A 72,089-nucleotide genomic window follows, 5' to 3' on the forward strand; every position below is an offset into this window, starting at 1 on the left:
CCAGACGTTACGGGGATGAACTGGACCGGGACTGAAAAGGTGCTCTATAGTATTCCAGGAAAGGGATCTACATAAAAGGTGCAGCAAGTCAGGAAGACTTCAGGATCCTTCAGGCTCTCAGGAGCTCGGGAATAGTGCCAAGAGGAACACCCTGCGTTCTGGCTCATGAACAAAGCCTGCCATTACTGTACCATTAAAATCCCATTAAATTAGACAAATTAATGAGTTCAAAACCCCGCAAACACATGGTTTCATCCCAGGAGACAAATTTCTCAAAATGCAAGCATCATTCTTTCTTTCAAGCATCATGTGCTCAAAAAAGTACAGTACCTAGGTACCAAAAAGAAACGTCAAATTCAGCATTATAATAGTTTGAAGAGTGTTCCAGCATTTTAAATCAACTTTATGTGCTGCAAAATAATTATTAATACTTAATGCTTAAAGAGGTTAAAATGATGGATAACCTTGTATGTGAGGGTAAAAAAGGCACAGAGGAAAAAGGCCTCTACAGCAACTACACAAATAAAAATTCTGTATTTTCCTGTAAGATTACATCCCAGATCAATATTATATCATTGATAATGAATGGTACATTGTGTAAACTCTTCTCACAATAAGACAGAGTGCATTTGAGGGCATCTAGTGTTTCATGTTTCTACTTTTCTGTTGTTAGAATCTCTGGTAACTGGCTCGTAGTTGGGTATAATGAACAGAGCAGGTGACCTTTGGTAACCTGGTTGACTGACAGGAGTCATAAGTACTTGTGAAAACTGTTGGGAAAATCACCTTTTGTTAGGCCTCCTGATACACGAAAGCAGTCCTCCCCTGCTGAAACAGACATTCTACACCTGATGTCCATACTGAAAAACAGTACAGAGGGACAAGATGGGCTTGAGGCAGAACATTCATTTTTAAAAACCTGTTCAGAATTGGACCTCTGATCCAAAAATATAACCAAATGCAGGGTTATGAAAACGATAAGTCTGAGGGTCGAGGCAAGTTTACGGCTGTGTTCAGCAGGTTAAAGAAAGGTTAGGACATTGGTTCTTTTTTGATTTTGGACGAGCCAAAAATTTTGTATATACTAGTATAGGTACCTATGACCATAACAAGATATGGAATATATACATATTTTTTCAGGGAAAACATTTTTTTTTAAGGCCTCAAATATATTTTTTAGCATTTGTACTATGGAATTCACATTCTTGATTGGATGATGCATCTGTACCTATGACTTATTTAGCTTCATCGGTGAGATTAGGGTACCGAATATAAAGTTATATACTATATGCATCAATGGTTCTACAGCTGGTTTAAAGAACTTTGATCTGGCTCCATTGTTCTGCAATTTTCCAAACATTGCACACAGGTATCACCACATCCCACAGCCTTGCAGAAGGCAAACAGAAACAATTTATGTGACAGTACTGTTCCCTGTCGTAAGGTAAGTTCTAAGATTACCCCCTGCTGGTCTGAATCTGTAATTACATAGAAGATGACAAATCCATTTTGTTAGGTATCTGGAAATTGCATATATATTCTGCATCGCTTCAAGGTTAACTGGTCCTAGTCTAATGTAACATACCCATCACAAAATTCACCTCAATTTATAGTTTCAGTGGTCTATTCAGTGTTTCTGGGTCCTTTGAGAGGCAAATATTGAAAAAGTCATGGCTGGTATTCTAATAAAAGCAGCTGCCTGTGTAAATAAATCAACTAGCCTGCGTCTTTGGTTCACTAAAAAATTAATTACTTACTGTTTGTAAAAGTTTGTAAAATGTAATTAATTGCCATTTACGGAACTGTACAGAAAAAATGCAAAAAGTTGCTGGTTTGGTGATGGTTGTTCCTTTTATTTTCTCTGATTTTCCTCTGTTGTGTCAGCAGAAGTAATCCATGCCGTCCTCCTTAGGCATCTGTTCAAAGGTGTGCCTTCACATTTCTGGATGTCCAAATAATGTCCTACAGTGAAATGTAATTCGGAAGACATTCCAAGCTGCATAGAGGTCCAAGCTGCTGTTGTTCTGTTTTTCTTCTCCCAATACAAAAATGTGCTAACAGTTAGTATGATTACAAGGCAATTCAAAGTAATTTATTGTTTCATCTTTGTTAAATTGCCATGGAATATTTGTAGTCCACAGTAGAAGGAATTAAATAACACTGTACAGTAGACAACTACATGATAACGTAAAGTCTGTCAAGCAGTGATCTATTTTAGCAGAGTTTGTTGACTATTCATACAATAAATGAGAATGTATAGTTCTGGTAAGCTCAAAAAGCTTTACAGTGAAGGGTGGAAACTCTAATCATTACAACTACACTCACAACAAACTTTCAAAAACCAGGACCCAGCACACAAGTTTACCTACAGTACATTGCAACATTAATCAAATGCAAACTTTATGATTTCAAAATGGAGCTCCTACTGTATTACAAACCCTCGTAAATTCTTAACTCAACCCAAGACATGAATTTGGATCAGAGTTCCTCTTTTGCAATTTCAGGAGGAATGTTAGCAATGCCTTGTAATTCTGGGGCAATAACAGATGCACCCGGCACTTGTTTGTGATGCCCATGTGACCCCGGCCTTGTTCCTCCAGACATATTTCAATAAACAAACAGACTTCCAGCACTGATCGCCTGCTGACTTTCTTCCAAACTTCAAAAGGTCATTGAGCAATACAGTGCTGTGTCTTGCATTTGGCGTTAGTCTGTACCAGAATGCCCCTAGCCCCAGTTTGTAAAATGAGCCTAAAAGATGTTTATTTCAATATGGAGGTATTATTGTCTCAAAGATAAATAGGCTAAACAAATAAATAGCTTGAACATTCCACAAATAAAATGAGATTCAGAAATATTCTTTGGAATTTACAAAATAAAAGTGCATTTAAGCATCGCCTGGCTTGTGTGCACTCGTTTGCATTTATTTGTGGATTTTTGAGACAACCCTTCTTTTTATAAGGTGTATTTTGTTTTTCATTATATGAGAATGCGAGCTGAACGACTCGGTACGGCTGGTGGAAATGACTACGATAACCTTTCCGCTATGATTAGTCTAATCATTACCACACCACCTGTGGCACAAAGGCACACTCACTCCATGGGAGAACGAAGTAGAGAGGGGCTGTGAGCAAACATGGTCCTTCCCCATTGTGACACATATGAAAGTGTGAAATTTCATTTTTCTCCCCTTGTAATCTCTATTTCTTTCATTGTGACCATGATATGATGGGGGAAGGGGGAGACATTATAATTACACATACACCTTCACTTTCCTAAATCAAGGACCTTGTGAATGTCTGATTGATATCCTCTAGCCCAGTCCCTTGAGACTCATTGCGGTTGTACCATTTCTTTTAACAGCTTTTTAATTATAGGCGGAAACAATGTTAATGAAATAATGTTAAGTGTGTCCCATTGACAGTTCTCTACAGCAAGTTCTTTGCAAATAAAAAAAAATATTTATTAAGATTCAAGTATGATTTCTTCACTGTGATACGGAAAATACTAAACCCTTTCTGAACCCATTGTGAGGGTTTTTTTAACCCCTTATCTATCTCCCCCCCTTTTCAAACACAAGCCTGAAAAGGATATACCAAAAATAATATGGTTACTATTCTTGAACCCTTTTGAATACATGCATAATACTGGTCTCTTCTGCAAGCTACTCCTTGTGACTTTATTCTCCAAGGGTCAGAATTACTCATCAAGAGTCTATACATATGCTTGAGGTTGGCCTGGTGGGCTTAGAAACACAATGCAAACACAACAACACTGGGCAAATTCCGGTTCAAATTTGATGACAATACCACTAAAAATTAGCATTCTGCATTGGTTTTTCTTTGCTATGTCTAGGCACTTTACCAAAAATAAAAAAATAAAATAAAAAAGAAGCCATTTGGAGACTCCAAAAGGATACTTTGTAGCCAAATAGTATGATGTGTTATTAGAGGTGTACAATTCCAAATCCTTTATATGCTCATGGAGCATATAAGCTTGGTTTCCCCCTGCCTTCAATACTGTGAAGTCCTTCATTGAACATGCCCTCCGCTGTGGAGTCAAAGCCATTCCAGAGTAAGTTTTTCCAAGCTTGCGAATTAGCTCGCAAATCCGCGGCTGCTCACTGCATTTTCTGTTTCTGCCACGGCGGAGGATAGTTTGACAGCTTGATACTTGAACCCCAGTAAAATACACAGTATCGCGCCTAGGATTTCCCGTCCTTCAGAGCAGGTCTGAGGTCAGTTTTTAAAACACCCAATCCGTTCCGCTCCGACGAAAAGAGTAAAAGAGATAACTGACCCAGAATCAGATGCTATGGAGGAAACCACTGACGACCCAGCAGGAAGTACATTTCGGTAGTGTCCGTCGATTCGAAAGTTCCCTACTACAACCAGAGTAGCGTAGCATTTCAGTGAAATTGATTAAAATCCCTGAGCACGTTTAAATTCAGAACTTATTCTTGTTATAACAAGCATATTAAGACGTCTAAATTAGATAAAACGTATGTTATGTTAGCGCAGTTATATATGTGTACAGTTTGCCAGCAGCTACAGGTGACTTGTTAAAGTGAACCGGCAAAAATAAAATGTAGGCTTTTGTACAAGCAAGTTTCCACCTATTGCTAGTTATCTGGCAGTGGAATTGAGAGAGTAAAATGTTGCAATAAAATACAAAATATATTACAATAATACTTTATGCAATAAACACGTCCAAGTAGTGCGACTTTGTTTCATATGTGTCGGTCTGGGTGCATGCAGAACTCCTTAGATGGGCGGGCCCGTTCCTATCTGACAGGATTGCTTGCTCAGCGTGTTTGTTAAGCACGTTCCTTTTGTGACACTCGATTTTAAAGGGATTTCATATTCTAGCAAAAGTTGATGCTTCTTTCTTTGCTAGCGTGTGTATTCTAAACTCGTACAGAGAAACGGATGGTTATGATGGATACGTTTATACAGTTCACAAACCAGAGCCAGGGAAGGGATCGTATTTTCAGGTGAGTTTGGTTTCCTTATATGGAGCTGGAGGTACGTCTCGTAGGCCATCAGCGGTCTCTTAAAAGCACCAAATTCTGAATTCGCTTTGAATTGACAAGTTCAGGCGAGTCTGTTTTTCTTGAAAAATTGAACTTGCTTGTTACTGCTACGTTTCTCTTTATTGAGCTCGTGTTGACTTGAGCGGGCTTTGAAGTAAGCTGGATTCGACCAGTGGCATATGCTACCTTAAAAACGTGAGGAATGGAAAGAGCTGCTTTAGTTTGGACGAAAAAAATGAATTAATGTATTGATCAATAAACGAGTTTATGGTGTTTGATTGTGTGCGTCGTATTGCTGATAAATCTAATCGGCTTTCTTTCAGAGCAACGCAGTATGCATGTGCTTTTGTGAAATATTTACTGCGGAATAAGTCCGCAAGAAAAGAACTACTGAAGAAGCTCCAAGCTCTAGAGTCCAACATGAGCTCTGGAAGGAAATGTAAGTCACTATATTTGTTTGAAAGCACATTAAGAGCTCGTTGTATTCCCTTTATAAATGCTAACAGCAGTAGGTTACTTATCAAAATACCGTTAAAAATTGTTGGCGTATGTTGCAGTGGTGCATTTTATGAAAGCGTGTGTTTGTATGTTGAGCAGCGTCTCTATCTGGTGCTTATAGTGAAAACTCCTTTTGTGCTGTTGTCCTTTCAGTGTTCCGCCTTGGAAACACTGTGAGCTCCGTCCACGCGGCCAGAAGAACCATGCAGCTCTCAGACCCAGTGCTACGCTTTTGCCTTACCATTTCCAACCTCAACCGCGCCCTCTATTTCATCTGCGACAATGTGTTGTGGGCAAGGAACGTAGGGCTCGTGCATAACCTAGACAAGGAACGCTGGAGCTTTAACGCCTCGCGGTTGTACTTCTTTTCTTTGGTCATGAGTCTCACGCGCGATGCCTATGTCATCGCGCAGATCATGGTGAAGAAAACACGAGACAGGCAGTACCAGCAGAAAGCCCAGCAACACCTTAACGAGCACCAGGATGTGGCTTGTGTGATCATTCCGGAGCTTGATGCTTTTTTCTTCCTGTTATACGAGAGCCTGAAAACCCACCCCCAAGTTGTTCTTGACACACTGAAGAATGTGTGCGACCTTTTCATACCAATGGACCGGCTGGGTATATACCAGACCAATGCTGGTGTGGTTGGGTTTTGTGGTCTTATGTCTTCCCTTTTGGGTATACTGTCAGTCCTGAAGCCTGGTTTGAGAATGAACCCTTGACCGCATGCCTGGTGGGCATAACACTGGGATTTGTAGTCATAACACTGGATTAACAAGCATAAACCTTTCGGGTTATAACTAATTTCTGTCTTTCTCTGTATCTCAGGTCTGCTGTAGTGCAGTCTTGCAGTAGCTCCAGTGGACTCAACCAATAGAGAGGAAATCGTGGAATTCTATGTATTTGCAGGGCTTTAGTGCTCAGAAGGTAGTGATTCCTAGCCTTGCCAGTTTTATGTAGCTTCCAGACTGGGAAATGGTCATCTGTAACTAGAAGATGAGAAGAGTACGGACATAATGGGAACATATACTGAAACCTGCAACTGTGAAACTTTATTTTCAGAGACTGTTCCGTAGAGCTGGGGTTCCCAAACCCTTTCATCTAACTCTCTGTGTGAGGACCCCTCTCCTTAATGAAATGGGTATATTTGTATGTATTTTTACACTCTCAACTTCCATGGAAACACGTCACTGTATGAAGATTTATATATGACGTTGCTCCTTAGTGCAATATAAATATTGAATAATTTTGATGATCACAGTATTACCAATGGGTAAGCTAACAAGGGTGATTTTGGCTTCTTGTTTTGGATTCAGTGACCCTGTGTGGTTCTGTGAGTACGTACCTGGACTTCAACAGTTTTTTGATGAGTAACTCATGCACTGAGGCAAAGCAAACACAGTACTCTTAAAGGGAAATGTTCCTCATCAAGAAGTGTAAAGGAACCCCATGTACTTCTTTATAGAACCCCACAGGGTTCCGGGACCCAAATTTGGGAACCTTGCTCTCGGTGCAGCACAATGTGTCATTTACATAAATGTACAGGGCTATTCAGCACAGATTCTACCTCCATATATGACAGCATATCTTTTATTCATCAGCAATATCAACTACGGTACCAGGGTTTGAGCACTACAACAAGAAAACACCTTGAGTTAATGCACTGTATGCCTAACACAGTTTACATGTAAGCTGATTACATGAGTAATGTGTTATAATCGGGATGTTCACTATTGAGTGACGCCTGTTCTTGATTTGTTAAAAACAGATTTTTCCATGTCAGATTAACATGTGATGCAGTAATGTACATGTGCACTGCTCAAAATAATAAACACCTATGCAAGTGAACAGCACAAAGATATGTGAGCCATAATGACTGGATTCTTAAGCATTTTTTGTGTGTGTTGTGTAGTGTTACGTCCAGCAGCATGCACCTGGTTGCTGTAACGCAGGTGGATTTCAGGTCATAACAGGTGCATAAGCACATACCAATTTTTTCGTCTCTGATATGCGTGGTTGCATTGAGGTGACCATCTCGTCCATTGCAGTAAACTCCAACAGAGTGGCCACCAGACTGTTGAGTATCCCCACTCCCGCCTGGTGCCTCTCACCCTGGACAACCACCCCTATCAAAGAGTTTGGTTCTAGAGCCAACACTGTGTGGAAGTGACCCCAGCTATATCTAGTTGGTACCTCTCATCCTCACGCACCAGCTCAGGCTCCTTCCCCACCAGTGAAGTAAAGTGCCACGTACCAAAAGTCAGTTTCCACCGCCTGAGCGAACACCCGAGTCCGCTCCACTCCCGGCCCTTGCCCGATAGCCGTCGCACCCGACCCCCTACCCCTGGACCTTGCGGGTGGTGGGCCCACATAGTGAGCCCACATAGAGCCCTTTAGGGGTGAGCCCAGTCGAGGTACGTGGGCTGCCCAGTCACCAGACGCTTGCGGACACCACCCCCAGGCCTGGCCCTAGGGATGGGTCCCAGTAATCCTATTCCACTTATCTTTCACCATTCAGCAGGGGTTGATTTGGATCATGTTCATCTGGCTTCTCATCCCAGACCTGTTCGCCTTGGGAGACAGGGCACATAAGCCCCTGATGATATAGCTCTGGGGATCACAACCCCAACCATCACATCCCCACCCTCTCAAACACAACCATTGCACCCCCACCCTCTCAAACACAACCATCACACCCCAACCTTGCAAAGACAACCGTCACACCCCCACCCTCCCAAACACAACCATCACATGGCCCTCCCTCCCAAACACATACACACTTGTCCTCCATTGTCTGTCCTCTCCTGCTAATGAAGTCAAATTGGAAGTTGGGCTAACCTGTGTGAAACTGATAATGGCCACTTACATACCTCCCACTTGTTCTCTCATTTCCACAGGTCTTCCAAAAAAAATTAAAAAGTGTGTACTTCTCACCCACATTCATGACACTTGCTCAACTAGGTTAGCTACATAAAAAGCATCAGACCGTGGAGTGGTGGGGTTACTTTAGTTTGGAAAACCTCTCTCTCTCAGCCAATTAGAATAGGAGTCATTAGGGCACCCTGGATTACATCCATACACAAATCCTTACACAATCATGACATCTGGAATCTGTCATTTGCCACAGACTGCATTTCATTTATTGGACTCCTGAGACTTTACCCGCAGTCTGCCCAAAATGTCAGTTCGTGTCTGGCCGCAAAAGCTAAAACAAGCCATCATTTCTAAATACGGGAAAATGATGGATTTCACAACTGACAGATTCTTCCCTTCACAAGCATCTTTCCTGGTGCTACACTGCCATCTGATGGCCATATTTCTGAGTCATGACCAGAAAGTCTAGGCGTGAAGAAAAGACCTTTATTGAGCAGAAATATTAAGTATGAATATGTTTTCTCAAAGGAAGAGCAGGTGAAGGTGGTGCAAAAATATTTTATACACACACACACACACACACACACATATGCGTACATACATACATACACACACACACATACACATATATTTAAAATTCTCCCCTCACCACCAACATATAACAATGCCTGTCAACCTTTAGAAAGACTTGATAAAATTGTGCAAAGACAAAAGTAAAATGCAACACAAGAAATAAATTATTTTCTTTTACACAGATCCTTCTTTTACAAGTTCACATAATGCATTGGTGTTTATACATGGCATATTTTTCGCTCTCTCCACTTTTCCATGAAGACCTTATTCTTTTTCCAACAGCAACAAATAAACAAATATAATACACCAAAGAGATGAAAAATGAGAGAACAATATCCTTAAAGAAATAAACTGCTTTGTATGCCTCCTCTTTAGACTCTGAATAAGTTAGTACGCATAACAAAGACCTTCTTTCTTAGCTCCACTCCATGTAGTATAGGAAATATGCATTTGTAAAATGCGATTAAGAGACACGATGCATTCGATTGCATATGTTTTGTTCTACACCTTCGGATTCGTGACACGCTGTACATGAAACGGCTCCACCACACAACTCCCAGAGAAGGCACCAACACTACCGCCTGTGTACAACACGCCTGTACTTTACTGAGAGCCAATCAGAGCTCAGGTAGCAACAGGAGAGAGAGAGGCATCACAAACCCTTCAATGGGACTGGGCTACTGTACCATCTGCTGTCAATCACTCGCACGGACCAATCAAGAGGCTTGATTTCGCACAGTGAAACACTGCCAGTCCCGTTCATGTCAGTGAGTCACTGCTGAAAGGCGACAGCTGTGAATGTTTTCAGGGTTCGTGAAGGCCCGGTTTTCCCAAAACAGGCAGCCCCCGGTCCGTAATGGTCCCGATTCAGGAGGCGTTCGGTTCCATGAATCCATAATCGAATCACTCGGGAGCAAAATGAATCCTCAGAGTACGTTTCTGTCGCAGTATGCAACGCTGTCACTAAAACATTATGGGGCAGCAAAGGCATCTTCCCTTTCACAAGAACTGCGCCTGGCAGACACTTCTACATCAAAAAAAGAGATGTTTATTTCACAGATTGCTGACTGCAGAACAACTGGATCAGGCACACTGGCCACTTGTGGAAACACAAGCAGGATAGGCTAGCTCATATTAATCCATGATTATTTGAAAAGAGGGAGTCCACTTCACTTCAAGAGCACAAAAGGATCATAGCCTCACTAAGATAAACAGGAAACGGTACATTTCACAGGAAGCCAGTGACCAGTGAGGAGGAGGCACGACGAGGCGTACTCACAAACCACAGACAGACTGTGAGAAACATCGGCTCTGCTCTCCACTAACACAGTTTTTCCACTCTTTTTCATCGACCACAATAACCTTGTATTATTGAGAACAATAATAAATGACTTGGACCGCTCCCCGCATCTAAAATGCCTCATAGCAGCATGTTGTTCACTGCCAGCAGCAGTCTGGGGCGTTTTAGCATAGCAACCTAACCTTAGAGAAGTAAGGACGTAGAGGGAGAGCGATAAAGAAATACTTAAATAGCATAGCACACCAAGAGTCCAATTTACTAAAGCTTTTAGCATACGCAAAACTAAAAACACAACCTACACGATTGGTGCATACTATGACCAATCATTGGTCATGTTACTGGTTTTGTATGTGCTAAATAAATCAGGCCCCAAATATATAGCAGTGCTTGCCATTCCAGTTTATACATGAAGCATGTCAGGGTACAGAGTGGAAGCTGTCTGTTGGTTGCTTCCACTCAGTTTTTTTTTTTTGAGACTTGAAATGGTTCAAACCGCTATGAGCTGGGAGCAGTTCAAATCCAAACTGACAATCAATCATGCTGGCTGTCAAGGAGTGAAAAGCGGAGAAATCCGTATTCATAAAAAAAGCTTTGCCATCAATAAACTACATTTAGGACCTCCTTCAAAACAAAAATAATAAATTACTTAAATAAATGACAATACGTACAGAGATGAACAACCTGTTAAGTAAGCGGGGTCAACTCTCTCCTCCCTGGGACCCCACATGGAATCAAGGGACTAATACAGGGGTGTCCAATCTTATCCGAACAGGGCCAGTGTGGGCGTAGGCATTTGTTATAGCCCAGCACTAACAGACCTGATGCTACAGATTAAGGTCTTGATTGAAGATCACATTTAGTTAATTAGTTGAATCAGGTGTGTTAGCACTTGGCTAAAACAAAAACCTGCACCCACAACGGCCGTTTTCAGATAAGATTGGGCACCCCTGGGCTAAATCATTTTAAGGGCAAAACAATAAGACCTTCTGCTTGGAACAAAGCAAAGAAATTAGAATAATTAAAATGGCACAAGAGGCCTGAGAGCCTGTCCACTGAAAAAGAACAAGAAGAAAACACTTTGACAGTTCCTGTGCTTGAAGCAAGGGAGCCTCTATTTTAACACTGGAGTTTAAGACTGAATTTGAGCTGGTGGGACTGGGTGGGGTTGGACAAGCAGGTGAGGCAGTTCCAGAGGCTTTGCTTATGAGGGCTGGCAGTTTTAAGGCATCAGAACCAATGTCTACATACAGGAGCACACGCAGAACTTACTGTACGATAAAAACAAATGCTCCATTACGTTTTGGCAACTTTATCGTCAACTCAATCAGCTTTCGTAATACAGTTTCAGTGCGGAGATAACTGGTTTTCAAAAGAGATCCAGTAGCAGGTGAGGCGCACCTCTTCACCATTCTTGCTCCGTCCAAACAACTGTCATTCAGTCATTCTCGGGTCCCACCAAGACCAGTGGTGTTTTTGCAGGTTTAAACTGATCTGTGGAAAAACACCACTGGGGCATAAGGGACTTTTGGAGAGGGCTTGTGTGTGCGTGTGTGTGTGTGTGTGTGTGTGTGTGTGTTGGGTGGGAATGGAGGAATCTATCCATAAACGCTGATTTAATGGTTTGAATCATGGCCTGCATGATCTAGAGCCACAGGCGGCTAAACCAATATAATATAAGCCAAGCACACTGGAAAATTTCCATAACATAGGATCAGAGTATTTGAATGGCTTTTTCCACACACACAAAAAAAAACATACCCTCAATTTTCATTAGCTTATTAAAGCACCATGGCGACAGACCTGATCTTGTACAATAATTACTGTCTCTCTGAGCACTACAATTTGCGTGTCTGGTTTTTTGAGTTTCACTGCACATTTCAGCTAGATAACTTCTCACTTTTGTACAGATTTTTATGACTACAGCAATCATCTGCCTTAAATTCTCTCGGTTGGAATTTCTGAGAGTGTGAACGTTCTCCACAGGACAGCGCCGTCCATGGCGCACATTCCTTTCACAGCACCTTTTTAAGTCTGACTGGATATGTGCCGTTTGAAAGCCAAACTACAGGCATGAAATGAGCTGCTGGAGGCCCTTTCTATTTCCTCATGTTAAGAGGGGTCGTGTGCCAGCCCAGTCTCTTTCAAACTTCAATAACATCATTTAAAAAAGATCACTGAGCATCTGAATAAAAGGCAACATATCTGTGGTATCTGTTATTGTCTATTAAAACACATTAATGATTTGATTTTCTTGTAAGCAAAGACACCAAATAAAATAGACCATAGTCTGACTTAAAACATACTATCTTCTCTATGTGACATGAATTTAAAGATTGAAGATGTGAAACTGTGTCATGGAGGAAGCCACAGTGGTCACTTAATTTGTCTGCTTTGGTAAACAGAAAGGCAGCCCTAACGGCTCGGATCTACTTCTATACTGCGGTACTGTGGGGAATGTAAATGTGTACAGCACCCTCACACACACACACACACACACACGCACAAACATACACACACAAACGCACAAACACACACAGGAATGGATCTCACTGGACTGGTGCACTGTAGTTAAGATTTGGAAAAGCATACATAATGCTTTGTGCTGAATTAATTGCAGAGCAAATAGAAGTACTACTGAGACTTGAATCTTTTTTTCTGCGTGAAAGCCATCATCCCAGTTCACAAAATGAATTTATATCAATGCTCCAAATTCAAAAAGGAAGAGAATGTTTAGCATTAAAACAACATACCATTGCAACTGTATCAGGCAGCGTGATAAGAGATAACAGAAAACAGGCAGTTTATACCTCTGAGCAACTGCTGCATGGCGAACTTCTGTTCTGCGTCAATACAGCCCCTTACCTCATGGTGAGAATGGCCCTCCCTCTTGACCCACACAGCATCATGGGTAAAATTATTTCAGCTCATCTCAACACACATTTAACCTCGCCATACAATTAAATCTGACGCAAAACCCTACCCGTCACCATGGAAACACACATTAAAAAGGGTTTATGCTGATCACAAGTGGGTGGTCTTCGCCCCATCTAGAAACAAATGACAGTTTTGCACCCGTGCCACCTGAACGCAAAGCTTCAGAAAGGGAGACAGTGCGTGTGGGGGGGGGGGGGGGGGGGTGTGCATTTAGTGTCTTTGAAGAACTCAGGGTCGGGCACCAGCTGCGTGGGTGGGGGGGGGATCTCCCTGGCGGCCATTTTGGTCCTCCTGGGCCACAGATGGCGCTAGCGCTACGAAGGCGTGTGGGTTTGGTCATAGTCCAGGATGAGGCGCTTGATGTGCGACAGCTTCTGATGCAGATACTCGCAGCGCCTCTTCTCTTCCCGGTAACCAGGAAACTTCTGTAGACGTCAAAGGAGAGGTGGTCACAAATCCACAGTTATCATGAACCCAGAGACTATGCATGTGTCCGTTCTGAGATAACAAGGACTATTTAACTATTCTAAACGCAGATTTCACCGCACTGAGGGTGGTTGACTCATTCGGGATAAAACAGACCAAACAGTGTCTGATCCAGACACCATGGCAACGTCAGGGCACAGTGTTATAATCATTGACGATAATATTCATTCTTAGGTTTGTCAAAAAAAAAAAAACTTTGACCACTAACTTTCAAACCAAAATCGATCACAGATTTCTTATTTGTCTGAATTTGAATATGAACAGCATCTGGGAAACAAAGACCAGGTATAGTGAGGTATATATGATGCAAGGGCTTCATTTCGAAAGGCCACTACAAAAACATGTGATAACCCCCATGTGATAACCCCATTTCTTACCTTCATGTACTTCTTGTATTTCTCCAATATTTGGTCTTCCATAACCTGCAAAAAACATAACAAATTCATTGAATATAAAAGCTAGCCATCTGCAGAGCCGATATCCGCTCATATCTGTTACATTTCTCTTCATAACTGACTTTCTTAGCACCAGTGACAGTGGGGCTCAAGCACCCCTCTCTCTGCACAGGGCAGTAAAACCCCAGGAGCGTCCCCGGACCCGGGCCTGGGCGGGGAGCGGGCGGGGCGGGCCGCACCTTGTGCTCCTTGGTGCCGGGGGAGAGGGTCTTCATCTTGGAGCCCAGGCGGACGAACATCTGCGTGACGCTGCCGATGCGGGCGTGCAGGTCGCGGTACTCGTCGTACTCAGCGCAGAAGTCCTCCTTGTACTTCTGCCTCTGCTCCGAGGCCAGGATCACAGTGTACTTCCTGTGGGCGGGGCACGGTCACGCGTTACACACACGCTTAATCCGACAGCTCAGGTGCTAACAGACGTCTGTTTATTTCTTAGTGGTAAAATATTAAAATGCATACACAGCAAACCTTATGAAATTAAATATAGTATTTACTTCATAATTAAGTAATTAGCTTATTCATTGTCGTATGAGTATTTGTTTTAACGCTTTAAAATGTCAAGTCAAAATAATTCTACAGAAGCTGCACTATTACCTCTCGCCTGCAGGTGGCACTGTCAATTAGCTGCATAAAAGCCTGTGTATTTTTTTTTTTTAAAACAAGTAATGTTGTGACAGCGAGATGTGTTCTCAAGATGTCAAATTTGAGACATTAGATCATTTATTTTCCTTCTCTCTGCCTTTCTGAAACCCGTTCCACAAAGCGGTTGGCTTCTTTTGTGGAATGACACTCATTTTTCCGACGCTATTAAATACATTCAATACAAATCCAAATATAATTTTGAGGTGGGTTCAATTTCACAAAATAGAGGGGCAAAAGTGACTGAGCCACAGTATGTGAAAAACAGTGTAAAAGGACAGACCCGGTGCCTAAAGACCAAAGTGTAGTGGTGTCAGAGAATCCAGTGGAACTTGTTGGACATACACCAAGTATTTAAAAAAACTTGCAAAATCCACTGACTTGGTGTACACATTGTATGGTAAATGTAATACTCTCCCTGGGGTCTATTTTCAGAATCTGCCTTCTTCAAGAAAACTCAAATTTATCTTGCGGCCTACTTGGACAAACTGCTCATTTCAGCGGATAATTGTGCAGTAAACTACTGATTGCTGTTTCACATCCCATAACAATTCAAAATGACCGTTTTCATTTAATATCACTCTCTTTAATTCCGTAATGCGAGGGTTCGTGAAGCTGCTCACGATGCATTTGTGGGGCTGGCTGAATCAAAGGAGGCAGCCGAGCGCGCTCCGTAAACCACACGTCTATATTTAAACCCCAGAACCAAAAGAATTCTCCCGTGCCCTCCCCTCGCCCCGGAGGATTGTGGGTAAGCTGGGAGAAAAGTGCATAATCTCTAAGTACTCACAGTAAATAATCAGGCAGCTCCGCGGGAGAGGGCGGAGAGACAGGTGTGTTTGCGTCCCCCTGCTCTGAAGACAGAAACACACACACACGCGGTTAATCCTGACACTAGCGCAGACACACAGATGGGCACGCACAAGCACACGCACACAAACACACACACACATAAACACACATACACACGCACACACACACGCACAAAACACACGCATGCGCGCACACACACGCACGCACGCACACACACATGCACATAAACACACACACACGCATGCACGCACGCAGGCACACACAAGATAAGAAGCAGGTACAGAGGCCATCTTTATCACCAACCAGCCTGTTGTTTACCCCGCTAGGCCATGGCTGCTGGGGACTCCAGTGTATTTACAAGCACACCTCTTCTCAGTGGCAGAACACACCACCCTGCTGTTACCAAGTCAATAATAAACCCAAAGCAGGTGCGAGCCCTTACTGAGACCACTGAAAGACATTCAGACCACACCCCTTACACACGAGACATGCTAGGAAAGGCAGACTTCTCTCTCTCACCATGCTGTTTCTCCAGGTCAGGTTTGTGTGTGTGTGTGTGTGTGTGTGTGTGTATAAAGGAAAGGCAGACTGCTCTCTCTCACCATGCTGTTTCTCCAGGTCAGGTTTGTATGTGTGTGTGTGTGTGTGTGTGTGTGTATAAAGGAAAGGCAGACTGCTCTCTCTCACCATGCTGTTTCTCCAGGTCAGGTTTGAGGTCTGGGCTGTTCTCCAGCCACTCTCTCCTCCCGTTGTCTTTCAAGCGCTCCCTCTCTTTCTCTCTCTCCTTCTCCCTCTCTTTCTCTTTCTCTTTCTCTCTTTCCTTCTCTTTGTGCTTCTTGGACTTCTTCTTCCTGTGCAGGTCGTTGGAGAGGAGCTGCTCGGAGCAGACGGGGGGGTCGGACTTGGGGGGCTTGGGGCTGGGCGGGGCGGGCTTGTGGGCGGGGTCGCTCAGGTTGTGCTGGGTGGGGAAGCCATCCCGGCTCTCCGGGGCGTGGCCGCCTATCCTCTGGGTCTCGGCTTTGGGGTGCAGCGCGGTCGGGCCCCGGGCCCCGCTGGGGATCGCTGGCCCGCTGGAGAGGGGCGGAGGGGGAGGGGCAGGCTCAGACACTCTCGGTCTCTTCTGAGAAAGGCCGTCCAGTGGGGAGGACGGTAACGTCCGCTTCTGATAGAGGGAGAGAGGAGAGGAAAAGCACAGAGACAGGGATGTGCAGAGGAGCAGAAAGGAGAGCAGGGAAGGGGAAGAAGTGAAAAACACAGAGGAGAGGAGAGGAGGGGAGGGAAGAGATGAGGAGGAGAGAGGAGGAGATGGGAGGAGGAGGAGGAGGAGAGGAGATGGGAAGAGGGGGAGGAGGGGAGAAGAGGAGAGCAGAGGAGGAGGAAAAGGAGGGGAGGAGAAGGTGAGGAGAGAACAGATTTCACGTTTACACTCGTACACTCACAGTTAACACAGCTGACTCTCATTGGCCCTAAAACAGAACCGACTGCAGCTCACACACCAATAAAAAACAGATGCTATCAGGGCAGGAACAAGCCCTCCTCTGTACCAGTTAGCTTTTCCCCACGTATTCAGCCTGACATTGCAGATTTACATTTTTCGATGGCCAGTACTAGCACAAAAAACCCACACGTCCCCTTGTTTGGAAATCCACAGCGCACATGCAAATTGACCTTTGACTCCCACTTTAAATCCCTCAAAGTCTTTCCTGGACTTTGCGTCACCAAACTTTCCTGAGAAAACAAACAGTGCATGTAAAAGAACAGCAGCGGGGGGGGGGGGGTGGGGGGGGCAGGAGCTTACCGCCGCCAGATTCTTTCCGGGGCTGAGGTGCAGCGGAGAATCCTCAGAGGTTTTCTGGAATGAAGGGTTCAGCTGGAAGCTCTTTGATTGGCTGCTGCCGGACTGGAGCGTCTTCCTAGTTTTGGAGGGAGGGAGGGGGGTGTGAAGAGAGAAATATCAGCATGCCATTCCAGAGGTGGCTGCCAGTTTTTGGGTTTTTCTTTTTTTTTTTTTAAAGCATTGAAACAAGTAGCGATGGCATCCCGGCTACTCAGTTTTAAATGAAAACTGAAAGTCAGGTTTGTAGCATACAATTCTCCGGAAGGTCTCTAAAGCCGGTGGGGAAACATTAAGACAAAAAGCGGATAAAGTTTCACATTTGGTAACTTTGTAACTTCAGGTCCAAAGCCTATAATACAGTATCCCGGCAGCGCTCTAACAGATGGTCATCAATCATTTCATAAAAAACCAGCTGGGTTTTCTGGAATGTTGAAAAAGGACCAAAAAATACACACAAACACGCACACACATGGGCACACACGCACCCACATGGGCACACACACGCACACACGCACACACATGGGCACACACACGCACACACATGGGCACACACATGCACCCACCTGGGCACACACACGCACACACGAACCCGCACCCGCACATGCAAACACACACACGTGCGCACACACACGCACACACACACACGCCAGGCAGAGCTGTGCAGGCAGTAACAGTAGTGCCTATCGGCTGCCCTGTGTTTCCTAGGGTCAGATAAGATCTGGGGGGGGTTGGGCTGGGATATGACTGAGGATGCAGAACACAATGGCTGTACTGCTGCTCTGTCTGCACAACAGCAATCAGCTTCCTTCAGCTTCACCCTCACACACACACACACACACACTCACACAGCCATACCTACACACACACACACACACACACACACACACACAGTCCTGCCATCACCCACGTCCATCACCTCTCCCGAACTCCTTTCCTGGCTGATCTCCTGCTACCCCGCCAGCTTGGAGCCCAGGCTGCTGTGCAGGTCCAGGGTACCCAAGACCCCCCCCCCTCACAGAGCGAACACACTTCCTGTGACTCACCCTCCTTAAAATGCACACGCACATATGCTCCGATACCGAAATTAAGTCATTTTCAACAACCCACTAAATTACCTTCACTAAATTATCATCCTGGATGGAAGTCAATATGAATTAATCAATCAATCCTCAGACACTAATCCAAGAACCGACAGGGGGGGAGTTCAGCTGAAAAGAACTGCAGAGTGCCAGATGCTAGGCTTAAAGCGTTTCCAAAAAAAGCCATGGATAAAAGCACTGGATGAAAAATGAAGAAAAGGCTGTATTAAAGGAGACAGCCTGCACGGCCCTGTCCCCTGGCTCTGAGAGCCGTTTTCTGAGCCCTGACGTCCTCAGCCACGGGACCCTTTTGAACACAGGAGACGGTCGTTACATCATGGGCAGCGTCGCTCAGCGCCATAGCAACACACTAACGGACTAGCGGGCCCTTTACGCCAAATACCGTTAAACTCCCATCGGGTAGGAAGGGAAATTTACATCGACCCCCCCGCCCCCCCGCCCCACTCCCCCCAAACATGCCGTCTCCCACTGTTAAGAGCTTAGTCCTACTATTATCATGTGAGCTCTGGAATAGCAACATCTCACAACAACAAGCTAATTTCGTTAGCATATTTCTTCATACCTTAAGAATTATGCTTTTTAGGGAAGCCACCTTTAGGTTTTTCAGAGAAGGCGACAAAAGTGTGTCAAAGGCTTGTCGGTCCACTGTAGGAAACCACAGATGAATCAATCAGTAGGGACCATAGTCTAACCACATATGAAAAGCTAATCGGCGAAAGAAAGTCCAAAGGACCACTGGACTCAACAGTCAAGAAGAATCCTTTTGGAAGAAGATGGGGCCGCAAGATCTGATAGTTTCAGCAAATTGTTTTTCCTGGTAAGTGGGATGGTCTACTAGTGATAGCACAACGTGTCTGGTTCAACCATCAGCACTTCAGCAGTTCAAATATCAAAAGGTGCTCAGTCAGACTGGATGGTTTCTTTCTATATTTGTCACCATATGCAGAAACATGATTGGTGAAAGCTTGTAAATTTGGTTTGAATGTTTGACAGATCATATTGAACACACAATATTGAAAATGATGATGATGATGTTGATGATGATGAAGATGATGGTAGTGTTGGAAGATGGACGCCCACCTGGCCAGCAGTCTGTGCAGCAGCTGCCTCTCCTCCTCCTGGTACCCCGGCCAGTCTTTCTGAACGTGTACATAGAGCTCGTCTTTCAGGGTGAAGCTCTGGTCTTTGGGGTTCAGTTTTGCCACCTGGAATTAACACAGGAGAGCACTTTGATATGACAGAATGCACTTCTGATTATCGCTAAAACTGTCAGTTAATCCCCAGGATGTTTCGAAGGCTTTAACTATTTCAAGTAATGACTTGACCCCAGACTCTCTCTTTCACGCGCGCACACACACAAACACAAACACACACACACACGTACACACAGACACATGCACACACATAAACATAAACTTAAACAGCCAACACACACGGCCAGTAGTTTCTAACTGAATTGCTCTTATACAAATCCTTCTCCTCAGAAAGAGAATCTAACAGCTCATAAAACTGTCACTAAGTATCACAATTCTCCACTGAAGCCTGTCTCTGAATTTATTCTGCACATACACTCCCTGGCTTTGATTATTAAAATACGACTCTGATGGCTCTTAATTTGTCTGATGAATAATTCATACACACCCACCTGCATTATATCAGGATAATTAGTGACACTGTTAAATTATTCAGTTTTTGACGATTTCTCTGCATAGCATTTTACTTCCAACCCCTCTCACACACACACACACACACACACATTGAAATAAACACACACATGCACACGCACGCACACACACAAACACTCAATCTGTTTAAATTACAGTATCGCCACGCCTTTATTAACTGGACCAGTGTTTCATGAGAGTTATTAAAATTCTAAGTGTCTCCGTTTAGCACTCTTAGAGAGAGCCTCTCTCTCTCTCCCTCTCTCGCTCTCTCTCTCTCTCCCTCCCTCGCTCTCTCTCTCTCTCCCTCCCTCCCTCCCTCCCTCCCTCCCCACGCGTCCCTGGGGCCTGGTCTCCACAACCGCAGAAATAAGGAACGTCTCCGCTCCAGCTCCCCTACCCACAATGCTCTGTCCTCACTCGCAGCAGGAGGCAGGCCATCAATCAACACACAGCGAACGCACGCGGACACTCCACCCCTCATCCATCAGAGCAAATAAAATAATAATATTCTCCTCCTCAGCCCTGCCCTAATTACAGCCCCTCCCCCACCCTTTAATCACCACCAAAGGACGTTTCTCACGTACCCACAGGAAAACGGCCCTCCCCTCGCACATCGACGGGCTTTTGTGTCCCCTCGCTGCTAAAACGCAGCTTATTTATGGGCGGTGAACACACACGTACGCGCACACAGACACACACAGACACACGCACAGACACACGCACATGCACAAATACAAAACATAAACACACAAGCAAGTATGCACAAACAGAATCACACACAAATATGTGTGTGCACATACGTACACACAACACACGCATATGCACACGTACAAAACATAAACACACAAGCAAGTACGCACACATACAACAAATAAACACACAAGCAAGGACGCACATACAGAATCACACACAAATATGTGTGTGCACGCACACAACACACGCTTTTTGTGATGTTGTATGATTGTACGTCGTACTGTCTTGTGTTTCTGTTTTTAATCTGAGCTGCACTAAGGCAACTTCCAATCAACTCTGTGTTGACATGGCAATAAAAGGGTTGAACTTGAACAAAAGTGATCCTGCACAGGTTCCTAACCCCAGATCAGAGGTCCGGTCCTACGGGCCCCTGCATGCCTGCGCCTCACCTCCTCCAGCACTGATCCCAGGTCAGCCTTGTCCCTGGGGCCGGCCCTCTCCCGGTCCAGCCACAGCAGCAGCTCGGGCTTCCTGTACGGCTTCAGGGCCAGCAGGTGCAGGAGGCGGTCCCTCAGGGGCCTCTGAGCCACCGTGCCAGGAGCCCCGCCCCTCCGGTTGCTGGGGGAGTGCCGGTGGAGGCCGTCCGTCGTCGGGGGCGGGGCCGGCTTCTTAGGGATCTTGACGTATTTACCTGTAAGCAGACGGGATCGACTCGTCACCTTCATCGGCTCATTACTTTAAAAGCAACAAAACTTGCCGTGTCATTCGTGATCTGTTTTGCCACCGCTATTTTCAGTGTGTACTCTGAGGCTGTCACTACTCATAGCTTATAAATGACTTACAGACGCTAATCAATCATTTACGCTACTGAGAATGAGTTGGCTAGATTTGTGAGAGGTGCGCAATGCCAGATATTGCAATAAACACTGATGTTTTAAATAATGCATTAATCAATGTTTAATTAATAGGAATGGTTTTGTAGTTTGACAAGGAAAATGTCAGTCTAGTTTGTGAATGGCAGAATTGTATCCCACCACCAAACAAGAGGTCCTGAAACAGGAGTGATATGTTCTGTGCGTCTATTGGCCCATTTTGTGACAGTGTCAAAGAGGAGTAAATACCCAGCCCAGTCCGGGGTACAGTATAAATCGGTGTGACGATGGGACTGAACCTAAAACATGAGTAGGGATCTGGTTTTATCTCATCCCCCCCAACTGGCTCCTTAACAAGAGAGAAAAAAATCCCGTCCCGTTACTGGGTAATAGACTGTGTGTTTGTTTTGCCTTTCACCAAATACATTTGTTCTGGGCCCGATTGATGCTAGTGTCGGAGACCGCTGAAGGTGAAAGCCTCCTGGAAGGAGATGATGTGAGAGCCAGAGCACTGGACATCGAACTGCACTACGCCTCGGTTTCCGGAACTTTCTGAACGTTGAAAACGAAGCGGTGAGCTGGCTCGGGTTACGGACGACACGGCAGAAGTGGAGAGCCTTAGCTACTGCTCTCTGACCCAGACAAACCGGCGCGTTCATTAATTACATGCCACACACTGTGGGATTCAACTTCAACATTACACATTGTTCTACATAATTCAACTGCCTAACAGTCACGTGTAGCTAGATTGAGTACATAGTTTATATTCATACATGATAAACCTTTAAAGAGGCTGAGGTTATGTGGTGTCCTCTCTGGGACACGAACCCATGACCTTCCGGTTACAATCCCAGCACTAGAACCGTTGCCGGAAGGCATGTTTCAATCTGAAACCACACACATTCTCAGAACAAGAAAGAGGCTTCAACGCCCAGTCAATGACCGTGCAAATCCACGAGCACACCGCATGGCCCCTGAGCACACCGCGTGGCCCCTGAGCACACCACGTGGCCCCTGAGCACACTGCGTGCTAGGATCAGAGATGAAGAAACAGAGCATTAACGCAAAACCGTCTCCATGGCCGCGCACTGGCCTGGGCTCGGCTGAAAACCAGGTCTGTTTTTGTTTTCTGTTTCTTTTTTTTTATAGCCAGCGCAAGCCTGCATTAAATTACTGCTATTACATTTTGTCTAAATTTCACGGGCGAATGTTTACCCCCCTGTAAAAATATAAGGCGGTATTTATAGACATGTTGGGGACCGGCCTGCTATTACCACACCGCAAAAACACAGCCTGGCGCCTTGAGGGTTTCCAGCGTTCAGCAGAGCATCAAAACCCCACGGGCCCAAACCTCTCTCACGTAAACATTACATTCACATCCAGGCACTTCAGCAGACGCTACCATCCGGAGCCACTTGCACAGGTTACTGCCACTTCGCATGCACGGTGTTTACATAGCGGAATATTTACTGAAGTCATTGGGGTTAAGCGCTGAACGGCACATCGGCTGTGCCTCCCCTGGGAATTGAACCCGCAGACACTGCATCGAGCCCAGAAACCTAACCGCGGTGCTACGCTGTTGAGCTGTCACGTGAAGTGCTGAGGACTTTGACCTCGAGATCCTTCTCAAGGTCCTTCCTCGTTCTAAGAGGAGACGTCGGTGGACAGGACCGTCTGCGCCACGCGTTTCCACGGCGCTGTGCCGTAGCCTATAACTGGCACGCCGCAGCGGAGCGTGGCATGCTAGCTGCATCACCCTGGCCAGGCCCACCAAGAGTCAGACCATCCAGCCGACTTCTACAGGGGCTTTTACAACGGCATTCACCAGTTACCAGATGAATGGGTCTTTTACCTACAGCAGACCCAGGGCTGCGCAGCAAGTAGCCCATTCATTAACACAAGGTGAAAACCGAATCCGATAGGCCCGTATGGCATCACTTGACCCAAAGGTTCTTCATGCCAGAGCAACTGTTTGGGAGGGGCCCGGAGTAAAAACACATTATGTCTGCGGAATGAAAAACTAATTGAATCTGAAGATCAGTAATTAAAATCACAGGCTAAGCTTGTCCTCCCTGCGTGATCCTTGTTAGAGCATGAGTTCTGACAGCCCCAATCACAGTAATGGAGCTCAGGTACTGGCACGGGAGAGGGGGGGGCTCCCAAACCCTCCGTATCTGACCAATCACAGGGCGGCTTTTATACTGTGCCTGGGTACAACTGGTCCTGAATTCAATTTAATTAGAGGCGTTAATACCATAAAAACTCACACCAACAAAACCAAAGTAAAAAACAACAGGTTCTTATGTGGCCTAGATGGAAACAAGCAAAGTTCAAAAGGCAGGGAGGTAGGGAAGTTTTTTTATTGCAAGTGATCTGCAAAAGGGGAGGAGTCCTGGGCCAAACTGGTTATCTTCTGTCACATAAATAGAGCCTGTCTGAATCATCAGACTCTGAGAAAGAAAGAGGGGAGAGGACTGGAGGAACAGAGGGTGAGAGAATGAGAGGGTGAATGACAGAAAGATGCAGACAGAGGATAAGACAATGAGAGCGAAATAGACAGCAGGTGAAATACAGTGTGGAGTGAGAGAAAGAAGGTGAAAGAGAGAGGGAAATGGTGCAAGAAAGGGAGAGGGCGAAATGGAGAGAGGGTAGAAGACAGAGGGGAAGGGTGGGAGAGAGAAAGAGGGAAACTGTAAGAGAGAAAGAGGGGGTGAATGAGAAGGCAAGGTGTAGCCGTACTGGGATAGGTGGACCCCGGCTTGATCTCGATGGCGGTTCGGCTCCAGATGTCCTTCTCCACCTGGGACATGCGCTCGCGGGTCATCTGGTACGAGTCGTCGGTGGCGCACACCGTGATCTTGTCCTGGATGCTTCCCTGGCACTCCAGCTGCTCCCTGTTCTCCCTGCGCAGGAAACAGGAAGTCAGGCCAAACCCAGGACCAATCAGGAGCTCAAAGACACAGCCGCTGGGGGCTCCAAGACACAGTCACTGGGGGCTCAAAGACACACTGTTTGTGGCCTCAAAGTAGCAAAAATGTATATTCAAAAAACTCAACAGCAACATCTTATTCCAAATACAACGCCACGGTTACTCACGAAAAACCACAACAGCTGCTATCAGTAACAGCTACTCCCTGTCTGAAAGTGCAGTCTTCAGTCTGCAATGAGTCTTAATGACAGCATTTATAAACATATTCATCATTACTTTTTTAAACAACAGGCAGGGAACCCTGGGGCACTGTCTGAGCAGAGATCAGCATCATAATCCCAAACTCCTGGTGCTGTTAACGAATAGGATTATCACCTGCGAACTCAGAACCTGACAGACAACATACCAACGACTTTGTTTTTTTGTTTTTTTTAAATGGATAGTGCCAAAGTTTAGCTGCTAAACCTTATCTTTCCCTGTGGCTTATCCCCCCTGCCCCCCTCAACAAGTCAAGCACACATGCCCTTAAACAGAGCCGTGCAGTGTGTCCTTAGACTCCCTCCTGAGTGAAAGCATGAGGGATCGGAACAGACGGCGCATTGTGATGTCACAAGGTTTCCCAGCCATTCCGCAGTGGTGGATTGGCCCCGCTCTGACCTCTGTGCCCTCACCTCTGTCACTGAGCATGAGCACAAGGCTTGTGATGTCACAGGAGAGCAAAGGGCAGCGGAGTGACTCTTCCCTCACTGACCCCACCACGGAGCAGTGCCTGTAATCTCCTGCCTAGGGGGACCCATATAAAAGCGCGCTTAAGGGCGGGGCCAGACCCGAAACCATGACAACCCATAAGTGGCCAAGCAACAACACCGGGCGCGTTTACCCTACAGGTGGTGAAAAGATAGATTATTGGTTCTAAGAGGGATGGCGAACAGGGACAGCAGAACATGGCATGACTGACACAATGACCAAACGCCAATTTCAATTTTAAAAATTAGTCATTTTTTAATTACTTACTTTTTTATTCAATTAAATTTTATTTAAATGGTATTCGGTTTTCGACAAAACACAAACACAAGTACACTTTGTGCATATGCACGTGTGTGTGTGTACAAAGGCTCTGTTCACTCTAGTGAAGAAGCATATGTACAATCACACGTCCTCTTCAGTTATCTGCACATGACAGCACACACGAGGACAGTACAAAGAGACCCGAAGGAGAGTGACACGAACCCAGGGATCGGTTCAATCTAACCGCAACCACACTTTATCTCTCACCAAACCCAGTTTATTACCACATTACACGTCAGAGGCCACATTCCAGTATTAATGTAGCAGTAAAAATGTACACAAAATAACAACACATTAATTTACAAGAACAACATGAATTAAAAACAAATATAGAACCGTCATTTATAACCTCTGACATTTCGCTGGCAGCAGAACTGATGAAACAGCTGATTTCAGGACAGTTAAGTCTTATCTCTGGACTGCATGTTCACGTCAGCAGACAGTGAAAACAAACATCTGGCAGGACTCGACACCACAGTACTGCCACATTCGTCCTGCAGTAAGAAAGGACCAATGAACCTCAGCCACACCGGGTTAAATACATTGGTCATATATATATGGAGTGACTGAGTGGGTGATCCCACTGATATGAAATCACAGTTCCTGCAAAGTAAACGATGAACCGCACGCCAGCGTTTGAGTAATGAGGCGTTTAAGGAATTTAAGAATTTACTGACTTAATATAAATGGACTTAGGCCGAGTTACTCCTGGCTCATGAAAGAAATCGACTGTGAAACACACAAGTGAACACGTGTAGGGACATTTCCCCTCCACGTCTCTCATCAGCAAATAAACAGCCTCTCGGAGCTGCGTGCCGATTGGCTCCCGCACGGAGACAGGAAGTCCCCCCGCGGCCTCGCCGCTCTCTGACACAATGGAGGCGCCTCATTCTCACCCCCTGGCTGCCGGGCGACCCCGTGACCTCTGAGCCCCGCGGCCGCGTCACGTGCCCTGTCACCCCTGTCACCACCTTCACAAGAGTGAGCGCCGAACAGGGAGGGAGCGTGTGTACATGAGCGGGGGGGGGGTGGGGAGAGGGGGGGAGAGACAGAGCAAGAGGGAGAGAGAGGGGGGGAGAGACAGAGCAAGAGAGAGAGAGCATGGGGGAGAGAGAGAGGGAGAGGAGAGAGAGAGAGATGGGGGAATAAGAGAAGGGGGAGAAAGAGAGAGACGGAGAGAGAGACAGAGCAAGAAAGAGGGGGGGAGAGAGGGACAAAGAGAGTGATAGGAAGAGAGAGCAAGGGAGTGAGAGAGCAAGACAGAGAGAGAGAGAGCCACAGAGACAGAGAGATGTAAATAGCAGATTTGCACTCACCCAGACACATACTGGTGTATGCAGTCGAAGCTGGCCTGGGGCTTGTCTTTGCTGTCACTGGAAAGGTAGAAGGAGAAGACGCGCAGGGCTCCATGGGGATCCGAGGAGGGGGCGGGGATCTTGATGTACTGTGAGAAAGGGGGGGGGGGGGGGGGGGCAAAAGAGCACATACTGAGCATGTGCAGGAAGGTCATGCAAGTGAGACTCTATATCGGATTAGATTCAAATCCATCACATTCCCCGTACATATCCGGAACATTCTTCTGTCACAGCGTTTACTGGGTTAGAGTTCGTCACCCCGCACGGGGACAATACATGTGACTAACTGCGTCTGCTCGTAATTACAGCAACTCGCACGTTCTGTTAGCTTTTTACAGTGCTGTGGTTTTCACTGAAATACACACAAATTGCATAAAAATCACCCCTAACTCCCAAAAACCCCATAGGAGGACATAGATATATATATATATATCATCAGCAGTTTCATATCAAATCATCATGCACTCGACTCGACAGTTCTGATCCAAAAAGGAGATATTCCAGAATCGTACCAAATTCATCTTTGGGCTGATTTCAATTTCATGAATTTCCCAGGGAAGATTTGAGGGCAGTTTTCAAGCCTGGAGCTCAAACATGGAGCACGAGGCTACAGCGCTTTCACTCACAAACATGGCACTGATCTAGGGGGGTCCGGCCCCTCCCCTGGTTGGTTGAGCAACAACCCCCCCCCCCCCCCCCCCCCCCCCCCCCCCCCGAATGATGTTCCTTGCAGAGTGACTGTGTTCATTAGCTGTCTTTTCAGTAGCGTTACTGGTTGTTCTCAAAATGCACTTAAGCTGTGGACATTATGTGCTCCGTGTGTCTGTGCCAGAACAGACTGCGCTTCACACACACACACACACACACACACACACACAGAAACCCACCGACACAGAAACACACACATACACAAAGATAAACATGCATGTACACGCACAAACACACGTATGGACAAACACAGAACCGACTGCTTTCACGGTCAGACAACACTGATGCAATCTGGCATTCTGCAGTGACCTGGCCTTTTACACAGCTGTGCTTCTTTTGTTAGGTCAGCATGAGTGAGACGGTTGGTTTGGAGTGGGTTTAAAGACTGTGTGTCTGTGTGTGTGTGTGTGCGTGTGTGTGTGTGTGTGTGTGGGCGTGAGTGTGTGTGTGTGTGCGTGTGTGTGCGCGCGCGTGTGTGTGTGTGTGTGTGTGTGTGTGCGTGTGTGCGTGTGCGTGTATGCGTGCGTGTGTGTGTGTGTGTGTGTGTGTGTGTGCGCGTGAGTGTGTGTGTGTCTCTCCACCTCTCCCACAATCGGGAGCGTGTCTTCCCCATACTGCTCATCAGCTACAGGACCTTAAGTAACCCCCCAGTGTACACAAGACTACAGTACACAAGAGTACACCTACAGTACACACCAGAGCACTAGAGAGCAGGAGGAAACAGCACATGCACGCACGCACATTCACACACGCATGCATGCACACACGTACACGCACACACACACACAAAATAAATACCATCTTAGAAACACGAACACACTTGAGTATAAAACCCTTGAATTCACACAGTACCCCTTTCTCTCAACAGCTCAGGAAAGAGACTGAAGAAAGACCAATACACCTAGAAGAACAAAAAAGGGCAGATGGACAGGGGAGGAGAGGAGCGACAGACTCAGACAGAGGAGTGATAGCCAGGCCGGGAAGGAGAAATCAGGGCCGCTCCGTGCCCGGAGGAAACAGGTAGTCAAAATCACCATGGCAACCACAGAGACAGGAGTAAACATAGAGCGCAGCGCAAACAGACTCTTTATTGGCTCTGCATTGGACAGCAGTCCCCAAAAACAAAAACCCGTGAAGTTTCCGTGGTGAGCAAAGAGCAGAGAGGACGAACCGGGCCAGACCAACAGCTACTGAAATCCTCTGGACTCCTACAGGACCGACAGACACAAAAACTGCGAGGCAAAACAGAAGGAAATAAAGACCTCCGAGAAGGAGCAAAGCCAAAACAACACAAATGGTTGCTGAAATACACGTACTAAAAAAATAATTAAGAAAGAATAAAAAAAGACTTCAGCGGACGCACCCTTAATGCCCCCTTTTTAACGCGCTCTGAAAACAGCTTTGTGAGAGCGGGCGGGGAACCGCAAAAACATTCCGAGAAGATGAAAAGACACCTGTTTGCACTCAGAGCCGTGTGGGAGAGGAGCCCCGGGGCTCTCCCACACCGGGCCGAGGCGCGAGCTCGCACCGCGGCGCGTACAAGGCGCTTTCCGCTACGCCGCCAAGAACTCGCACAGACAGGGGGCCGAGCCCCACGCCCAGCCGCGGGCGAAACGCAGCAGAGCCGACGGTCTAAACCAAAAGCCACCCGGAGGGACACGGGCTCCACACAAGCAGTCGGGCCAGTTTGGGCACTCCATCTCGTCTAGAACTGGGGTTCGGTCACATGGAACCCAAACCCATTTTGAGTCGGTCAATTCAAGAAAATGAACTTAAATTCAATTTGCGTATCGGAAAAATACCCATTACTTTCCAATTAAAGTACGGAATTGCAATTATTTTCCAGAATTTACTGAGTTGAGGCAGGATTAAGCACAACTGTGGGAAAGCTGGGTTTTGCTCCGGCTGATGTGGAAGTCAGCTGGGGTAATGGGGGACGCACGTTAATGCGCTTCCTTGCTAACGGTGTTTGACTTACAGATGGGCAGCCCACCGCTTCCTGGATTCGGCGTCCGCTCGGTGAAGCCAGGCCGGAGGCAGACATGAAGGCTCCGGCACCTGTCTACCCACCCGTGACATGTGACTACGCACGCATTTCCCCCCCAGATCGCAAATAGAGGAACACGCCACACGCACGCTTTGCTCAGATCATGGCAGGCAACAGGCCTCCGTGCGGCCTTCCTGTACCTGAATGACTCAGGTACAGAAGAAGGAAGGTCACGCTGTCCCTGCATGCAATCTATCTGTTTATCTTACAGATACACTCAGCCAGAGTGACTCATACGACTGTGAGAGGGAAGGAAGGAGATGCATGTACACGTACATACCAGCATGCACGCACGCACACACACACACACACACACACACACACACACACACACACACACACGCACGCACGCACACACAAGCACAAACACACACAAGCCTCCTTCAGTGAATGTAGGCCTGTGTGTGTGTGCGCGTGTGTGTGTGTGTGACCACGCAAATGTGTGACTGTCATAGGCTCTCTACTGCATTGCAAACAGATACACAGCCAAAGGAGGGGGGAGCTTTGGGGTTTGAACATGTAATGCTGGAGGTACACATAAAATATGTGGAAGTTCACTGCAAAAAACCAGAGGATTTCCCACCCACCCCCAAGCCCTGAAATGAGCTCCTGGCTACATCACTGCTTGCAAGTGACAGAACATTTCACACAACCTTACACTTCTTTATGTTTTCAACCGAACGGGGCTGTAATGACAGTGAAAAGCTCATAAAGGATGAGAGAAACATTCCTCATTATCCCTTCAGTCTGAACAACTGCGCAACACAGTCACAAGAACTCAAACAAACAGCAAAAAAATGTAGGGATTCCCCCCCCCCCCAAAAACGCACTTGTAAATCCTGTTCACAGTTTACCGTGCTGCCAAAACACATTGCGTTTCAATTTCATTTTGAGCCTTTTGTTTCTTGGCTTTTTAAATAACGCTGCGCTTACAGGAAGAGAAACTATTTACAGCCAGTTTATTTATTTTACTGATGCCAGCCCGAAGGAGTGTTTACACTGGAAGCTCGCAGCTGAATACATGAGCGTTCGGTGCAACCTGTTTCTATGACCTTTCTTCGATGGAATGAGACTTTACTCGGCATGGTCAATATAAAGTATAAACCGGAACAGAAATTCATAACAACCTTTTTTGTGGAAGGCTGGCAGCCTGTGCTGCCCGTTACCACTGTGCTGTGCCGGTAGGGAAAAACGCAGGCGGGAACACAGAGCTTTTGTTTCACGGAAAAACCCGTCACACGGAGAGCAGGTGGCGCGGTCCTCCCTCCAGATGTCCGGCGCTCAGAGAAGCGCCTTATCAGCACATCTGCGCCGCCGCCGCGGTCTGGCGTGAAACCGCCAGGGTTTAGCTCACAGAGCCCAGGAGAGAGAGAGAGAGAGATAAACTCACAGGAGACTGCTGGGTTTAGTCACAGAGCGCAGGAGAGAGAGAGAGAGAGAGATAAACTCACAGGAGACTGCTGGGTATAGCTCACAGAGACCAGGAGAGAGAGAGAGAGATAAACTCACAGCAGACCCCGCAGGGGTTTAGCTCACAGAGCCCAGGAGAGAGAGAGAGAGAGAGATAAACTCACAGGAGACTGCTGGGTTTAGCTCACAGAGCCCAGGAGAGAGAGAGAGATAAACTCACAGGAGACTGCTGGGTTTAGCTCACAGAGACCAGGAGAGAGAGAGAGAGAGAGAGAGAGAGATAAACTCACAGCAGACCCCGCAGGGGTTTAGCACACAGAGCCCAGGAGAGAGAGAGAGAGAGAGAGATAAACTCACAGCAGACCTCTGGGGTTTTGCATGCACGTCCCCCTAGTCCTGGGACTGCAGGAGTGACAGACACACACAGCACTGCCGTAACAGCAACTCCAGTCTCCAACACAAACTTAACAACACCGACATACATATGAGCTTGTTTCTGAGAATAAGCTAAGAGTGATTAGAGGAGTAGAGCGAGGAGATGGAGGAAGAAAAAAGGGAAGAGGAGAGAGAAGAAAGGGGAGAAATGTAGAAAGATAAAAACAGATAGGTGACAGAGTTTTGTTCTTTCCCAAAGGCCTCGTGGTGAAGCAGCTGAGTGCTCTGCTCATACAGAGGCTTGGGTCCTTTCTGCTCCTGGGTGACTGGAGTCACGTTCAGCCAGGGAAAAACCAGCCATGTGACACACAGAGAACACAACAGCACCAGATCCTCAGTGAGTCAGCACCACTGGCCTTTACACCCAGCCAGCTCATTCATGGATATGAGCTACACTGCTGACCAATAAACTGAGCTGGTTCATTCATGAATATAAGCTACACTGCTGACCAATAAACTGAGCTGGTTCATTCATGAATATAAGCAACAACACTGACCAAAAAACTGAGCTGGTTCTTTCATGAATATAAGCAACAACACTGACCAATAAACTGAGCTGGTTCATTCATGAATATAAGCAACAACACTGACCAAAAAACTGAGCTGGTTCTTTCATGAATATAAGCAACAACACTGACCAATAAACTGAGCTGATTCTTTCATGAATATAAGCACCAACACTGACCAAAAAACTGAGCTGGTTCTTTCATGAATATAAGCAACAACACTGACCAATAAACTGAGCTGATTCTTTCATGAATATAAGCACCAATAGCCTTTAAGGATCAGAGGCCAGCCGGTAGAACAACGTCATCATTATCAATGAGAAAAAAGAGAGCAGAAAAATATACCGACATTAGATTTGAACAAGACGGCAAAAAACGGTTTCCGGTTAAAATGTCATAAACACGTTTAAAATGTCGCATTCAGTCACAGAGTTCCCTGATAAACAAAGGAAGCCAGACTTTACAGGCACGAGCCCTCTCTGCCTTTTACAGCCTCTTTCGTCTCCGGTCGTGCTGCACAGTGGGGCCTGGGTTTCGGAGCATAGCGCTTTTGAAAAGGAGCCGCAGAGGACGGCGGCGGCGGCGGTGGGGGGCGGGGCCTTTGTCAGCGCCTCTGAATGATTGATCGGTGGGCTCGCGTTGGGGCAGACGCGTCTCCCGGGATCCCGCCGGCCGCGAACGCCCAGTCATGCAACGCAGCCGCGCGCCAAACCCCAGGCACGCAGTCGGACACAGCTCCCCCCAAAACCCCGCCCCCCACAGCCGTCTACTCCCCAACCCCCCCCATCCCCCCACCCCCACAACCCCGCCCCCCCAGCCACACGCAGAATCCCAGGCACACAGTCAGACTCGGCTCCCCCCGAAACCCCGCCCCCCACAGCAGTCTACTCCCCACACCCCCCCCCCCGCCCCCTACCCTGATTTAGAGCACGCAGCGCACACAACTCATCCGGGACGAACACAAAGGAGGAGGCGTCTGGGGGGGGGCAGGGGGCGCAGGGGGGGGTAGAGAGGGTACAGAGAGGCAGGCGGGCCGTGAGTAATGAAACATTAATGTGGCGCTTTCTGCCCCGCGACCGGGCCCTCCTGCTTTTGTGCGCGCCGATAGCGGCTCCTGCGCGTCGCTGTGAGCTGTTAGCCCCCCTCGCCCCCTCCCCCGCCCTACCCTACCCACAGCCCGGGGAGGGATACGGCCCCTCCGCCGCGTTTAAAGGCAACAAGTCGCCGAGGCGGAGCCCTCGGAGATCTGGGTCAGCCGCGCCGCGGCTGGAGGCCATTAGCGTCAGGGACGGCTCGACGCCGTGGCGACGTACAGAGGCAGACGGAACCCCGGGCCAAACAACCATGGCGGAATTGGCGGGCCACGTTAGATGATTTAGATGATTTAGATGACAAACAAACACACACACACACACACACACACACACACACACACACACACACACACACACACACACACACACACACACACACACACACACACACACACACACACACACACACACACGCACACACGCACACACGCACACATGCACACACGCACACACACAGCGCCTGCCCCTCTCCGACCCCCTCCCCCCCACCTGATTTCCATACAACTTCTACACTGCCCCTCTCTGTACAAGGCAACCATGAGCCGTCATGGCCAGCATCACCAAGGCTATACCAGCCCAAGCAGGACCAACATGACCCAGGGTCACGAGCCGGAGAGCAGGCCAGGATATACTCAGGGTCTGGCCTGACACGCTAACCGGGCCCGTTGCGCCCAGAAGAGCGGAGCCAGCACAGGCCGCACACTGCAGGGCTAGGCTATGCTACGCTACGCTACTGTTCACCCGGCCCACAAAGTTTGTCGTCAGCGCTAACGTGACTCAGTCCGTTCCCCTGAATGAAAATTCAAACCGTTCAGCGAGAATGGAGTGAACTGTTTAACCGTGTGAGGGAGCGGAGCAGCCAGCTGCACCCCGCCCTCCTCCGTTCCTCCCGAGCCCCCCCCCCCCCCCCCCCCCCCCGCCCTCCTTTCTTCACCGTGTACGGTCTTAAAGGTGGTCTCCGCTGTGTCCCGCTACCACCCACGTTCCAGGGCTTCAGGTGCGAGAGCTCGCCCCTCCATGACCGCTGAGCACACGTGTTTACAAACTCACGACTCACGCTGGCCTCTGCGTTTCAGGAACAACCCCCCCTCACCCGAATCCCCCCCCCAGCCCCACGGCGTGTGTACACAGCCCCCCTCTTCCTGCCCCCTGCCCCCGGCAGCTGGGACACCCCGCGCTCTGCTGGGTCACATTGGGGGGGGGAGAGAGAGAGAGAGAGAGGGGGGTGGGGGGAAGATGCCCGCACTCGACCCCCCCCTTTCAGCTGAACGGCGTCTGAAGCTCTTTCACACGTGCACGACTCTCTCACGCTCCAGCAGGCCCGCCTCCCGCAGACCCAGCTGGGGGGGGGGCGGGGGGGGGCATCGTGCACGCTCGCAAAAGAGCGCGCACGAGCGCTCGGCTCCCGCCTCCCCATGGAACTTGCGGAACACTGAGGGGTTTTTTTTTTTTTGAAAAACGGACGAAACCGGAGCGGGTGGAAAAGGAGCGTGAAACCCGGCCTCGTTTCCCCCAACTCCACCCCACGCGGCTAGCCACGAGCGCTACGCTAACCCGCCGCGCGCGCCGCGGTCCAGCGGGAGTGACGTAACCGCGGTGAAAGCGCCTCTCGTCCGTATGAATAATTCACCTGACGCCGACTTCTGAAGGCTTCGCGTGTAAAATAAAAACAAAAACACATGAACCCGGAATCGCGCGCTCGTAATAGGACCTGACAGTCGCCGCTCTTTCACAGCTCTGTGAGCCTGCGAGAAAGACTCCGCGTAGTCTCGCATTAAGAGATGAACACAGGTTCATTATTGATGAGCAGACGCAGCTCTAATGCAGTTCTGTGAGCGGGCCTGTGCCAGGTTAGGACACCGGGGCTGTTTACTGGGCGACGGGAAGCGTCTGGCGGGTACGCCACCGCCGGCCGGGCGTGCCGCTGCGTCATCGCACGCGCTCGCAGACGCGCGGTCGGAGCCCGCGACAGCGCCACCCTTTCTTGGGTAGCCGCGGCGCAGCCGGCGCGTCGAGGAGAGAGAGAGAAAGTGTTCAGAAACCCCAGACTCCCCGGCTCTGAGTCTGGAGGACGTCAGAAGCGTCCCTCCCCTCGCGTTGCGTTTTCACGGGAGACTGGCGAGAAGCATCTCGTTGCCAAGGCGACCCAAAGGTTTTTTTTTTTCCTTTTTTTGAGCCTCGTCTGAAACGCGCGCGCCTCCCGAGCTGAGGAGACGCGCTTCTCTCAAGCGCTGTTTTTTAAAAACGGTGGAGACCTCGCAGCGTCGGGGGGAGAGGAGGCAAACAAAGTTGTTTTCTTTGGCAGAGCCACGTCGTTTCTACTGGCGAGCCGTTTTCCAGAACAGTCTACCATCATGTCTACCAGCTGAAAGCACTGGCTCAGAGAGCCCGTCTTCTGCCTTCATCTGCCTCGCAGATGAAAGGTACGGGTGACTGGGCTATAAAAATGTTATGGGGGGGGGACAGGCAAGGTGTGGCAACTGCATTTATACAGTGCATTTCAAGATCAAAGTTTTACAGTGAAGGATGCAAAATTTCTCCCAGAACAGGAACTAGGAACAGGGAAAAAAAAAAAAAAAGAAAAAACAGGTCAACTTTTACGTCATTCCACACCTGGCACGCCCCTAATCCCAGCCCCTCCCCTCTTCCACCGGCCCGCAAGCAGGAAGTGAGTCACGGCGGGTCCTAATTTGGCGGAGGCGACAGGAAGCACTCTGGGTCCGCACGTCGGTGTTCCGTGAACAAACATTACCCGAGCCAGGAGAGAGACGGAGCTCCGCCCGACTTGGCAAGGCATGAGCAATCGCACGCGGAGACAGCTCTCTCTCTCAAACCCTTCGCCCCGCCGAACATCCACAGGGTGACAAAGAGTCAGGGGGGGGAGAACAGTGATTCAGAGGGCAACAGCGTGATGACCGCGCAGACCGTTCACGCCGAACGCGGTTTCCTTGCCTCCAAACGACCGCATCGGGCTAACGGTGCCGGCTAGGAGCTGCACACACAGCAGTGTGTTTTTACACATCTCATTTAGTCCAGATTTATTTTCCTGTAATGTAGGGCTGGGGTGGGAGGAGGGGGTGGGGGGGGACATGGAGGGTGGAGGGCTGGGGGCAGGGCTGAGTGGGTAGGTGGAGGCGGGGGTTGGGGGTGGGGGTGGGTTGGGAAAAGGAGGGTGGGGGTTGGGCCAGGAATCGGCGAGGGGGGCGGGCTGTAAAACGCAGACTAAAATCAGCCGCTCGCTCACGCCCCGAAGGCTAATCAGTCAACCTGAGCACACATCGGGGTCACGGCGTCGAGAGCCCCTCTCCGCGCGGCGCGTCATGTGTGCCATATTCCGACAGACAGCCGCGGCCGCGCAGGCCAGCCCGGCGAGCCGGCCTTAGGCTCCGCCCCCCCGAGGGGCGAACCGCCGTTTTCACACAGGGCCGTCAGACGGGACCGTCCCACACACGCGGGGTTGTGAGCGCGCTCCGAAGCCTCTTCCTGAGGCGGGAGAGGCTTCCTTTTTCCTTTCTCGTGTCGTTAGCATAATCACTGAAGCCGCGGGTTTTCACTGACGCGCTCGCACACGGGCCAGACACTGCTCAACACGAGCTCTCTACCAGCGTTTCCACAGCGACACAGGCCCGTATCCCTGCATGGAGACGGTTCATCATCTGAGCCTGAAAACGTCAGACACACACAGACACTCACACACACACACACACAGTATACACACAGAATACACACACAAAGACGTACACATGCATGCACTCACATACACACACACAGACATACACATGCATATACACACACACACACACACACACACATTTGCACACTCGCACACAGAGATGCACGCAGACGCCCACACACACGCAAACAGACGCACATTCACAAACAGACGCACACGTAACAGCAATCTCCAGGGCTGTTTGTACAGCCCAGATTCCCCATTAAAGGTGGCTCACATTGTGTTCCTTCAGCACGTTCAGAAAACAGATTTTGTGAAACGATTTTCGACCCATTCTCGATTCTTTTCCCATCTCCCGCCTGGAGACCAACAGAAACACAAGAACAGGCTCAGTGTTCCCCAGCCCCTCAAACGCTTCACTTATTTCAGCGCACCTGCTTATTAACAACAGCATGATGCTCCACAAGCTGCTCTTTTCAATCAGTAAGTTCTGGACAAAACCAGGTGTGGGACAACCATAAACAGCGGCACCACTGAGACACAGGGAACGGACCAAAGAGGCAAGCCCAGATGCCAGGAGCCTTTTTCAGGTGCAGCGCTTCTCCAAAAGAGAGCCGCTGATCGTCTAATTCCGAAGTAAAATTCTCAGTTCAAAGCTCGGCCTTCATTGGGTATCACTCAAACCTCGACAGCGCTCGCAGTCAAACAGGCTCCGGAAAGTTCCGCGGCATCGGCTGGCTGTCTCTCTCCCGGCAGAGACCCTGAAATTCCAGAAATTTACGACAACAAACATTTCGCCTCCTGACTCGCAGGGGCAGCCTTACTACAGTAAGGCACATGCACAGACACACACACACAGGTATTCCACTGAAGCTCATTGGAAGTTGAAGCTCATTGGCTCATTAGCAGTTGAAGCAGATTGGCAGTTGAAGCTCATTGGCAGTTGAAGCAGATGGGCAGTTGAAGCTCACTGGCTCATTGGCAGTTGAAGCAGACCGGCAGTTGAAGCTTATTGGCTCATTGGCAGCTAAAGCAGATGTGCAGTTGAAGCTCACTGGCTCATTGGCAGTTGAAGCAGCAGGAGCATGGTCTCCCGGGTATAGTACAACACTGTAGCCTGACTAGCCAGTCAATCTCCTGCCTCCTGCCCCAGTGGGCATCTCAGTGCCCAAATCAGCCCAGCCGACACATCTGGAGTCACGCGTGTTCTTTTCGGTCACCCCTCCTCCCCCCATGTTCCAAAGAACGCATTCTGATTGCATTTGGCATTCCACTCACTGTTATTCTAATACCCGGTGATAAACACGAACCAGCAAACGCTCCGTTGCAAACTGATTGCAGGGGAAGGAACTTCTGAAACAACAAGTAGCTAATAATAAACGACGCATAAAATAATACAATAATAACGCCTTCGAAGCCGTTGCACAAGCGCCACAGAGTTTTATTTTTGGTCGACGCCACCGGCCCGTCTGAGAGAGCGGCGGCGAAGCGCCGTCCGTCCCCTCTGATCTGCTTTCATTGTCCACCGTTTCTAGGAGACAAACAGGAAGTTGGTGCTTGTGATCCGCGTCCATTGAACAACAACAGCTTCCCCCCGCTGGACCACGCCTCTGCGACTGAGCCCTCCCTCCTTTACCAGCGGCAGTGCTGTAGGGATGCTGGACTTTCCAACTGAGGGGGCTGCGGGTTCAAATCCCAGTTCACGGCCTTCTGCTGTTCCCTTAGACTTTCATGTAACCTGATTTGCTTCATAAAAACATTCCAGTTGTATAAATGAAGAGCGGGTAAGAAGAGGAGCAAGAAATGTCCACCATACTGCCATGACACACTACACACTTAGGACTACACAGAACACACACAGAACCATAAGAGCTATTCACCCCGAACAACACATTGCATCCTACATGAGAGGACTGACTACCTGGTTAGCCAAACCAAACAGGACCGCGTTACCTTAGAACAGGATCAAGACTAGTCTGCCACAGAACAGAAATCACCAAAAACTAGAAAACCGATTGCTGAATCAAGAAAAACTACAAAAACCATGAACCGATTATGACGGGAATTAATGTTCTTCCCAGTCAGGCTGAAGTATCTTAGGATAAAGACAGGGGAAAAGCAGACTGTGTTAAATTAGGAAACGGGTTAAGGAGCTCCAGAGTCCTGAGATGACTGCTGCGGATGCACTGCGCAGTGTGCCAGTGTCTCGATGGGCCGGGGGCCAATGTAAATAGACACGAGGAACCGGGATGTTAAACTCGCACTGTTTGAGCCCCGCCAGAGACTTTAACTCTTTAACAAGTGAGATCACAAATCTGTCAATAGAATGTCCTTCACTGAACTTTTTAATGCAGATTTAACCATCACTACTGGTTACTGAAATAAACAGAGTTCTAGAACACTGAATTTTCAAAAACTTTTTGGTTTTGTTTTGGGGTTGCCAAAGGCGCTTTTTTTTTTTTTTTTAGCAAAAAGTAAATGATAAAAACAAAAGTATATCAAAACAAACATAGCAGGAATTGTGCAGGAGAGGTAAGAAACCCCAAAGGGCTTATAGTAAAAACCTTCCCTCTAGGATTTACAATTTATCCTAATACTATGGATATAATAGTTTCACTCGCTTATTTCTATTTCCCCCGGTGCTTTCTAACACATTTTTCTCCCTTGTTCTCCCTTGCTGTTGTTAATAGTTTCTCCCTTGTTTTCCCTCATTGTGCTGCAGTGGCCTGGTCATTGTGGATTGACGACTGAACTGATAATGCTGATAGAAAACAGGATCCAGGGAAAGTTTTCCGTTGGCCAACCTTATAAAGACTTATCATTATGCTTATTAGTGTTTGCCTCAGGGGCTGAGTCTGAAACACTCCTCAAACTATCGCCCCCATAGTAAAGGAAGTGGCATCAAGTTTTCTGATCAGACGTGGGTTTAGATGAGAGCCATGAACGCACTGTAACGCTGTAGCTGTGACGGGACAGGCCCTGCGGCCTCTTCAACTCGGCGTCATTTACGGTTTCTGAGGTCCGGATGGAATGTAGGAGGAGCTGTTCTCAGGCCCGGTTCTTCCTCCTCGTCCTCTTCCTCATTCCCTCGGGCCCAACGGTGGCTCAGGGACAGCGGGACTAGGCAGGCAGGGCACTCTGAGCGGGGCATCAGCTAAGCCAGAACAAAAAATGGCAGCAGAAAACCCCACAGGCGGAAACATCTCGGAGTCCCCCTCGACCGGCACCGCACGCTGGCCCGCAGCCAGGAGAGGGTTTATGGGAATTTCCTCAGCTCGTTACCCTGCCCTGCAGGGGCAGCCGGGAGGGGGGTGCGGTGGGGGTGACTGACATGCACATTCAGCCGCGGGACAAGCGCAGGGTGATTTTGAGGAGACGCTTATGGGAAAGTCCAGCCCTAAACCCGTCCCCTTCGTCCAAAACCCCCACCAATCCCAGCAGGGACATTCACCGTATTTACAGCCAAAGGAAATGACCTCCAGTTCATCATTTCTTTAACCGTTTTATCAACCAGCGTTTCTCTTTCTTCTTTGTTGAGAATAAAATCGAATGCACCTCATCCCTCCTCAGAAATCCAATTGACCCCTTTCCCCGGTTTAGATAACAGTGAGTTATGCGAGAGGCAATCTGTGCTCTGATTGGATGTCGCACAAAGCGATCTGCGTGGGGATAGGCTGAGGCCTGCTCCGAGCGACGAGCCGCCGAAGAGCCGCGACGGCGCCGCGCGTGGCAGGAGGCAGCGCCGGGGGCGGACCCTGAATCGCGGGCAGAGCGCTTTTTTCCGCGACGCGGGGCTCTGAGGAGGGACGGCTGGCTGATTTTCGACTCACCCGGAGGATGGGGGGGGGGGGGGGGGGGGGGACTCTGCGTTTGGTCATGCGTGTTCCTGTCTGTCACGTCCGAAGCTGCGGCCCCCCCCCCCCCCCGGCGGGAATGTCTTAATCGGATTCCTCTCGCAGCTCCAGCACCCTCATTAAGACCGGCCTGCCGGGTCGCCCCCTTCCCTCCCCCCCCCCAGCGCCTCATGAATACACTTTGAATATGTGATGAACCGCTCAAAGGGCTGAATCGTACATTCGCTGTGTACCGCTAAAAGCGGATGTATGTCCACCTTACGCTCTGCGTTTAAGACTTACTTTCACACCTACCTCTGGTTCCCAGCCAGGATTTGCATCGCTGTACATAAGTTCAAGGAGCACATTACATTTATTTATTCATTTGGCAGACGCTTTTATCCAAAGTGACGTGCAATAAGCGCATACCAAAGGTCACTGGAACAGCTCCAGGACACAGGTTGGCTAAGATACAGTTCTCATTATGCATTAGTTATCCTCAGCTGTGAACATCAGATCTACATCACGCAGTAAGCATAGGCTAAGTCAGCAATGGGGTAATTTAGCAGTGCACTGCTCCTAGCCTAGCACTAATGGCCTTTTTCATTGGTTACCAGAGGCAGGGCAACAAACCGACGACCACGAGAGGCAGCCATTAGGAGGAGACAATAGAGACTTTACGTCTTTGTGCCGAGCAACTAACTAGATCTGTCCTTCTGATCTCGTTTCCTGTCATTTGCATGATTAATATGCACGTCCGTTTAAATAACAACCTTCTAATAGGAGCCCGTTCCCTTTCTCTATCTGCCAACGCAATCTACTGAGGCAGAGATGACATTAAAAAGAACCATTAGGGTGTTGAGTCTCTACAAAGTCCACACGGCCAAAGTAAGCCTCCCGCATCAGGCATAATTAAGAGGAAATTGAAATGTGCGGCTGATGGGCGACTCCTGACAGAAGCTGACTGAACTTGTTAATCATGAAAGGCCAGTTTGGGGCCGCCGTCTCTTTAAAGGGAAATTCTAAAGCTTCACTGTCTACGGCTGGCTGCCGCTGAAGCAGCCGAGTCTGAGCAAGGAGGGGGTTTGCACACGCACAGATATTTACATATGCATGCATGCACACACGCACGTATGCACACACATGCACGCAAACACACACACATATGCGCACATATACACATATGCACGCAAGCACACACACACACGTATGTACACACACAAGTATGCACACTCACACACATATCCACACACATACGCAAACACACATGTATGCGCACACATATATGCGCACACACACACACATGCACATACACATATGCATGCACGCACATGCACACACACACACAAGTATGCACACTCACACACATACCCACACACATGTGCACAAACACACATGTATGCACACACACACACACACACGTATGCACACTCACACACATATCCACACACGTACACACACACACAGAGGCAAACACGCGTTCACACACACACACACACACACATACAGACACAGCCTCCACTGAACAATTCCGAGCGTGCCCCAGTTACCCGTGGCCCATCTCCCAAAGTGCTGTTTGCCACAATTCACTGATTGACACTTTCGCGCTGCAAACGAAGCCCTGAAAAGACTCAGCTCGTCTGCTTTGTGATGAATAACCCCCTTCTGTTCTGAAGAGCAGCTCACGGGGTTCAGGCAGCATCCTCTAACACACACCCTGCACCCCAACATCAGTTTCTGATGCACTAAAACTTCCCAACATTATTACATGTTTCGTGTTAGTGTGTGTATGAGTGTAAGTGTGTGTGTGTGTGTGTGTGTGTGTGTGTGTGTGTGTACAGACAAACACAAAATAACATATACATATACACACATATAAAGAAAAATCTATGTGTATTTACAATTGTCAGCACCTCAACATTAAAGCCTATTCACAGGTTTGAAAAAAAAAAACGAAACCATGCCCATCAGGCAAAAACTAAATTGCGGCATGTTTTGGCCGCGACTTCCTGCAACATATATAAATATTGACATTCGCACTCATGCATAAATCAGGATGTGGTTCAATGGAGCGGTAGCCTGCGCTCACAAAGACATCCTTTACAATACTCTACAGCCATCTCTGATGCAAGAAAACCACCTCCAGCCAAAATAAAATTCATTTTTCAGAATATTCCCCAAGTTGCAGGCTAGGCCTATAGGAGGCTTTGCTTGAATGCAGCTGTCATTCTCTGATGAATGGATGGTTCGCAATTTCATGAAAAAAATGCACAGAAAGAAGCATGAAAATAAGCTGCCTGTGCACGGGAGCAGACGTCTGACGGCATGACTCCACGAGAAGGACTAATTAAAGCACTCCATTAAGGGAAGCGTTCTGAGAGGGCGAGCGCCATCGGATTGTGTCTTACCCCTTGGTTGCCCTGGAAGCAAATGGCTGGCTGATTCGGTAAGGTGCCCTGGGGGAAGAGAGGAGAAATGGTTAGCATTCAATATCGCAGGAAACGGATTCTTATGACCACTAAACGCCCCCTCCCCTACACGCGGCCTGTGACCAGACTGAACTGAACTCCGCGTTTTCATTGTGCCGGACTCAAACTGTAAAAAAAAATAAAAAAATAAAAATAAAATAAAAAAACCGCATCAGCAGCGATGGCATTCCCAGAATGAACTGATAAAAAGAAGAAAATATCTTCATATTGCTCATGACCTATAGCAGAAATGCATCCGCACGCGTGTTAATTCACGCGGTCTGAGGAAGCCGTGTCGTGGCTATCTCGAGGATAAGCAGCTAGCGGCGACCGCGGCCAGGGCATGCTAGTAAACGCGGGTCCCTGGATGCAGGGTTCGTCCCCCCTAATCCGCGGCGGAATGCGTCTGATGAATCAATCAGGACTTCAAAAGGCTCGTCTAAGTCAATCAGCGGGATTCAACACAGGGAGGGAGGGAGGGGGGGAGAGGGAGAGAGAGAGAGAGAGAGAGAGAGAGAGAGAGAGAGGGAGAGACAGAAAGGGGGAGAGATTATGGCGCATATAGGACAACATGTGCTCTGTGCTTAATGGGAATCTGTGACACTGTACGTGAGAGTGGTGTTTCCATGGCACAAAGAGAATTGCCTGTTTTTTTACTTATTAAAATCCACACACTGATTTAGAATACTGTTTGAATATTATTTTCAGAACAAATATGCGTGCCCTGTGAGTGGCGTTTTGATGAATGAGAGGAAAGGGAGAAGGAGAGAAAGGGAGATAGAAAAACAAAAAAGATAAAAGAATATAAATGTCAAACCCCTAATGCTTGCACTAGGCATTTATCTCCATGCCTGAATTGCTTTATTTTGTTGATCTCTGTTCACACCAAAAAATAAAAAGTCAGATTCAAATTCCTCAGTTTCCCACAAAAGGAATGAAAGAAATCCCAAAGAAACATTCTTTGGGATACGCCAGACACACAAATATTATCATATTACCCCAGTATATTACTGCTTTATTAACTTTCTACAGTGGCCTGCCAAAAGGGCTTCCCTCAGTCAGTAATTCCTGAAATCACTTATCCTGCTGGAATGTGCCAGCACTGCCAGATCCCCCTGTGTGGCTCTTCTCAATACGCTGTCCCCCCAAGAACAAAACATTCACACATAATGGGGAGCGCTTTCATGCGAACGGCACAAAATGTTGACAATGGAGGCCGTCGGTTTCCATTCCTTGCGTCATTCAAAGACGTAAATCATCACCGGCAGAAAGATAAGAGTCTGTCTTCGTGATTACAAGGGGCATGTTTGGCAGGCTTGCCTGTTGTTAAAAGGAAGAGGAACAGAGGCCTTTTCCTATTGGCTGCTGCCCCTTTACACCTTCGGTTGCTTGGCAAGATACAAAACCAGCAATTGGCTGAGCCTTTTGTTTCCACGCCGCAGGATTGGAAGATAAACATGGGGCATGAGGTGTGCGCGTGTAAACGTTCGTATTCTGTGGGGTGTAACTGTGATTATGAGGCACTGCTGTAAATGTGAAACTTAAGAACCAAGTGACCTGCCAGCAGGGTCACTGCACCAGATTATAAATAACTCCGCCCGAATCAAGAGGGCAGCACCTGTCGGCAGGATAAAGCGAACACACCTGACCACACACTGTACTCAGATATCACATATCGGGCCCGGAAAAAGGTGTCTGACTACAGACTAATTAACCAGCCACACCATTTGCAGTGGTTTGCATTCATTCAGATACTTAAAATGCAAATACAGGACTAATTTACATTTTAATGAATGAAGAATGACCTTCCTAATTAAATATTAATTTTATATTATCGTCACTATATTTCTGCAACGCCTTCTGCAGAGAAAATTGGTAAAAATTATTTGCAGGTCGAAAACAGATGGACTAGAGAATTAAACAGCTATACAAAAATTTTTTAAAACCTGCACGCAAGTCATACTCCTACCAGACAGTAATTTAGGGAATCGTCACCACTATAGCTCCCATTTCAGTTAAGTGAGTTCATAAAACAACATTCAGATATTGTGCTTCGCTGTTGTTTCACCATTTAATCACTCATTGCAGTTCGACTGTTCAAATGCATATGATGCAGGATTTTTAAGCTTTGGTGAGATCCTGTGTTTTCAACCAAAGAAGTCTCCTCCTCCATCTTCAATTCCGCCCACTCACCTAGAGTAGGCTACCTGACTTCGGCCATCTAACCTAACATAGCTAGCCGGACAGCTAGAGGTAATGTTACTCAGAGGTTCAAGAGAAAACAAGGCAACACCGCATCACTTTTCATCCCTTTTGGCGAACTTCAGCTGATGCCATCGAGGAATAGCAATTCCAGGGTTAACTCTAGTTCTTGAACAAGCCCTATCAGCTCCACTGTATCTGGGCTTCTTCTTCCATTGCAACAGCTAGCTAGCTAGCTAGCAATAAATATTCATATGAAATCTAATCCACGCACCCCTCGCCACACCAAATAAAATGCCATGCCCAGAAACATTCCAAACACATTTTAGAATAACAAATACAGGTAAAATTGGTGGACAAATTTTGTGAAAGTGCATAAAGACAGAGATTGCCAGTGTATCATAGATATGCCTTAGCATGGTTATTTTATATTTTCTAAGTTAAAATCCTGCATAGTATGCCTTAAATAATGTCTGTAGTTGCCGGCCACCGCGTGTCAACATAAATTATCTCATGAGATTAAGGAAGTAAACGGCTCGCTCTGATTGGGTCTAACAACGAGATAGCACATATAGGCCTGCCCACGGGCTTCGCTTGGACCAATTATATCCGGCAGAGGGCGGAACCTCCAAAATATTTAAAGGAAGAACAATGCAAAGGGGGCAAGGCAACAGAAACAAAACTGCACTGTCAAAAACCAATAGGCACACAGTAGAGAGGGGGGGTGGGAAGCTGACCCCTAGCACCTAGTCCAGCTGGCGTCTAAGCTCCAACCGAGCAATTGATTGTAGGGGAATTTAATCCTCGGCTGCAACAAGCTTTTCTTGTAAGCTTTTTCACATTCACTACAATTACAGTTACGAAAAATGACCAGTTAGGTAGTTAATCTTTGAAAAAAAATGCCGCACTTCATTTCATTAAATCTTAGCCGCTAAACATTAGCCAACGTTTTTTAAGCATTTGGACATCCCCTACACCGAACACACAAAACAAACCTCAAACCAGAAATTTAGTTTAAGAACTCTCAACGAGTTTACGGTTTTCAGATCATTGCGAATTTGTAGACAAGGTGGCATTTAAAACAAAACCAAAAAAATAACCTGGCACAATTTAATTGAATTTTAATGTTATTATTTAAATCACAACTTGAGCACCATACGTCGACACATAAGAATAAATAAATAGGCTAAGTTTCTTTTCTTTTTAGAACGACAGTCTAACTGCAGCAAGAAATCCCACTAACACGATATACCACTGTTCTTGGGGTTGTCTACGCAGGAACCAAACTAAGTAGTTCATGTATGACGTTTAACATGAACAGGCACGCAAGTAAATGTTTATCGCTTGTTCCATGCCATTTTCTACCATCTGGTAGATCAGCTAAAAGTCTTCGTAAGCTTTTCTGGAATAGCATTCACGGCTGCGTTAAACGATTCACTACCTGTGTAGCCTATGTTATGGTAAATGCTTGACTAAGAAACAATCGATTTGAGACACCAAGCAGATGGTCAGTGTTGACACGCCGTAATATTGTAACGGTTACCTTCAATTTAGCATTTTTATGTCCCATTGTAATATTCACGTAGTCACAATCCTTGCTCAGACACGATATTTAGCTGAGTCTGTAATCAATAAAAGATCGATTGATCCACAAAGAAAAAACTATACACGACTAGCAATGTGACATCAGAAAAACTATACTTTTAAAAGTCCTTTAAAACTTGATAATCGTCAAAATGTCACTCGTCCGTGGCAGCTAGATCCAACAGTTGTTGAATTGCTTTTGCAACTATCCTGGCTATTGATGAAAGCAAAATAATCTACAACATAGTTAAGTGCTCAGGTAAATTGATAAGTAAACGTTACCTTAAGGTTTTGATAGGCTTCCAGGGCTCGGATGGCCGTGTCAGTGAGCTTTACGTGATAAAGACTTTTATTCGAGATATTTTTGTTAATTTTTCCACAAGAGAGTCCATAGCGATGCTCCGGTCTCAGCGCTGCCATGGCTAGAACTGCGGACGACTGGAGACACACTGTAGGCGGAGTTTGCGATTGAAGCGTAGCTTTGAGGACGTCACACACTCACACATTGCGCACACACACGCGCGCGCGAGTTCGCACGCACACACTTTCAAACAAGCACGTAAATGTTGAAACGTAGCCTATACATTTAATTCCACGGCAAATAATAATCCCAATAAGGTACAGGATCCAGTTATGACCTATGAGAGGGTTTGAGCAATACCTTGGTAATTTTTTGGAATATAGTATATGCCAAACATAAGTTCGCGAATAAGACAATAAAATTTAAATGATGTTGAATTTAAATAACGATGAAAGGTAATATGACAACAAAAACATATTTTAATGAACCCAGTTGTACAGAATGGAATCCATTTAGCCATATTCTGAAAATTCTAAATTACAACAGCTTGAACTGTGTGTAATACTGTTTATGAATAACAGACTGGAAAATTCTGAGTCATCCACATTGCAATTAATTGACTTCCTCCAAAAATCCTTTCTGCATAGCCAACATACAATTTATCAAGCATCTACGGAAAAAGAGGGTCTATGTGAGGGCTGCCCAACCCTATTACTGGAGATCTATCTACCATCCTGTGCTAGGGTTTTCATTTCAACCCTAATTTGTCACACCTGATTCTTCTAAACTAGCTGTTGAATTAATGTGTGCTTTGTTAGAGATGGAGTGAAAACCTACAGGACTGTAGGTTGGGCAGCATTGAGCGGTATTTCATGAAGCAGGATTACTGAGTTAGCTGGATGACTGTGCTGAGTAAAACCCAGAACAGCTTTTTACTTCAGTCCATGTTTCAGATTTGGGAGGGTTCCGGGTTGTACAGCAGCAGTAATCCAGCTAATTCAATAATCCTGCTTTGTCAAATAGGGCTACCCAGAGGAAACCCACGCAGACACGGTGAGAACATTCAAACTCCAAGCAGAAAGGCCCTGTCCAGGATTCAGATCTTCTTGCTGCGAGGCAACAGTGTGCTATCTGCACCACTGTGCCATCCTTAACTCCTTTAAAGCCAAACACTGGATGAATTAAAATGGGCAACACTGGGGAAATTGAGAGAATTGCAGTTCATTAGAGAGTCAAAATTCTTGGCAGGCAAACGCTTGGGCCATAGATTAAGCATCTTGACCCTGGTCGCTAAGACACCCCTTAATGCCATATGGCTCTTAGAGAAGAGATCAGCCGACGTACAAAATAGACTGTATTTGCTAGGGGATACACAGGAGAAAGGCATTACGGCACGTTCCACCATAATAGCATTAGTCTCATCTGGGTTTTTAAAAAAGTGAGTGTGTGAGAGAGAGAGAGGGAGAGACAGAAGAATATCTATAAATAAATAAATAGATCTAGGACATATTGGCTCAACAATGTGTGTTTAGCTGAAGTTCAAACCTTAGGTTTAAACCTCTGGACCACGGAATTGAATTACGACTGGAACCATTCATCCTTATTTCACAGATTTGGATAGCTGCTCTAGTTGTAACGCAGTTCTGTGGACAGAGGTTTAAACCCCAGTTTAGGACACTGTAATTGAACCATTCCGTTCATAGACTTTAATAACTGCTGTTAGGCTACTGGCTTGTTGATTTTTCTTAATCCACTGGCTGTCTTTGGTAGTCTAGGCAGTAGGCTACCTTTAGGTCAAAAGGAGCCTATTTTGCAGCCCCAGATTGTCACTGTTCGGCTATATTCACAGAATAAACTATCGTCTTGTAGTTTATTGTTGACAGGGATTGATATCTAAGGCTAGCCTATCTTGAAATTGCTTCAGTAGGCAATCTTAAATACAATTTTGACTGACATTCACGTGTTGCTGGTAGCCTAAGCCAGACATTGGAATATTTTCACACTAGAACCTGGCAACACATCACACCCACTTTAAAAAACCTACACTGGCTTCCCATCAAAAATTCTTTTGCTCACCTACAAAGCTCTCAACGACCGGACCCCTCCCTACCTCACTCATCTGGTAACTGTGCACACTCCCCTGCACACCCTCCATTCCTCTAATTCAGGCACTCTACTCACCATCCCTATGACCCATCTAAGTCCAGTGACGGGCATTGGCTGCTCCCTCTCTGTGGAATGCTCCAGGGAAGCAGAGAATGTTGACATTTTTAAATACCAAATCAAGACCCACCTCTTCAGCATAAGTTACCCTTAGCTTCTCTATTACCTTGCTTTGTATGTTTGTTGTTGTTTTTTTTGATGCAAGAAAAATGTTAAATGTTATTGCCTGCTTCTGTTGATTACCACAATGTGAGCTTTTGGCACCTAAATCACGATGGAGTAAGTCCGATGAATTTTACAATGCTCATAGGAACTACATAGCACAGCTCATCATGGATAATATTTATTGGCTGTGGCAGCCATCTTGCGGTGGTGCCACTTGCAGAAGTGCTGAATTGAATAGGATTGAATGGAAACATGTGACCATGTTTTCCTTCTAGTTCTTATGCAGTTCTGTGTCACGCCAACAAGGTGTGACACTGTGGGTGGGCCTAATTTACACCTAGTGTAAATGAATGAAATAAAGGACATTCATTTATTTCATTATGGGGTGTGCTAACAGTTGGCTTGATTTCTGCAATTAATGGGCCCAGCCAAAATTACTTTGGCCCATCCAAAACTGAAATCCTGGTAGCGATACTGATGCCAGCAGCCAGTTATGGCTAAGAGTCCACAGTGGCAAGGAACAGGCTACTTTGTCCCCCAAAGGATAGGGTCAGTCTAAGTCATCTATGGTTTTTTGAACTACATTAGTTACTTCCAAAAACACAACCACGGGCGAGATTACTGCCAGTGAGTGAAATGCAGTTTCTCCTAAAGCCGTTAGGTCTTTCCCTGTAGTACTATGTGTACTTTGGGGAGTTAAAATGTGTGATTGGCTCTCAGGTAAGTGTGTGGTTTTAACTGAGAGACAGAGAGAGACTACGAGAGAGATAGAGACACTGAGCGAGAGAGAGAAAGCTTGTACACACATGTGTACAGCTACAGCTGTGAGAAATGAAATGCACATGTTGTCTTGATCCACTGTTATGGCTGAGCTCACCAGATAAGACTTGGGTGGGGGGGGGGGGGGGGTTAGGGGCAGAGGTCTGTGCCAGCGCAGCTGCCCTCACCGCTGCTGAACCCCCCTGCCACGCAGCACGGCGTGGCATTATCTGACCTGCGCCCTCCCTGACTGCGCCACGTCATCGGCCAGCACTCACCTGACATTTCCCCGTTTTGGAGACAGATCTGTGTATCAGCATTAATAGAATAGCGGCCATTTCGGCCAACGCATAGAGCGGTTTGGATTATCCCTTGTTTGTGTACTCTGCTGACGTGCTCTGGAAAACACGGGGAGTGTGACGGAGGTCCCCCTGAGTTAACTGCCTGTAACTGCAGCCTGGGGTATATCAGCGAGGATTGACTTCCCAGGCAAAGGTCCATCTGTTCGGAGACAGTTATTGAACTAATAAAGTGTTTATGAGTCACAGCCAGTCTGTGCAGTGGCCTGTTTTGTTTTAGCATTTGTAGTTGCTCAGTGGTCAAAAAATTGCCCAAAAGCTTGCGTTTCACTAGGAAAGGACAGTCTGTTGGACTGCACTGGGTCCATCAGATTACCTTTTCTATATAGATGTTTTACACCCCTCCCCCGCCAACAACATTAAAATGGATTTTAAAAAATCACCCATCACAATTACTCTCACAATTTTTGTTTGCACCCATTTTCCTTCTCTTGCACACACTTTTCATGACAGGTCTTTCCAGTTTCACTGTAGGTACAGTACCAATGTGCGTACAATAAATCTTTTAAGATCCAGTGCCTGTTGTTAAGATCCAGTGCTCAATCCGCCTGCCTGGCTGCTCGGAAACCTTGAGGTTAAATCGTTTACAAAGAAAAACACACTGTTCTGTGACTGTTCTGTGTTCTTTGACAGACAATGGGACAAGAAAAGCTCATTATGCTAAGTGTCTCATATTAATCATATGAATACAAGCTGAATATGACTGAAAGAAGGTATTTGGGTTGACAATTCTTTATTAATAATAATAATAATAATAATAATAATAATAATAAATTCTGTGTCATGGTCAGTCCCTTACAGGCTGCTTCAGAAATAAAATCACAATGCACTCTGAATTTAGTTGCTTGATCAGACAGCTGCATCCCCCATTAAAACCACAAATGAGTCCTCCCCCTTGATCCCAGCCAGACGCTGGGTGCAGGTATAAAAGAGCTTGTTTTTCACATGGAGATATTCCCGCTGATAAGGTTGAGTGTGATTAGTCATCAGCGGTGACTAAGCCTGATCACCTCAAGCTCGGGAAAATGTCAAGGACCAAAGAGAACCCAGCCGTGTCTTCTGCCTTAAGCGAACAGTCCACTGCTTTGCATCGCATGCATTTGACCAGCAGCTATCGTAGTGCAAGGGGGCTACGCATGGTGTATGTATATCTTACTCTGAGCCGAATTCAGACCTGTGCCTTAGTGCTTGTTCCGCGTAACTCATCATTGTAAGAGTGAGAAGCCTTACTCCGAATATAGGCTTAAGCAGTGGTCTGACTCTGACCTACATTTATTTCTAACGTGATTGAATGCTCTTTTCATCCATATGTTGGTGTCTGTCCAAAGTGGCACGAAGAGATGAGACCAGGTTGATGTTTCACTAACGTACATTTGACATGTGGCAGCTGAACTTCCACTCACTGCATCTTTGGCCCAACAGCTCACCAGGTAAGATTTGATGATCTGCAGCCACTTCTTTATCTGGGGTGCTCTTCATAGATGAATGTTGTATATAACAGGGAACTTGTACTAATATTCCCCTTCAGTGTTCCCTTGCGTGACAATGCGATTATCTAAGCATTGGTTCTTCCCTTGATGTGTTGTTTGCTGTAGTTTAGTGATTTTTATACTGGTACTGGTGCCCATCTAACCTTATTATAAGCAGAGTTGTGTCAGTTGATGTGGGTAAAAGCATCCACTAAATGAGTAAATATAACTGTAATTACATGGTACATGTTTATACAACTTAAATTGGTGCCATGCCCAATTAAATGGTATAATGACAGCACCTCCCTAGGATGTTGAAATTCAGCTGCCCTACTGCTCACCTAGCTCCATGACTCCTAATGGCTGTCACACGCCTGACAGCTGGTGCTGTCATCACATCGTTGGACTAGATGGTTGGATGATTCATTGGACTGATCATTAGACCTTGTGTAACAGTCCTGTTAGCTGTTAGCTCCTGTTAGCTGCATACAACATGTAGCATTCTTGCATCCCGTAAGCTGGAGTCATTGCGCCAGACACATGCGTTCCTGGTATGTTCATAGCATGTTGTGGTGGAGTAGATGTTTCTCCAGCACACTCCTGAAGAAGGACCAGCGCGGCAGCAGGAGACTGCGGCCAGCTACGCGCGCTTTCACCCCTGGGGAGGCACAAGCGCTGGCAGGCAGCAGCCGCCCCTGCAATGTTCATTGAACATAAAGCGCGGAGGCACAGAGCGCATTTCAACAGACTCTGCTAAATGCCTCCGTAGCATGTTGAATACCACATTCGCAATGCAGCCTCTGCCCAGGGCGTAGACCTCTAATGTGTCTAAAGGCAACTGCAAACTGCGGATCATTTACGAGGCTATCCAGTGGCCAGACTTCCACATGGCCTTTTCGCTGTCCCAATTATTTTTTTTAAAGCAGCTAAGAAGCCTTGAAGCTTAAAGCAGAGCTGTGAAATTATTTTGCACTGGTTGGTAGTACGGTGTTCTCCCAAACAAGTAATGGCATGTTTCCCTAGGCGACGTTGAGCTATACTGGCTGAGCCAAGCCTGTGGTTTGTATTTCAGTCAATATGGTACCTACAGTTATTTCTGCAGCAGCCAGCTTAGCTGTTTCTCTACCAAGTCTGTGAATTATCCTAACCATTGCTGTCAAAAAATAAGACTAATATTGGCTGCATGCTCAGGGAGAAGAGACAGATATGACTGAGCTGAACCTATTGATTTACAGAAGCAAACAGCTGCCTTTTAAGGTGGAATTAGCTCATTAGCTTTTTTAAGGTGGAATATTTCTTCAAAATTGAAAATAAAGAGATATGTGAAACTACATGGGAAATAGCTTTGTGAGCTACTTGAGCTAGACGTGTGCCCTCCAGTTAAGACAACAGAAAAATGCCGTCAGACATAGCGGAGTCACTAGTATTAGTTATGCAACCAGGCCAAGACAGTGAATGACCTTGGGCTTCTCCTTGGCCTAAAGTTTCCAAAGTACTCATGTAACAGTTAAAAGGACATAGGAAGCCAGACTTTGGTCATGTTTCTTTTATAGCTGATGAATAATGAGGTTGGGGAGGAGGACACCCAACTGACTGAAACCCTTCCTCCATTGGTCATGTGATATCTAATCATGCAAAATCCTGTGGTATTCACAGTCAGAGTCATCACTGACACGGTAGATCCAGTCTGAACAGTGGAGCGCAACACCGCCCTAAGGGTAAGGGCCTGAATTTGGCGTGTTACTAGGGAGACCAAATCTGGTTTTTTAAATCATGAATTATAATCCCTGCATCAAGTCTCATTCAGCAGTGGCCGCTGAAGATTCAGATGGCCGAAATCCAAGACTGACCATGCGATCACCACCCCAGCGGGCACCTCATGGATCGCTTTATTTAAAAGTACGCTGGTTTCCCCAAGACTCTTCCCTGCCTCCAGTTCATTAACACACGATCGATCCAGCTCAGCTAGGGGTTGAGTATTTTCCTAGCGAAGCGTTTCGATCCGACTTCGCCCGATCGCTGTAATGACATTACCGGCGTCATTTAATCTGCATTTTCTCCGCAGGATCGATGGCACATGAATACTAAGTTCTGCTTCCAGCACCATGCCGACGCTCCCCCCCAACCCCCCCCACCACCCCCCCACCCCCAGCGCGAGTCGCCGGCCGGTGGAAAGCGCTCGTCCATCAATCCGCCGAAGGCTTCGGGAGCCTCGGCGTAAACGGCACCGCCGCGCCAATAAGCCGCAGCCGCCGTCTGGGCTGTTTACATTTACCGCTCCACCGCGGCCTATGAAGAGCGAGCTTTTTGGATTCGCCGTGTGTGGCCCATTTGCCTCCAGAAACTCTCCTGTGCACACTCTCGTTTATGGAGTCTCATGTTGCCGTCTTATGGTCACTGATTTCCTGGGGTATAAAACGTTTTACCAGAGCACACTGGAACACAAGATAGCCGGGGGCAAGGTCCCTTGCTATGAACATCAGCTGTTAAAACATGCTCAACATTGCAGAGGGAGGAGGAGAGAGAAAGAGAGAGAGAAGAAGAGAGGGAGAGGACTTGTTTTAACTTTGGTGAACTGCTGAAAAAAAATGTTAAAAGCCAAACACAAATTTACACAAATCCAACAAATAAAAAACTAGTTAATCCAAATTCTTCCTCTGAGCGACAGTAACTGATACCAGTAAGAATGTGGTCGCCCTCCATGGTAGGCCTCCTTACGCGTCTCGCATGGTGGCATGTGTAACTGACCCAGTGTGTCTCTGTGTGTTGGTGTGTGTCTGTGTGTGTGTGTATGTGTGTCTGTGTGTGTGTGTGAGCTTCATGTTCAGATGTGTGTTCATTTATGCACATCTATCACCATGGTACATGTGTGTATCTGGAACTGTAGGAAAGGAGTATTTACTCTATGTGGGCTTGCAGCAGTGGTGCGAGCAGGCCTAAGGCTTGTTGAATACTCATAGGGAGCAGGGAGAGGAGGGAGGCCTATCACCCCTGAGACCGTGCAGTGTGGAGAAGCAGGCCGGTGCTGTGGTAATGGTTGTTTTGATTCTGCTGGTTAGTGCTCAGTGCTGTGGTGTCGAATATAGCCAGTCCCCTTGTGGATGAACCCCCACGGGCGATTCGCCTGCTCTTAAAAGGGTGACAACTAAGCTACTTTATTAACAACCTCTCCAGTGACAAAGAAAGGAACAGATAAGAAACCACAGCTCCACTGACAACATTAATGTGACCGTCATCGATTCAGACAGAAAACGCAATCATATCCACACGATTGAACCAATGGCAAAACACAGAAATGCACTTCTGCCATTAAGAGCTGAGCCACAGTGGATCAACATACACAGAATTTAAAGTGCAAAGAGCTTGGGACGTTTGTGGGGTTTCTATTCTGTCATGACTGAAGAGTCAGAACAAGGGAGGAAGTTCTTTTATCTGGAACCTTCCATAGGACACGCCCAGGTACTGACAGCTCATCGTGTTACCAATTCACAAATGTAACAACGATATACTCGAGTTGGCAGGAGAGGCGAACGGGTGGACAGGTGCCAGGTAAAGCCGCAAGGAAGATACGGCACCCAGTCTGTCCTTTTCTGGAGTACGCAACTGGAAGGGGGGGGGGGGGGGTGGCCAAGAAAAAAAAAAAAAAAGTCCCTTGTCATCTCAGGCAAGCGGTGCAAGCCGCTAGCCAAAAAAGCCTCTGGAAATAAGATCCAGGCGTCTCTGGGACTGCGTGGGCTGCTTTGTCTGTCAGCACGTCATGACAATGCATTAGTCTTAATTAGCTTAAACTCTGAGACGCCTCTGTCCGGCGACTTACGCAGCCTACGTTTTTAACACACACTTATACGCTGGGGGTGTTCTTCGAGGCGCTCCTGGGCCGTGCCGAAGCATGCTGCAGCAGGGCTCAGACTTGGAGGCGAACCAGAGGCCTTCTCCGACTGTCAGCAATTTGCCAGTCTTATTATGTCAGTTCCCTCGTTAAGTTCCTCAGGTGGTGGAGCGTCCAGTAACGCCTCCTCAGGAGTGTTTCTTCTACCTACCTCTATGCGAAGCGCACAACAGACGTGCCCCGACAGGGATTCAAACTCGCGGCCCTCTAATAATATACTTACGACGCTGCATTGCCACCCCGCTGCCCAGACAAACAGGCAGACTGACAGACAGACAGACAGACAGGCAGGCAGGCAGCATTATAATCTTTTAAAATGGCATTTACAAAAAAAAACATAATAATGACAAACAATGCAGCCGAGATGCTAGCTGAGCTCAGAGGACAGAGAGGTCCCGGTCAGCCCCGTGTCCTGCGTTCGCGGTTCACCGCGCCGAGCTGGAACAGGGCGAGTCCAGGTCAAGGCGGCCGTAAACAGCGGGTCACACGGTGTCATTTGAGGATGACACAGGCAACAGCGGTCCCAGGGAAACGGCGCAGGCAGAAAGGGTGTTGGCTCAAATGTGGTGCCTCTTTTTGAGATAAGATAAATGTTTAGAGAATGTTCGGAATGAGAGCTGCATCTGCAAGTCTCAAGACACCAGAGAACGACACAGTCATGTATTGGATCTCCTTTTAATATTATTTATATTAATTTATGTGCCTTTTATGCATATTTTGACTGGTGGGAATATATATATTTTTCTTGTCGTCTCTGTTTAGGATAGTTTTCAACAGGGAGACATTTTCCAACTAATGACCTCTTTCCCCTCTCTTTTCTCTTCTCCTCTCTCTGTCCGTCTAAACCACAATGATGCATACGAATGACCAATCATTTCTAACGATGGCCATGTCATCATTGCGCAAATTAAAACACACGCCTATGTTCTATCATCCGAGACAGCCACAAACCTCAGAAAAAAAAAAAAATACTCTAAATCATTTCTGATGACCTCATATCCCCTGCTTGTGCAATACCTGTGGCTAGCTTCTACTCTACTGCCACGCTATTCAGTTTTAATCCCTTTTTGAAGCGTGTCCGAAAAAACAAACCCACGAGGGGAGTAAGAGGGCCTTGAATAACTTTGTTTACCAGGGTGAGAGAAGTAAGAGCCAAGTTCAGTTCCATGGAGCTCAAGGCCACAGTGGAGCATTCACAAGGGTGCTGCTGAAACTGATGGCTAAACTAAACACAGCATAATGAGGGAACGGGTTACCCACGGTGCCTCACTGCTCGCGCTTCGCACTCTCAGGTAGAAGTGGCCAGTCTCAGGTGATGTTTGTGCAGAGTCCTGACAGAGGTGTAGTGCTGGGTCTGAAGCAAGCTGGGGAAAAATATATATAAAAGTAAAATATTTTAAAAAATATTTCACTGACCCAACTGAAGACTGGGGCAAATCAATACCACATTAGAGATAATGTGGACATCTGACCATTAAAACTAATCATCTGGTAGATAAGGAAGAATTCAAAGACAAAGCAAATGATAATGAGCCAAACCTGCATTGTGCTGAAAAGTTTAAGGGAAAAACTTATGGACGAAATTAAAAATGTTTTCAACAACCTTAACTGAGCATGAGATTGGAATACATACAGTAAGGGTTGCACGGCTGGTTCTGAAGCCCGTTCAGTAATGGAGGTAGAGATTAGTTCTGAAGTTGGCTTACATAAGGGATGTAAAGCTGGGGTATGAAGCTATTTAACTAAGGGACGTCAGACTCAGTTCCTGTTGCTCAGCCAGTTTCTGTTCCTGCCAAGTCCTTTGAAGTGCCTCGGCAAATGAATTTCAGTAGGTCAGTACATATGTCCATCTACACAAAATACAAAATGTGTTGCTATGAAATTTCAGATTGGACTGTGGGGAAAATGTACAAATCAAAAATGTACTGTATCAAAAACATTTACTGTAAAAAAAAAAAACTTTTATTATAGTAAATTGATACTTAAGTAATTAAGAACAGGAGCTGGGCTGCATGGATGGGAAAAATGAAACTTTAATCCTCTTCAGAAACTCATATCCCTTTGGGAAAAACAACCAATAGGAAGTTTCGCTATAGCATTGTCATATTACAGAAAAACGCTATAGACTAAACTGAGATCTCTGTCCGTTTCCAGAGTTTTAATCACATTGAGGGGCCAACAAAAAAGGCCTTCCTCATTTTACTAGAACTTAGATTCTTTATTCACCAGGAGTACAAGGAACGCCCTCTTTGTTAAGCAGTAAAATCCAACAAAAATAGCTGTAAAAATCTAACTGAACTGCACTTCTCCATCGGCTGGAAATTGACTTTTAAAGTGTGATAAGTACAACACACAGCAGCCTAGAATCAGACAGAGCAATCAGTTCCATTGCATTGTAACATCATTTTTTTTGTAGATGTCGGCTGTACCTACAGTCCATTGCCAATATTTCTACAAATTATTACATGTCTTTACATATGTTACACCTGATATGCAGGTAACTGCCAATATAAAGGAAACGCCAACACTTTCCGTAAGGTTCTCCATAGACTGGTCTAAATGAAACTGCCTGTTCTTGTCCAAGATTGGTACTTGTAGTCAGCTGATTCAGTTGTATGTCCATTTTGCCTCAAATCTTTAACCAAGGCACGTGCATCACTGTCGAGCAGTATGCTCTTTTCAGCCACAGCTGCCCCTAATTAAATGTCTTTGCCTGTGACTCCAATCCCAACGTCACCTTGGCCACTGTTCCTCATAAAACGTTTGCAAGCTAAGAAGTCGTAGTCATTGAAGCTACCGCCAGTCATGCTCCAGCGACCATCCCTCATTCAAAGTTGCTGAGATCTCTTGTCATGTTAGCCATAGTAATGGCCACCATGTGTTTTTATACACAGGTGTGAACACGCCAGGATGTTAATTGCTTAATTAACTCAGGAACCACAACTGTGTGGAAGCACCTGCTTTCAATTTATTTTGTGTTCCTCGTTTGCTCAAATGTTTCCTTTTTCGGCAGTTAGCAGAATTTTGGTTCAAAATCCAGTTCCTTTTTAGTTTTTCTTTAGCAATGATGCAGAGCACTGCATAAAGAAACATTGAACAATAAACAAAAATATGCTTGTATCATTAGTTTTCTCTTTTTCTTTTAAACTTCAAATGGTCAACTGCAAATGTACAAATAAAGCATAGTGTTGGTTGCAGCTACTACAGGTGAAAAGTAAATTAAATAAGGGGTAGCACTGATCATGCACTGTACGTACACACTAGTGCTGCCATCAAAACCGTGCTTTTTATAACAATATGATGGAGACAGGGAGGGGGTGTGCTGAATGTTTTAAAGTCCGGGGTCTGTGACTCACCTTTTCTCACAGAGCATGAGAAAGAACAGGACAAATAGAGAAAGAAAGGCTGGCTGTCCACCGCATCTTAATTAATGACGTTTGGAACATCCTGTGATCTATTAATGCCTCATAGCATAGCATAACACAAATAGCTCACAAAATGGAGAGTTCGTATTTCTTCTGTCTGCAATATTAATTACAGTGACATGTAAGTGGATTTTCAAAAAACAAAAAACACGTTAATAAACGTGCCCGCACATACCTCTACAGCACTGACTGCAGTTCACATGCACCCGCCTAAAGACAAGCCACCTCAAAGCAATGTGACATACGTCAACAATGCATACCAACTACAAATTGACTGGATGTTTAAACCAAATATCCATTAAAAACTGTTCTAGTGCAATTAGAAAAGTGTCTTTGAGGTGATGTAGGCTATTTTTCAACACAAATCGATTTATGCACTCGTTTTCAGGCCCAGAGGGAGAACAACACGATGGCATGTACACGAAAATATTTTAAACATTCATCTCCACCACCATGTTTAAGACAGTTATGCTATTCTGATAGTGTGTGTGTGCGTGCGCGCGCGTCTTTTGACCGTACGTATTCTGTCATGTACACACACATCTAAAACTTTAACGCGGATGTTTATGTTGATTAGTAAGGAAATTACAGTCCCGATACAACCTGTTCCCGGAATAATCTCTGTATTACTCACTACTCAGCACTTCGAGCTATCTTTCCGTATTGTTTGCACGAACAAATATCAGTGCATTTTGGGAAACTCGCAGACTCGGTGCTCCACGGCCAAACCGAGCTGCATCACAATGGAAAACTAGACTGTCGGTGGTGCTTACTCCACCCCCGTCTTTCTACGTGAAGCCGCTATTAAATTGACCATGGACATGGCGGGGTGGTGCGTCATCAGAGAAGTGCGTCAACTGGTAGGTCAGCTTGCGCTGAGCCAGAAATTCCGATTACTAAACAATTCGTGTGGACGTACATATCCTCTGAGTTTAGACAACAACGCTGATAGCCAGAATATTGCAGGTTCGATTCCTCTGCAGGCGGTTCCACTATATCCGTGACCACCAGCTGTTCTCAACCTGCATTGCTTCTTTATGCATTGCACAGCATTTACCCATTAACCAAACGCAATGTACCACAGACAGACAGGTGGGTAGATACAGTGCCGTGAAAGGTTTTTGCCCCTTCCTGATTTCCTCCGCATATTTGTCACTCTTTAGACAAAATGCAATGTTCGACTTAGGGAACCTGAGTAAACCCAAAACACAATTGTAAAATTATTATTTAATTTATTTAATGTAGAAAGATATTAATCACCCATGTGAAAAAGTAATTGCCCCCTTAAACTTAATAACAAGTTGCACCACCTTTTGCAACAATAACTGCAAAAAAATGCTTCCTATAATTTGATACAAGTCTTTCACATTGCTATGGAGGAATTTTAGCCCACTCTTCTGAGCAACTGCTTTAATTCAGACAAATTGTTTGGTTTTCCAGCGTGAACTACTTATTTCAGATCCAGCCACAGCATCTCTATTGGGTTTAAGTCAATCAGGAATTTGACTAGGCCCCTCTCTTCAGCCATTCAGATGTGGATTTGCTTTTGTGTTTTGGATCGTTGTCTTGCTGTATAACCCAAATATGCCTTAGCTACAGCTCACAGATAGATGACTGGACATTCTCCTTAAGAATTTTCGGTTACAGGGCACAATTCACGGTTCCTTCAATAATGGCAAGTCATCCAGGTCCCGAGGCAAAGCATCCTTACACCATCACACTACCACCAGCACAACTGTTGGTTTGATCTCCTTACTGTGAAATGCTGTATTTTCTTTATGGTAGACATAATGGGATCTCTGTCATACACAAAAATGTCCACATTTGACTTATCTGTCCATAGAACATTTTCCCAAAAGGCTTGGGGATCATCAGGTGCTTTTTTTCTTTTTGGTTTTTGCAAATGTGGGATGAGCATTGATGTTTCCCTTATTTAGCAGTCGTTTCTGCCTTACTATTCTCCCATGAGAATACTTACCTTAGCTGAGGCTAGAGAGGCCTGCAGTTTTTTGGATGTTCTTCTGGGACCTTTTGTGACTTCCTGAATGAGTTGTCATTGCACCCTTGGTGAAATTTTGGCAGGCCAGGCACTCCTGGAGAGATCCAAGTGTTCTCCATTTTGAGATATTGGCTCTCTCTGTGGTTCCAGAGCCTTAGAAATGGCTCTGTAACCCTTTCCAGACTGATATATTTCAATAACTTTTTCTCTTATCTCTTCTGGAATTTCCTTTGATTGTAGCATAGTGTGCTTGTAGAAATTTTGTGGTGACTACTTCACTTTGATGGTAAGGTTCAATATGAATGAGGTTTAGATTGTACAGGGCTGGCTGCAATCAAGCCTGGCTGTGTTCCATCAGCTGAATCACTTAAATTTGGTTAATTGGTTGATTGAGTAAATAAGGGGGCAATAGCTTTCTCACATGGGTGATATGGGTGTTTGGTAACTTTTCTCATTAAAGAAATAAAATCATTTTTAAAAAATGTGTTTTGTGTTTACTGTTTCTGTTTGTCTAATATTTTGACAAATATGCAATAATTGTGGAAACCGAGAAAGGCGGCAGATACTCACAGCACTGTAGATGTTTTCCTCCCAGTATAAGTGCAATTATTAGCCCTTGTGTGTTCCTTCAAAATATGTTTGTTACTCTCCTTTTGAAATTTCACACTTCAATTTTAATGTTTTCTTATTCTGAAAAAAGTAGGAATAATAGTTTTGGAGAAGACCACAGGGCTTTGTTTTCAGTTCTTTTAAATTTACACTTACCACCATTGCGTAATTGGTAAAAGAGCCAAAATGGCTCCTTATTCATCCAGTTACTCCTGCAGTTACCAGCCATTGCTTGTTTACCATGGTCCTCCAGACCCCCTGGCCCTAGCTATGGTCTTCTTGATACATGTCCATGTGTATTGCTGCTGTCTCTGAGACTCATGCTCTTGGCTGCTGTGACCTCGCCAACAAAACATAAAGGGTTGTGATAATACCGCTGCAGAAATGAGCGTCCCAGGTGTGCAGCCTTGCGTCCCGGAGGTGTCTCCATCATTAGCACTGTGGTGGGGTAAACAGAGCCCTCCGCCCTCAGGGAGGCAGTATTCCTGGGTGGAGAGAGAGTATTTCTTATATTTCATATTTCATGTGACTGTAATAACCCTGATCGAAAAAAAAGGAAGTCAGATCTTTTCGTGTTTCTTTCTTGCAATGTCTGCATGATTCCAAAATCATACACCTTGTAAGTATAACATTTATTTATTCATTTTTTGTTTGGCTGAATTGCATGAATAACCAAGAAAATGTCATGCATCAGTGAACGAACAAGAGGACTGATTTCTGGGATGGACTGGGGGGGGGATATGGGTGATGAGTCATTCTGCTTCACCTCTTTCAGACACCAGCCTTACTGTGCAAATGATGTTTACCACCCACTCAAGCCAATAACATGCAATGGGATGGAGAATAGGAAAAACTTACAAATGACGGTGAGTAAGCAGGTTATTCATGCTAAATTCAGCATTAAATTGTCTGCATAATTTCATAAGTAGCCAGAATCCACACGTGCTATTTATAAGTATATCCATAAATATGGAATGGCTAAATTGTTTTGGGAATCCATCCCCTAAAATGTTCTGACTACAGCACTGATTGACTGTCACTGAATGGTTGAAAAGAAATATATTAAATTACTTTTCAGGCTGAATGGCATGAAACATTAATGGGTTACCTTGTCTAACCTGTAGTAGATAGCTGATAATTGGTGTTAAAACATAATTCTTGATTATTTGGCCTTAGTGAAACAGCAATGGTCTGAAATTATGATACCTAAACACAAGCTGGCTCTTGTGTTTAGTCGATGAACACTTATTTTTTAACTTTGTCTCACAAGTAAATGCAAGTTTGTTTTTTTCTTCAGAAACACAGTTGAGTAAGACCTGCAATAACAAAAACAGGTTAATGACAGTTAACAGTAGGTTCCCTACTTCCCTCCTAGTCTCTTTATAATGAGCCATCAAGCATCATCTTTGGTGTAGTCTGGTAGATAAGCAATAACATTAATTACATACATGCTGTCATCTTGGTATAACTGTAAATTGATCTAATGAACATTTGCTTTTTTCTTGTATGCCTTGTAGTTTTTTCGTGGCAAACCATGTGACACAACATTTGGTTACAAACAACATAATTTTTTTTTTTTTTTTCCAATAGGAAAGCCAGCAATGGCCTTTTACTTGTCCTGTAAATAGCAATACTTTCAGAATGGCACAGAAATGTGTATTCATACAAAATAGTCAATAAGCGCTTTGAATACTTTAATCCACTGAACACTGACAAAACAACACGGAAAGTAGACAGTGCTTTCAGTCGTCTGAAAAGCTCAAATTTTCCCCAGGCCTTGTTTGGTGAGGATTTAAAGAGAACTGAACTTACAGAAGATCAGATTCCCATTGTCCACTTGCACTCACATTGGTTTGAAAATGTCAGTTGTAGGCACAGAAATGTAGTAACTGTCATAATCGCTTAACTGTGTCTTTTTATTTATTTATTTTTTGCTACTGGTCTAACTGCGGACCTTGGAGAAGTGAGGATTATCCCTGTGGGGCTGAGCTTGGCGAATGCCCCCCTCAAGTGGGTTCTAACTACAGCTGATCTGTTATTCAATCGTGCAACGCACTTTACTGTACATAAATTCACAAACAAGACGGTGCAGAGAAAGCAGATTCAAAGTGGGTTATGCATACTGCTGCTTTTCAGGTTACTGAAGATACGCACACAAAGCAGCCACAGTCAAAGCACAGTCAGTGTATCGCATATCCTCTTACCTTGATTAGGTAATGGTGACATTGCAGGATATACACATTACATGAGCTGTAATTGTATCTACCTGCAGTACCAAAAAAAGATAATCTACACACAACAGCCCTGAAAATCTGTATCCTTTCTTTTCAGTACATTGTCACATTGCCTATCATTTGCCTATCTATTGGCGCCATGTGAAGAAATATGCTTAGACACAGATAAAGAACAAAAAAATATGAAGGGACAAAAGGGTTCCAACTGCGATGGGTTCCGGTGGGACCATAATAGGTAGGGCACATTTTTCCCACCTTGGTTTTGGTACAGGTAGGTCAGGTTGATGCCACTTGTTACTCGATGGTTCCAAGTGATCATCTTCACCCAACGTGAAAGAATTTCTTCCCCTCAGAGAGGGTTGTCTGTGAAGATGCCAGCACCCTCATATGGAGTTTGAGCACTTCAAATGGTTTTGAGGAGCATAACTGATGCTATCCATTATTCTCGGTCAGCGGATACGATGGGATATTCTAGAACACTTCCTGAAGCAGTGTGTTCCACTGCCATCAACTACTCATGAGGCGACTGACTTTCTCGTGAAGGAGTTGCGCGGCTGGATCAGCGAGTTCCCTCCAAGATTATGGGCAATTCTACCCAGTTGACAGGATGTTCCTTTAGCAGGCCAGGAGTGCAGAAGCATCAGCCTGCAAGGGAATGCTAACCAAGAGGGTAGTGCATACCGGTGGTGACTGAGGTGAGTCTCAACCTCCCGCCCCTTGTGTAGGACTCTGAGATTGGAAGATGAAAGGTGCTACATGAATCCAATCTATTATTATTATGATTGTTATTATTATTAACGTGATTATTCATGCACACAGTCGCTAAGGTCCCTCCAGCCAGAGGATCTCTGGGAAGGAGAAAGCAGCTTGCCGCTGCCGTCTGACACGCAGGCTTTCTGCCAAAGCCAGAGACCCGCCGGGCAAAGTCTCCGCAGGGAAGCGCTCACGGTTCCAGAGAGCTCGGAGGCTCGTTTGAAAAACAGCCAGTCCTGAGAGCCCGTTTGCCTGGCTTAGAACAAGACCTGGCCTGTAAAAGCTACTGTAGCCAGCGCAGGTGGCCCCAGGGTAGGCGTGCGGTACACTTAAACAACCCGAGAAAGCGCTCCCCCCCCAACCCCCCCTAAACCCCCCAACCCCCGAGATTATACGAGGACGTTTGAAAAGCACTCCCCAAGGCGCCATGGAGATCCTGCCCTTGATCCCCGCTGTGTTCCTCCTCATTGAATCCCACGGATGCTCTAGGAAAACAACAATGTTATGAACTCATAAACGGCTGAAGAGCTCCCTATCCGATGTAATTGTCAGAGTTAAATACTTTGGGTCGGAGTCTGGAGGAGTCAGCAGGTTAGGCTGTAAAGGGGGCACTGAGGAGTAAAAAAACAGCTGTGCCATTGCTTTGAATGGAAGATTAAAGCTAAACTGCTTTGTGTCTTTCCTTTTTTTCCACAAGTCTCGGTTTGTAAAAGTTGTAAGCTGTAGTAAAATACTACATATAAAGTCTTTAACCCTTTCAAAACAAGTCAGTTTTGCTTCTGGTGTCTACAATTTAAAAACTTAAAAAGATACAGAGCACAGAGTATGTTTAAAATTCATCGTCACTCAATACTCACATACACATGGCAGCAGTATTCATGTTTTTACGTCTGTTTCACTGGCAATTTCCATAGCAACCACACAGTCACTCTACTAACATACACGTGCTGAGCGTGTTTGTCATCCACTGCAATACAATAGAGGGTGTGATGTCAGCGAGATGTTTTGTCCGTATTGCAAGACACATTTATTTTCTTCATATTAAACCTATCGAGTGTCTGCTGGGATGATGGTGGCTCGAATCATTTTCAGACAGTACAGCGTGTGACGGCAGCCAGGCGGAAATAAAGCACGAGAGATGTGTCCCTGTTTGGGAATTGAAACGGTCACTGCCACTTACGCATAAGCAACGAGAAGCAGCCCGGTTTTTTTCCCAGCACAAATGTGTGCGTCGTGCCAATTATGTACGAAAGCACCGTACGCTGAAAACATATCTTGCTACGTCTGAGTGGGTGCACATCCACATTCCGAGCTGCGAACTGTAAAAATGCATTAGCTTAGTCGGATATTCGGAGGTAGGTCAGGCAAATGGCAGGAAAAAAACAAAGAGAAAAAACCAAAATGCAATCTCTAATGTAAACACAGAGGACTGCAATTACTGTTTCTGAAAGGCAGCCCGCAAACAAGCCCTCCATTCCATTCCCAGCCTGGGTGACGAACCGTTATTGAATTAACTTTAATGGCAGTAGAGAGAGAGAGACACCCCCATTTTCAATTAAAATCACCCCCGCCACCGGCGCGCATTCTAGCACAAGGTCTGGTTTGTTAAATCTTGTTCTATGTGTTTATGCGTAGGCCCTCTCTCTGCCAAAAGGTCACAGGCATTCTTGTGTGTACAGATGTGTCACAAACCCACTCAGCTGCAGCTACTCTGTATGAATAACATGATCAGTGTCCCAAGGCACATGACCTTGACCCTGACAGACTGACATTAGGATAACTTCATGGCCTAGCCTGACTCTCACCCATCTCGCCTTTGCCTGTTTAACTGGCACACCCACTTCTCTTTGACCACTCACTACATAGCAATGTTAAAAATGCATCACTTCAGCAATCGGTTTTAGTGCTTTCAGTGCAATAAATACACCAGATGGGAGCTTTATGTCTTTAGTTAGTCTGCTGCAGTAGTTCTCAGTCCTTCAGAGCTACAGGGACTGCTGTCTTTTGTTGTTACTCACCTCTTGATCGATTCCACAGTTAGCTTACTCTTCCTGGTTACATGGGTCTAAATCGGCTGCTGATCATTTGGTGGAAAATAAAAATCAGCAGAGCATGTGGCTCTTCAGGGCCGTGGTTGGCGTCCCCCTGGTGTTATGCATTCATGTTGTGGCAATGCTCAACAGCACTCTAGTGGTGAGATGTGGAACTGAAGGCCTGCAGAAAGATGAGACAGCGGAAGGCACACTGTGTTGGCCCGTAGCCACAGCGATCCAGCGCTCCGATGGCCTCGACTGAAGCCCGCTCACCCACAGCCCAGAGATCCTGTTACAGCGTCCCACGCGGGCCCAATCCTCCACCCCGTCCTCACGAAAACCTACACCCATCCCTCCTGGGTAGCCATCTCTGCTCAGGGAGAGGTGGGCCATCACTGACCTGGAACAGAAATAAGCTTCGAGAGAATGTTTATGCATATCCGTGCGTGCTTGTGTGTAAGTATGTCTATATGTGCGCTTGTCCAAGCACACTTGTCTCTATGTTTCTACACATACCTGCATGTATGTGTGCTCATTTGTATGTGTGTGTGTTCATATGGGTGCGTGTGGATGTGTGTGGTGAGGATGAACCCACACGGATGCTTGTGTGATAAAGATCAGTTTCAAATTTCTGACACGGGATGCAGAATGTCTTATGTCCAGTATCTCAACGATTTAGGCAACTGTGAAATGAAATGGACCTGATCTGTAACAATCATCAGAGGCGACATCCAATCATGTTATTAACCTCCGATCTTTCCCCTCCCACCCCACCAAGATGACTCCTTCTATATCACTTGCTGCTAAACAAGCCCCTGAAGCAGGTTCATCCTGTTGTACCATCAAGGCCACTGTGACTCACTAGCATGTCCACACAGAAACTTAACTAAAATCAAGTGGCCAGTCTGCAGGAGAGTGTGTTTGTTAAAAAGGTTCTTTCAAATCATGGCACCATCAAATGCAAGCTTGGAATTCTCCAGGCTGCTCATGAAACTTTGACCTTTGCCCTGTGTTGAAAAGGTGAGCGCTTTGCAGTATTTTCCATGGTCACTGAGGTAGGTGCACTCCTGCGCAAAGCTCCTGGATGACTAAGTGACAGAGAAACCGGGCAAATGAGCCTTACACATTAACACTTCCTGTTTCCATTGAGCACTAAACAGCCGCTTCAAGTTTTTGAGAGGAACAATACAGTGATAATGAGAAGGCCGCCATTTTGTCAAGAGGCACACAGGTTTTAGGACCAAGCTGCTGCTATGCTGTGCTTGTCCTCTCGATAGCACCACCTGAAGTGGGCCCTTTCGCCTCAGAGCTTTAAGGCTTTCATTCCAAAGGTCACCTACTACGTTATGTAACGTTATAATGACATCCTTCCCAGTCAGTCTTTCTGAATAGTTTATGGATTAAATTACCAAACTGGGATAGGTGTTACCATATGCTTTGGCAGTATTTTTATTATAATATATTTTTTTTTACAAATGTATTTCCTGAAGATAAAGAATCTCAAAATTCAATTTGAGAAAAATGTTTGAGAAAGTGTTTGTGTGTGTGTCTTTGTATCTGTCTGTGTGTGTGTGTGTGTGTGTGTGTGCGTGTGCGTGAGAAAGCAAGAAAGAGAGAGAAGTGTGAGTGAGTAAGAGAGAGAGAGAGAGAGAGAGAGAGAGAGCCTGTGTACATGAGCATAGTCATTTCACTTAGGCAGAAGCCACCTGCCCGGCTTGGAAAATGACTCAAGGTTAATAAACAGAGCGAGCGGATTAGCGCTTCCTGCGTGGCCAGCGTAGCCCCCGGCAGCCTCAGCATCAGCCCGCTCTGTGACTCACACCTCCGACTCAATTAAAGCCGCTCTCTCCATCGCACAGCCTGCGCCACTTCAAAGCCCTCGCACGCGGACACGCCCGCGGTGCTGACGCGGAGAAGACGAAGGACCACGGCAACACCAACCCTGGGGGGAGGACAGGTGCTCAGGGGCTTGTGCACAGTTCCAAGCTCCTCACATCCCAAAAATCCCCTACAGGCTAAAGTATGTACATACTTTACTATATGTTAAATCCGTGGAGAACATACAGCAGCAAGTGTTATTATAGCATTATTGGAGGAATGTCCATTATTATTTAATTTCTTAGCAAATGCTATTCTCCAGAATGGCCACTTATTTCAGCTAGACAGTAAAGGTAAAAGCAGAAATAACAATATGAGTACACAGCTGTGAGTGTGTCCGTATGTGACGCACAGTTGAATGTGCGCATGCACATTTGTGCAAGCGTGACTTTGCATGAGACTGAATGATATGGGAGGAAGGTCATATCTTCACACAGCAGTCACCCTTCTCTTTGCCACGCGTCTTCGCGAGTCTCGATACCTCGTCAGCCAGGACACTAGCACTAACCCCCCCCCCCCCCCCCCCCTCACCGGAAGCACGGCTTCTGCCTTGCAGGAAATGCGCCGCGCCGCTACATTACACACTGGCCTCAGTTATATGGAAGGCTTTCCTGTGCGTGAGCACAATAGGCCTTATTGCATAACCCACACGGGGATAAACAAGACGGACGTACAAAGGCCGCGCTCGTATCACACAGCGAGAAGGTAGGCTCAGACCAACAACGCACATGCATGTCACTGTCCTGCATTACTCCTCCCTGAGGAATTCACTTTCAGAATCCCCCCCGCCCCCAGAGGAGACATCACACTTTCCCAGACCAGAAGGGATGGGTAACCGGTAAGTCAGCTGAGCCCGAGTCCCCGCTACACACTGTGAGGTCACGGTAATGTAATGGCTGAATTGTACGAAATTATTCTGTTTAATCCAGCAATGGTACAAAGCAATTGGATCAAAAATGTAGTCTGTCTGTGTGTGTGTGTGTGTTGGAGGGAGAACTGTACTGCAACATATCTGCATGGGCCTCTTCCCCAGTTTTGTGTTTTTCACTTGTTCCTGGTCTGTGGCATTTTGGTGTTTGCTGTTTATTCACAACCCCCACCCTGCATATGGTTTTGGTGGGACAGCCGTATAATGATTAGGGAACTGGGCTAACCTAAATGTTGCAGGTTTGATTCCCAGGTAGAATACTGCCATTATTCCCTTGAGCAAGGTACTTAACCTGAATTGCTTCAGTATATATCAAGCTGTATAAATGGATACCAAAAAAAAGTTGTGCAAGTCCCCTTGGATAAGAGTGTCTGCTAAATGCCTGTAATGTAATGTGCTGGAAATGGCACAGCCAAGTGCTCAGGAGCACAGGAAGTAATACCATGGGACCTAAAGCTCTTGTGGTCAACCCATAGACCTGCTCTATAAACTATGAGCATATTGCTTTTCTGGACTTACAATGTCCATGTTGTGGGTATTAGAATTGCCTTTGCATAGGTCACCTTGGGTTTTTCACCCAATGCTTGAACCTCAGAGTCTGGGTTCAATTAAGGCCAAGATGCCCTCGCAGGCCAGCATTGGAGGCCTCTCTCCCCCGGTGGGTCAGGTTGCCATTAGTACTTGTTGATTTGTGGCCAGGAACTCACAGTACTATCATCAAAACCCTTGTGCCTCTTTGTAAAATACCTTTCCTCAGAGTGTTTAAATGAAGAAAATTGCAGCTTCCTGATACCAACTTCAGTTCTGTAGGATAATAATATTATTATTCGTAGTACTGAGTATTGAGTTGAAAATAAAGAATTTCATATTTTCGTTATCATTATTTACGATATACGAGCCAAAAGAAAATGTAATTATATGAATGTTTTTGTAATTATGAAGAATGTTTGCAAAATGGCCCATATTTTCAAGTTCAGAACCTGAAATAAGCATATGCATGCAGCTAACTGACAATATGTTATACAGACACAAGCCCAGAGGATTACATCTATTTCCAGCTCCCACCAGAGGAATAGAATCAGCTTTCTTCATTTCCAAACAGACGAAACACAAATATAGTGACTCAGAGGAGGTGTTACACTCCCCTTTGCTCTCAAAGATGAACGTTCCACATACAAAAACAGACAGGGAACCCAAAAAAGGTCTTTCTAGGAAAAGTTGAAAAATCTATTAGCAAAAAGCAGTTTTTAATACCAGGCAGTTCTCTCAGGTTTTCACCCTTGAAGTTGAAGTTCATGTATAAAATAACATGTACTAAGAGCTATATTTTAAATCTCAAATGTGTGAAAATATTCTCATTTCACAATGATTCAATGGAATCAAACAAACCTTTCTCTAATTAGACAGTGAGCTCCAAAATGCTTGGACAAAAATGACAAGGATGTATTTTTGTTCTTGATTTGGCTCTGTACTCCACAATTTCAGATTTGTAATCAAACAATACATATGTGGTTAAAGTGTACATTCTCAGATTTGATATTAAGGCTATTTATACTCTCTGGTTTCACCATGTACAAATTACAGCCATTTTTCTACATAGCACCCCTATTTCAGCGCACCATAATATTTGGGACAAATGTTATGTAAATTAAAGTAGTCGTGTTTAATATTTTGTCGCATATCCTTTGCAATCAATGAGTGCTTGAAGTCTGTGACTTCATAGACATCACCACATGCATTTGAATCTCTGCCAGGCCTGTACCGCAGATATTTACAGCCATTTTCAGCTCTGCTGTATTTCGGGGGCTAGTTGCCTCATGTTTTCTCTTCAGCATATGAAACACATGTACAATAATTCAGATCAGGTGAATGACATAGCCAGTCAAGAATTGTCAGGTATTAGACTTTTAAAAACTCCTTTGTTGCTTTAGCAGTATGTCTGGGATCATTGTCTTGGTGTAGGATGAAGCGCCATCCAACGAGTTTGGAGGCATTTGATTGAATTTGAGGAGATAAGGTGCTTTTGTACATTTTGTACACATA

The 72,089-nt window shown here is 46.1% G+C and overlaps 2 protein-coding genes across 2 annotated transcripts; one reads left to right on the plus strand and one right to left on the minus strand.

The window, feature by feature from the left end:
* Positions 1-4,697: 4,697 nt before the first annotated feature.
* pex11a (peroxisomal biogenesis factor 11 alpha) lies at positions 4,698-7,391 on the plus strand. Its single transcript, XM_035394907.1, has 3 exons — positions 4,698-4,993; positions 5,356-5,471; positions 5,684-7,391. Exons 1-3 carry the CDS (start codon positions 4,929-4,931, stop codon positions 6,250-6,252), a joined length of 750 nt encoding a protein of 249 aa, XP_035250798.1. The 5' UTR covers positions 4,698-4,928; the 3' UTR covers positions 6,253-7,391.
* Positions 7,392-13,387: 5,996 nt separating this feature from the next.
* LOC118215358 (RNA polymerase II elongation factor ELL2) lies at positions 13,388-47,531 on the minus strand. The gene is made up of 12 exons (XM_035396059.1): positions 47,365-47,531; positions 43,237-43,284; positions 27,084-27,211; positions 24,510-24,673; positions 21,348-21,589; positions 19,619-19,743; positions 17,400-17,514; positions 16,289-16,763; positions 15,579-15,642; positions 14,332-14,503; positions 14,075-14,119; positions 13,388-13,636 (listed from the first exon to the last, which is right to left on the minus strand). Exons 1-12 carry the CDS (start codon positions 47,500-47,502, stop codon positions 13,526-13,528), a joined length of 1,827 nt encoding a protein of 608 aa, XP_035251950.1. The 5' UTR covers positions 47,503-47,531; the 3' UTR covers positions 13,388-13,525.
* Positions 47,532-72,089: the final 24,558 nt, after the last annotated feature.

The sequence above is a fragment of the Anguilla anguilla genome, chromosome 16, assembly GCF_013347855.1.
Source record: "Anguilla anguilla isolate fAngAng1 chromosome 16, fAngAng1.pri, whole genome shotgun sequence".
In the NCBI taxonomy this organism is placed as follows: Eukaryota; Metazoa; Chordata; class Actinopteri; order Anguilliformes; family Anguillidae; genus Anguilla; species Anguilla anguilla.

Excerpts from the sequence above, each read along its gene's own strand:
- pex11a (XM_035394907.1), top strand. The coding sequence starts at position 4,929 with ATGGTTATGATGGATACGTTTATACAGTTCACAAACCAGAGCCAGGGA. Across the intron at positions 4,994-5,355 it reads GGAAGGGATCGTATTTTCAG|AGCAACGCAGTATGCATGTG; the intron begins GTGAGTTTGGTT and ends GCTTTCTTTCAG. Across the intron at positions 5,472-5,683 it reads CATGAGCTCTGGAAGGAAAT|TGTTCCGCCTTGGAAACACT; the intron begins GTAAGTCACTAT and ends TTGTCCTTTCAG.
- LOC118215358 (XM_035396059.1), bottom strand. The coding sequence starts at position 47,502 with ATGGCAGCGCTGAGACCGGAGCATCGCTATGGACTCTCTTGTGGAAAA. Across the intron at positions 16,764-17,399 it reads CCGGAAAGAATCTGGCGGCG|AAGCGGACGTTACCGTCCTC; the intron begins GTAAGCTCCTGC and ends TCCCTCTATCAG. Across the intron at positions 13,637-14,074 it reads AATACAAGAAGTACATGAAG|AAGTTTCCTGGTTACCGGGA; the intron begins GTAAGAAATGGG and ends TGACGTCTACAG.